The 72089-nt window shown below is 45.0% G+C and overlaps 1 protein-coding gene across 2 annotated transcripts; it reads left to right on the forward strand.

Annotated features, from left to right (window-relative positions):
• Positions 1-13000: 13000 nt before the first annotated feature.
• Positions 13001-57101, forward strand: YIF1B (Yip1 interacting factor homolog B, membrane trafficking protein). 2 transcript variants are annotated; one of them, XM_085625404.1, is made up of 8 exons: positions 13001-13588; positions 38400-38608; positions 40078-40182; positions 41619-41697; positions 48118-48175; positions 51638-51793; positions 52316-52409; positions 56593-57101. In XM_085625404.1, the coding sequence occupies exons 1-8, from the start codon at positions 13549-13551 to the stop codon at positions 56746-56748; spliced, it is 897 nt and encodes a 298-aa protein (XP_085481530.1). In that variant the 5' UTR covers positions 13001-13548; the 3' UTR covers positions 56749-57101. The 2 variants fall into 2 exon arrangements, with proteins under 2 accessions (XP_085481530.1, XP_085481529.1); XM_085625403.1 differs by having other exon boundaries at positions 13449-13603.
• Positions 57102-72089: the final 14988 nt, after the last annotated feature.

The following is a 72089-nucleotide window of genomic DNA, read 5'->3' on the forward strand; positions in this document are numbered from 1 at the left end:
TTGTTGTTTTTGCATTGGTCAATCATTGTGCCAGGAGTCGCTCCTTGATCTGTTGATGTTTTGCGGTTGTAAGGCTCCACTCTTGTGGCGAGGTGCTCCTTCGTGATTAGTGGTTAGGGTGATGCATGTCATGCTGATGTTGTTATTAGTGGACAACCTGTACAACAGGCGACAAGAGCTTGCAAGGGTAGGGTGACTGGAGGAACTTTGCATCCCTGTAGCTCGCTGTGTTGCTATTGCTGGTCTTCTCCTATGGCATGTATGGTTCTTAGCAGGGATGCTATCTTCGTCAAGATGCCAGTGACTGTGGCCAGGCGGTTGCACTGGAAGCTTGGGGGCAGATACGCGGTTCATGCATACATGTTACTTAGTTTCGGTACTCCTGCTTGGCTGTCGTCGGTGATATCGCTCTATATCAGTAGCTTGCTTGTGTCTGTAGGTGCACTCTTGTGCCGTGACACGAGTCCTTGGTCTTGTCACCCTTGATCCTCTTCTTCTGCTAATCGCTTTGGTCACCCTTGATCATCTCCTGCGCATCGATGTTGATCAACTTCTCCTGCGCATCTGCGGTCATCAGGTTCTTCAGTGTGATCGGTCTGGTCACACACCTTTCTCTTTTCTCCTTTTCCAGTTCTCCTTTTCACTGTGGTATCTTGCCACACTCTCTTCTTTAGGTGCTACGTGGCATAAGACTTTTTAGTGTGACAGGTCTGGTCACACACCTTTCTCTGTTCTTCATTTTCAGTTCTCTCATTGCAATGTGGCATCAGGCCATGTGATGCATGTGTTCCTTTCTTCTCCAGGTGCGGTGTGGCACCAGCCACGTGTTGCAGGTTCTCTTCACTTGGACCTCTTGCAGGCCTTGTTCTGTTCATAGAAAGGTGCATCTTCTACCTTAATGTACCTCTTGCAGACCCTGTCCTGTTCGAAGGACCGTCGTCTTCTCCCCTCGTGGACCTCTAGCATGTCCGGTCCTGTCTGTATGACTTGACTCTTCTCTTCAGGTGGGTGTGGCATCCACCCACACTTCGCATTTCCCTTCCTCAGGGTTCTTCTTGGTGCTCCGCTTCCGACTCCTCTTCGTTCAAGGGCACAGTGCTCATGCCTTGTGGCTGCGGTTCTGCTGCACTTGTTCCTGCCTAGGTTTGTGCGTACTTGGCATGGTTGGTCACTCCCTGTGACATCCTCATTGACGGGCCTATGGTGGCCATCTGGTGCTGGGACAGCTGGCTGAAGTGGACTCTTTCGTGCAACATTACCTCTCACTCTCCGAGGGCTCTCTCTCTATAGGGCTCCTTCCGTTGCAATAAGATTTTTAGGTGCGGCTCTCTGTACACTTCATGCAAATCTTCCTTTTGTGTGCTGGAAGGGGGGCACCGGTAGTGACGCTGGGTGCAGGTGTATGGTATTGCTGGGCATACACTACGAGTGTTCCTCTTACACCACTCTGGTGCAGAGTCATACATTGTCTAGGTGCCCCCTGAGTTGGTGCTCTTGGTTTCTTTTCTTTAGCAGGGTGTGCCCTGGTGCCTCTTCAAGCAGTGGTGGTGGCTTGCCACCAAGGGGCACACAATGCTCTCCTCCCCCGTCACAGAGAGAGACAGTTATTTTCTCCTCCCTTGAGGATGCAGCATGCGGTGGCTGCTGATCACCACCAGGGGGTGTGCATTGCTCTCTAGACCAGTCTCAGCTAAGGTCTCCGCTGCAGCATGGTAGACAGGGAGTAGCTCAATTTGTGCGTGAAAATGTGGGTGCAAAACAGGTTTGTGCTTGTGCATTAGCCATTTTTTACAATTTGGGTTCATTTTTCTTGCTTTTAGGTCGAGCCTACGAGGCTTCTTGTGTTTACTCTGTGTGGGTCCGACTCCTCCCACACATTGGATTGGCTTTTGCGTGTGGCTTTCTATAATGAAAGCATGCAAATGGCTAAAGGCGGGTGCATGTCCCACCTCTTTTGTAATGTTCACTCCCACTGCGTTTTGCCTCGGGAGCGAGCAGCGGCATGCAGCGTGGCAGCTCCATTCCTCATGGGTCAGGTTACTATCTACACAAGGCGCCATACTTTCGCCAGTCATAATTTATGCACAAAAAGATCATACAGAGAGGCAACACTTCAAAATGTAAGAATTATATATAACGTTTTGGAGTCCAAGTTTTTTTTACAAATAGAGAGTAGGTTCTTTTATTGTTGCAGGTTGAACAGCAGCGGAAATACAGCCAACGCGTTTCGCCCGACAGCGGGCTTCCTCAGGGCAAAATCGGAAAGTAATCCAATCCGGTACAGAACCTATCGATTGCCACAATCCCAGCTTAAATTGCTTTGCACTTAAGCACCAGTTCTCCTCAAATATCCAGATTTGTAAAAACAAGAGCGAAAGGAATTCTTCGGTTAATCACAAGTTCGAGGAAAATGTTTCACCAAAAAAACTGTGACATATATAAGTCCACAAATCACGATTAGGGATCCAAAGGTAAGATACAGTCATAAAAGTTCACTGCGATTGGTGAAATTTTCTGAACATGAACTATTATTCAGTAAACGGCTCCATGAAACGCCGAGTCCTCGCCCATACCGCCGAGGTTCTCACGCCCCTTTTTTGGTCCTGACGAATGCCAGTTTATAATTAACACATAGGCAGAAACATGTTGACCATATTATAAGGGACCGGCTGAACAATTTATTCAGTTTTTACGTCCCACACTTTGTTTTTAATATATGTCTGTTTGGCTTTTAATAAAGTTTATTTTTTGACACACACCAGACATTTTTAACAATCACTTCCACTACCCACCACACACACAACCAGCTCCGCAGTAATTCTGGCGTCGAAGCACACCGGGGTGGCACTCGGCCTCTCCCGGTGGGCCCAATGATGAAGCATGTCACCAACCAGGATGGTGAGTGAGGGCTTTATTTAGAAACCTAGTTGGTTTCTGCAGTTGTGCTCTACCAATAATTCCTAGGCACACTCTTTCGTTACTCTTCAATAACCCCATCCCTAAGAAAGCGTTTGAATTCATTTGCCTTTAAATCGCTGTCTACGGTCACTGACAACGTTGAGATGGTTTTGCTGATTGTGTTCTAAAAACGGCTTATTTTTTCTGTCGGAGTTTTATATAGCGCAAACTCGACTCGAATGTCTCAAAGCGCTTTACCTGAGCACCACTTGCGTTAAAGACAAATATATTTATTTTGTTAGGTATTGAGCGATTAAGAGATTTGCCCAGAATCACAGGCTGTTGAGCGTCTCTGCCGAGACTCGAACCCGGTTCCCAAGCTTGGAGGTCGATTCCTCTAGCAGTTAGGTCACATCCTCTTTGGCCTTAAATAGACAAAAACTCAAGGCAGCACTGTGGGCCTGGGTGCACACTTTGGAGAGAGTGCGGGCAGACGGCAGCGGTGCGTGCTTACAAAACACAAACCAATCATACTGAGGAAGCAGCCATTTTAGAGCATGGGGGAGAGGTGCACCTACAGCAAGAAAAGGGGCAATGGTTCTGATCGGCCCCTGCACCCCACGGCCCCAGGCGGCCGTTCTGTCTGCCTGGGCAGAGCACAGCACAGGTTGCAGCCCCAGCACTTGACCCTGCCTGTGACCCGGACTGCCCGTCCTTCGCTGCACATGTGGAGGTCCCTTCCTCTAGCAAGGGGACTTTGAGATGATAAGCGGCCGGGCCTGCCCAATACACATCTGGGGAAGGATGAAAGGCCCACGAGGTCTGGCGAGTGCAGGTGTCACCTTCATGGCCCTCCCAGGCCAAGGGGGAGGGGGCACCACTCGAGCTCTCAAAAGGCGCCCTGCTTCAGCACGTGTGAGAATTCTGGGGTAACCTTCACGGCTGTCTCAGGCCCCAGCCAGCCTTGAATGTGGGCAGAGATGTTTTAAGGCATGGAAAAGTTGGGCAATGCCCAGCCCCCCTTGCATGGGGCCCCTGGGAAAGTGAACTTTCTCTCTTTTTAGGTCGAGCCTAGCAGTGCGCATGCTCTGCTCTGCGAGGCTTCTTGTGTCTCCTCGGTGTGGGTCTGACTCCTCCCACACATTGGGTTAGCTTTTGCGTGTGGCTTTCTAGAATGAAAGAACGCAAATGGCTAAAGGCAGGTGCATGTCCCACCTCTTTTGTCTTTTTTCACTCCCACGGCGTTTTGCCTCAGGAGCGAGCAGCGGCGCACAGGGTGGCAGCTGCATTCCTCGTGGGTCAGGTTACTATCTACACAACGCACCTTGCTTTCGCTTTCGTCTGGGGCCTGCCGCTTTTGCATATGTTATTTTTTTTTTTTTTAAGAGTGCTGTGCTTTTCACAAGCGCTACTGCCTACTTGTTCACAGTAGTCAACTTATAAGGTCCCAAAGGCGAGATCTATTGGCTGTGCCAATGCTTGTTTGTTATTTCTTCTCCCTCTTTTCTTTTGATGCTTGCTGCTCAGTCACATGGCAGCCTCTATCATGCCTCATCGGGCCTGTTTCGCCATGACACGCATGTAGTAGCAACAGGCTGTCCGATTTGCCCTAGGGCCCATTTACGAGCCATGCGCTCTCACAGCAATCTGTCAGGCCTCTGTGTGGTGCAGCAGTCTTTTGGCTACGGGACGCAAAAAGGTGTCCTCCTTTTACAGTGGCAATATGCGGCCACCGGGTGTCATACTCTAGGACAGCCTCGGCTTCTCTTGCGCTATAGGACGGTCAATGCTTCATTCCTCCAGTCTCCTAGGCCAGGATGCTGTGCCGAGAGCGACCGCTGTGTGGCAGTGCAGTCACTCTTATCACACTGTGGCAGCTTTCCTCAAACTGGCGGGCAGTGTCGCTCTCCTTTCACCTGCGGACAGGGTGCTGCGTTCATCGGCAGGCGTGCCTTCCGCTGGGCCACTGCACTCTTCTTGTCCGGGTGAAGCTGAGGGCTGCAGGGGCTGTTCTTGTGGGTACTTCTGTTGCTTCACGGAAGGTGCAGTCATCGCCTACGCAGCCGTTGCAGGTGCAGGAGGATTTTACTCAAGTGTCAGTGAGGCACACCTCGAGCGTTGAGGGCACCTTGTGCCTTCTACAGCACTCCACTCCTCACACAAATCTCTCTCCCCAGGGCAGGTCAGTACGGTGGGTGGCTGCAGGTCTATTAGCATGCGGACAGCTGCAGGGCATTAATGGTGGATGCCATCATACTCACTCGCAGGGAGGCCTTTTCCTTGCCCTGTCCAGGCCTGCCCCGTACCTGGCGCCTCAGTTGTTTTCCTGCGTTACAACAAACAAATGATGGACGGAATGCTGACAATGCAGACATTCTCCCCCATTCAAGAGATCTGGGTTAAATCCATCGTTCTTTTGCCCACTACACCACCCCCAATTTAGACATGGCCATATGCAAATCAGTCTTGACCCTGTGCCTCATGGGAACAGTCCAGCCCGAACTGCCAAGCCATGTCTTCCCTGGACCGGAATCAAGCATCCTAGGACCGGTTTCTGGCTATCAGCCGTCATCAGCCAGGATAGCTTGACTCCAGTGGCGTAGTGAGCACGGGTCCCACGTCTGGGAATACCCATCCCACTTAGGGCGAAAAGCGTTACAACAAACAAATGATGGACGGAATGCTGACAATGCAGACATTCTCCCCCAGTCAAGAGATCTGGGTTAAATCCATCGTTCTTTTGCCCACTACACCACCCCAGTTTAGACATGGCCATATGCAAATCAGTCTTGACCCTGTGCCTCATGGGAACAGTCCAGCCCGAACTGCCAAGCCATGTCTTCCCTGTACTGGGGTGAATGTATGACATTGTTCTGCATTCTGTCCATCAATTGTTGTTTTTGCAATTGTCCTGCTAGCAGCAGGTGCTGGCGTCCCACCCTCAGTCTATATTTCCCCCATGCGGAACCTGCCAACGGACATGGGGAGGTCAAACTACCTTATCGCCATTTTGGGGTTCTAGGCCCGCATAGAAAGTAAAGAACGACCCAGACACATGGATATTGTACATGCAACTGGCCACGAGCATATGTGCTTGGTACCTTTTACTGACAGGCACAAGTCACTTGTGATGCTGTGTTGGATGGGTGAGGGCAGGCGTGCAACGCCATAGGGCTAAAAGGGCTTCCGCCCCCCACCCTCGTTGTGTGTCTCAGGCCGGGCTGCTGCAGCTCGGCTGCTGTGGGCTCGGCTGGGAAGTGTATGGAGCCTTATCTCCGGCACGCCCAAGTTTTTCACAGGTCTTTAAAGACCATTTGCATATTTACATACCCTTGTAAACTGGTTACTGAGGCTTAGTTTTATTTCTGGTTCCAGTACCCCCAGTGCCCCCACTCTGCCTATTCCTTACACTTGTATTTAACATTCAAGCTTGAGGTAATGCTTATTTTTTTATCATCAGGGACATCAAAATGATGAGCTGGCAACCCTAATCATAACACTGGAAGTTTGTTGCAGGATCAGCACATTATTATCCACCCTCGATCCCCGATTAATACCATAATAGCAATAGTTTAACTTATATCTGAAACCCTACACTGCCGTCAATAACATGCTGAGTTACTTCAAGTGTCTGGGAATGCACCCTGCATTCAAACTACTCACTCCTCATTCTCGCCCTTCACTTTCACGCTCACACAGCACTCACAGCCATCACAATGTACTCACACTGATCACCATGTACTCACACAACTCACCCTGCACTCACAGTGATCACTCTGCACTCCAAATGCACTTGCACTGTTTACCCTGTACCTCACCCTGCAGTCACATGAGCACACTCCTCACCCTGCCAGCCCTGCACTCATGTGACACTTCACTTATCTGTCCTCCTCAATGCTCATCTGCAATCTCACTCAAACAAGCCCATTGCTAACCAGGCGTCCCACTCTGCACTTACATTTGCACCCAAATTCATATGGTCACTTCACTCACCCTCCAGTCACTCCTCTTACCCTACTCTCACACTGTCATATAGCTCATGGTGCACTCACATGTTCACTCCTGCCAGCTACATAGCGCAGACGGTTAATGTGCCTGCTACAAAGAAAGTGTACCAAACAAATCGCAGATAGAGTGTGAGTAAACTATGAGTAGTGCTATAAAAAATAATGAAATGCTTGTCAGAAAGGTGCTTTGATGTGCATTGTTGGTGAGTGGTAGTGAGGGAATTCATGGAGAAGGAGAAAATGGAGCAGGGGTGCCAAAAAAAGACAGTTGCACTGTCTGCAACCAGTGCTAGGGCCAGCCCTGGCTGGAAATGCTAGCGCCCCCCCCCCCCGAAGTTCAGATCTAGTTGCACCCCTGGGTGTGGGGCAGTGGTGTTCAGGGGCCTCAAGTGATCCCAGGGGGTGCCAGGCTCTAGCAAAAAGGAGCATTATGGCCATAACAGTGCTTTGTTTTAAAGTGAAAAAATGAGCAGCATTAAGCTGCTCTGTAATGGGCCATGACTAACATCTTTTGTCATTTATACCCTGACTGGGAGAAGGTGTCGAAAGGAAAGAACTCCAAATATTCTTCAAAACCCCCATTTCTGATAATCACACTGTGAATACTTTACACGTTAGTAAGGCAAGCCTGACGAGAATAGCATGCTTGGCACTCATACATTTTTTAAACGGTAACAGAACTTACCTGCTGTAATGTTGCCTCTTTACCCCTTGACTGTGCCCCCTTACAGATGACTCAGACACAGTATGGATTTCAAGGGATTTATTCCTTACTAAGATCTCTTCTGCAGGAGCGCCGGCGCGGAGCTCCGTACTCTATTTGAATCGGCGCGCTAGTGCCGATCCTAAGATGGCCGCCGCCGGAAGTCCGGTGACGTCACGCCTAGCGTGCCGTCAACTAGACCGCAACACCACATCTCCTCCCTTTACAACACCAAAGTCACTGTTCCCCTTAACACACAAACAGTCTTACTTGTGGTCTAGGCTGAACTCCTCAAACCTCCTGGGGAGCATTACTCTTCTTCCGCAGCGTGTTCTCCTGCCTCCCGCGCCTGCGGTCGGGGTATCTCCCCCCTTCATCGGCTCAGCTTCCCCGTACACTTCTAGGGGCTCACTCTCACTCAACTCAGTTCCTCGGTCACCCCGTCGCGGAGTCTCGCCTTCTCCTCCTCGTGGACTCCCGGGTCCCCTGGGAGCACTTCCAGCCTCTTTCTCCGGTCTCCCATTATCGCCTGTCCCCGCCGGGGTGGCTCGGGCTCCTACCTCGCAGTCCCGCTCCCCACTCCGCTCAGTCTCGTCGATCCTGGAGCACCTTGCCATCCGATCTTGTGCCCAGATCTTCCCGTCGCTTAGTAATGCTGATGTGGAATAGGGTTCTACGACTTGGAAGGGGGGTGTGAATTTGCTGTCCCCTTTCTTCCCCGGTGAGGGTAGTTTCACCCTCACCCACTCTCCCTTCTCCAAGGCTGTTTCTTTGGTGTTATGCCTTGCGTCGTAGTAGTTCGTGTAAACGGCTTGTGCCCTCTCTAAGTTTCTGCGCACTACTGCCGGTGACCAACGACTCTGCACCGTGAGCTTCTTCCACGCTACATTGTCTCGGGTGAACGGTTCTCTTCCTCTCAGAATGCGGAATGGGCTGTAGCCTGTGGACGAGGGAGTTATCCGGTACGCCCATAGCATGCGCTTGAGTTCCTTCTCCCAGCTTGCTCCCTGACCGATAGCCGCTTGCACTGACCCCATTATCACCCTGTTGAATCTCTCCACAGCTCCGTTTCCCGCCGGGTGGTAGACCGGTGTGTGTCTGGCGGTTATACCGTTCCTGTCCATGAAGGCCTCCCATTTGGCAGACGTGAACTGTGGGCCGTTGTCACTGAGGATCCCCTTGGGGATCCCTTCCCTGATGAAAACTTCCGTGAGGAACCCCAGGATGGTGTCAGTCTCCGCATTGTCATCCACATGGACCTCTGGCCACTTCGAGTACCTGTCCACCACCACGGTTAGGTATTTCTGGTCACCGCCGGCATCTTGTATGGGGCCTAGAACGTCTATGGATATCTCCTCCCACGGGTTTTCCGGGTAGTCAAAGCGCCCCAGTGGTGGGCGCAGCACTTTCTGCGTCTTGTCTGCATTGTTGCACTGCTCGCACGTTCTGACGTGTCTTTCCACCGCGAGATCCAGCCCTGGCCACCAATAGTCTTCCTTCACCCTACTCTTCGTCTTCACGATGCCCAAATGTCCTTCGTGAGCCAAGGTAACCACTCTAGGCCTTAGCGCCTTCGGGGGCACCACTTTGTTGCCTCGGAATAGGAAACACGGGTTGTCCCCTAGCGACAGTTCTTCCCTGACTTCCCAGTATTGTTTCAGTTCTTCTCCGAGTAGCCTCTTCTCCGGCCACCCCTGTGTCACGTACGTTTTGACAGCCGTCACCTTCTCATCCGACCCGTACTCTTCTTCCCACTCCTGCTTGCTGATCGCTCTTTCGTGATCGCTCATGAACGCCACTGCATACTCGGCCCACTTCTCTGTATCTTGCACCTCCGCCGACTCCTTCGCTGCCGCTCTGCTCAGGTAGTCCGCCACGCGGTTCTTAGTGCCTGGGATGTACTCTACGTCGTACACGTAGTCAAGGAGCCGCAGGGTCATCTTCGCTATTCTCGGGGTGGCGTGCTCGTGGCCCGTGGATGTGAGCACTTTGATCAGGGGTTTGTGGTCTGTCCGCAAGAGGAACCGTCCTCCCCACAGGAACTGCCGGAATCTTTCCACTGCCCACACGACTGCCAGCATCTCTTTTTCAATCACGCTGAATCTGCGTTCATTATCGGCCAGTGTGCGGGACGCGAAGCTGATGGTCGCTGTCTCTCCTCGCGCTGACTTTTGAGTGAGCACTGCTCCGAGTCCTCGGTCGCTGGCATCCGTTGTCAGGGTCGTGGGGGCTGTGGGGTCAAACCCTTGGATGGGCACGGCCCCACAAATTTCTCTCTTCACCTCTTCGAATTCTCTCTCCTGTTCCTCCTTCCATGAGAACGCCGTTTTCTCCTTCAGGACCGCCCTCAGGTGGTGTGTCTTTGACGCGAAGTGGGATACGAACTTGCTGTAGAACTCAGCCATCCCTAAGAATGTCCGTACCTCCTCTTTGTTGGCGGGTGTGGGCGCGTCCCTGATGGCGGCTACGTTGGATGCTTTGGGCTTTATGCCTTCCTGACTGATTTCGTGTCCCAGGTACGTGACATTCCCCAGTCCAAACTTGCATTTGTCCCACTGGGCAGTGAGCCCGTTTTGTTCCAGTACCGTCATGACACCAGCGAGCCTCCGGTCGTGTTCTTCCATGGAGGCGCCCATCACCAGGATGTCGTCTTGGAAGAACTGGACCCCTTCCATCTTGTTGAACAGGCGGTACATCAGTTTTTGGAATACCGCCGCTGCCGAGGCGAGCCCGAACGGCATGCGTAGGAATTTGTAGCACCCGAACGGAGTGATGAATGACGTGAGGTGGTTGCACGATTTGTGGAGTGCAATCTGGTGATACGCGGATGTCAAGTCCACAGTGGAGAACCACTTGGCGCCCTTGGTCTTAGCTAACATCTCGTTGATGCGGGGCAGGGGGAACTTGTCCACCACTATGTTCTTGTTTAGTTCCCTGAGGTCCACACATAGCCTCACCTTCCCGTTCGGCTTCTGCGCCACGACTAATGGGGCCAGCCATTCCGCGTTGTCGATGGCTTCGATGATCCCGTTGTCCTCCAGTCTCTGCAGTTCCTCTTGTACTGCCTCCCTGGTGCGGAACGGGATGTTTCGCACTTTGTGTGACACTGGTCGGGCCCCTTCTTTGAGGGTTATCTTGTGGGTGAACTTTGTGAGCTTCCCAATGTCATCTCTGAAGACTTCGGGGAACTCCTCCTTCCACTGCCTTGCTCCCCTCTTGGGGTCGTCCTCCATCATGAGCACTTGTATGCGGCCTCCGGGGTTAAGCTTTATTTTCAATTTCCCTTGATCCTTCCATCCCAACACGGAGGGCCCTTTTTCCGCCACGTACAGTTTCCCTTCACATGTCCTGCCCATGAACTCGAACATGAGGGGGCAGTATCCTACCATGGGTATGGGTTCCCCTGTGAACGTCACTGGGTGAATGTCCGTGGGGCGCAGTCGCTGTGTTACGGCAGGAGCGAAGTCCTCTTCCCATATCTGTCTCTTTATGATCGTGTAGGGGGACCCTGAGTCTGCGACCATGGTGACTTCGACGCCCCCTATAGTCATGGCGCACCTCGGTTTCTTGTCGCCTGCGCTGTCAATCCCTAAGATTTGGTCGTCTACCATCAGGATCTCTTCGTCCTCCTCCTGCCCTTCTTGCTCTTCCTCCTTGGTTACTTCATGCGCCACGTATTTCACCTGCTGCCGCGACATCTTCCTACGGCATACTCTCTCGTAGTGCCCCATCAGCCCGCAGTACGTGCACTTGGCCCGGAACGCGGGGCACCCTTTGTCATTGGCGGCATGCCTTTCACTGCCGCACCTGTAGCACCCATTTGCGCTTCCCTGTCCCTGCGTCAGCTGCTTCGCGCCCCGGGACGCGGGCCTCCTTTGTTGGCGTGTGTCGTGCTGTTCCGCCGTCGTCCGTCTCTCGTGGCCCTTCCGGTCTTCAATCTTGCATACTGCTTGTTCCGGGTATCGGTCCTTCTTTGCCGTTTCCGCACATCTCTTGGACATTTCTGCCTTCTTCACCATGGCTATCAACGTTTTGAGAGGTTCGTCTCCGTGAGCCCACAGCTTGTCCTGGATGGACGCGTTCGCTGCGTGCATTACAATTTGGTCCCTGATTAACTCTTCCTGGAAGGCCCCAAATTTGCACGTTAGGGCCAGCTTTTGTAACGCCGCCACATACTGGTCGATTGACTCCCCCTTCTGTTGCGCTCTGTGGTAGAAGTTGTACCTGTCGACGGCTACACACACAGTTGGGCGGTAATGGGCATCCAAGTCGTCGAGCGCGTGTTGAAACACGTTGTCGTCCGCCGCGGGCCGCGCCACCTTCACCAGATCGTCGTAAACCCTCTGACCTGCTGGGCCCAAATGGTGTAGCAGCATCCTCTTCCTGCGTGAGCTCGAGAACGCAGCACCACTCTCTTCCTCCAGGGCGAACAGGAAATTCAGGAAATACGGTTTCCAATCTTCCCACGGCATGTCCGGAACCCCGGCCTTCGTGAGGAATGGTACCGGGTTCGGCAGGCCCGTCGATGAGGCACTCATCGTTCCCCTTGCCTCCGTCCGCCGCCGTACCGGACTCGAGCCACCCGATCCCTGGGTGCCGTCTGGGCTCCCTGCGTCTGGGTCGTCGCCTTGGTCCGTGGCTCCGCCGCTCGCGCGTCGACCTGTGACCCCCGCCACGATGTGTGTGTCCTCTCCACGTGGGCTCTTCCTGGGGCGGCCTCCCTCTGCGAGACTGCTCGGTGCGGATTCTGGTTCTGGATTGGCTGGTCCGCCGTGTATCGCTCTTCCTCCGCTCTCCGCGACGCTGCCGCGCTCCTGCAGGTCAGGGGTGGTGACTGTGGACGTCGGTGACTCGCCGGCACGAGGCACTCACCCTCCGAGGCAGCGCGGGGCCGTTTCACCTCCTCGTCGCCATTGTAATGTTGCCTCTTTACCCCTTGACTGTGCCCCCTTACAGATGACTCAGACACAGTATGGATTTCAAGGGATTTATTCCTTACTAAGATCTCTTCTGCAGGAGCGCCGGCGCGGAGCTCCGTACTCTATTTGAATCGGCGCGCTAGTGCCGATCCTAAGATGGCCGCCGCCGGAAGTCCGGTGACGTCACGCCTAGCGTGCCGTCAACTAGACCGCAACACCACACCTGCAATTTTTAAATAAGCGTAGACATATGTAACAATGCCAGCTTTAATAGATTATTTGAGAATATTTGGGGGGGGGGGGCTGATGATTTTTGTACTGGGGGGCGGGGGCATGCATGGTATTTAAAAGTTTGATGACCGCTAGTGGTGTGTGTGTAACGGCCAGCCCTCGGGGAGTGGCTGGGAATTATTACGTGTCCGGAAGGACACTACAGAAAGTCATTGAGAAGACAGAACAGCAGCGTGTTTCCCAGAAAACAGCCTTAGTAAGATAACAAAGCTGAAATCTGACTGCAAGTAAACTGACATTTTCCATCCAGCCCTCACCGTTAAACACTACATCTGTCAGAGTCGAGGGGACCTCGCAGCCAATCGTGGATGTAGAGGGAGGAGTCTCTAATGAAGCCGAAAAAACGGGATACACAAATTCCTAACTCAGTAAAAGCCCTCGAACCAACCGATCTGCGTCTCAGCAGCTCGCAGAAACCTTAATATCCCTCTGTCGACCCTCACATTCTACTTCCAGCTCCAAGAAACTCTGGGCCTCCTGTTGGCCATAACCACCCCTGGGGCTTCCTGCCGTTCGGTTCTTTGCTCATACTCCCAAACACCGAGCAACAGTTCAGCCACAATAGCCAACACTTCTTTTCCGGGAACCGGCTTGGGAGTTACGGAGAGAGGACGCGGAGGCCTTAGCCCAGGCGTAATATGACGTGCACGTCACGTGACGGAAGTGCCGTCGCTAAGAGGTCTTTCCTCGACTGGGAGCCAGTCCCTTCCCTTTTCTGACAGCTGGAGCCATGCAGTTCGAAGCCGTCCCTGGTGGCGGAGCCCGGCAGCGTGAGTACCGGCTACGTGAGTGTGGCGGTGCTTGTACCTCCTGCCGTCATTAAAAAGGACGGGAGAGGTTTGCGTTTCAGTGGAGGACTGGAAGGGGTTTGGTGATGTGTACTGTTTATAGCTTTTGTGTAGTCCTGGACACAATGGATGCTGCCACTTTCTCATTGGTCAATAACTATCACGTGTGTTGTCAATTTAGCGTAACTGCACGGCAGTGTGTAATAGCTCGTACAGTGAATTCTTTGTCTTCATGCAATAAATAAAGCTTTAGTGTTGTTTTCACTCCCGAACACCGTGACTTATCTCGTTATACACTGCCCAATAATTGCAATGTAAGGATTATTTGCAGTACTTATTTGGAGCTTTCGTTTCAAGTTCTAGTTAGTATATGATTGGCAGGTCCGCTAGAATTATGTGACAATGGAGCACAATTTTTGAAGGGGGATTGACAAAATTATGCAGTAAGAAAAGGCAATTTATGTGGCATAATCCGTGATCATAGTTTGCCATTTCAACGCCTATGAATAGTGTATAGGTAAAGTTGCACCTCATTACCACAAATTGATTACTAGACTACATCATTCGGGAACTGGAAGGTCATTGGTTTTGCAAAGGGTCTGCCATTGTTCAGGACCACGTTATGGCATTTTTTTAACCAAATTTTGATCCGTTTGAGGTAGAATTTCGTTTTTATGAAATCTGCAAATAATGTAGCAGAAGGTGGATTGTGTCATAAATTGGGCACATCCATAACTATGTAGAACACACAGCAGCCACTGAATTGAATAATTCCAGTGACCCAGGGTAGCCTATTTATATGGCATGTTTTACCCTGTTGAAAGGCGACGAAGCGCTCATCATGGTGGAGTCTGTAGTATGTTGTGCTTGATGTGATCCTATGTTGTTTTGATGCCATCCATGAGTGACAAGAGAGGTGCTCTGCTGAGTGATGGAGAAAGAAGTGTGGTAGGTAGGCACACAAACTATAATTTTAATCACCTGATAGCTGTAATTTACTCTGCATGTTTCGCTTATGCTTTTTAGGGCTCGCCTGAGACAGCGCTTTAGCGCTGCTCTCGCGTGAGCTTTTGTAAATGGGGGATCTGGAAGTGCAAACGAGTGCTTTCAGGCCTCCAAATACAGTGCATGTGCGCCGGGCGCGCGCACCATTTGGAGGCCTGAAAGCACTCGTTTGCTTTCACTTTCGCGGGCCGCACGGCAGTAAAGATCGGCAGTAAAGATTGCAATCTCTTTGTTCCCAGCATCAGTGAGATGCAAATGAACAAACAGCGTGAGGCCAAAGGTCTTATTTTTTTTTTAAAACAGACCAGGTCACTGCTACAGTGAAAGGAACAACAAGCATTTACACAATGCAATATGTCTCGTATTTACGCGAGTTTGAGCTATTCACATTGCAAATAACTATGCCTTTTATTTGTGTTTTCGTTTTTCAAACATAAATAAAAGGCATCGTCATTTACAATGCCAATAGCTTAAACTTGCGTAAATGCGAGACCTATTGCATTGCAAATGCTTGTTTATCTCATGATGACTGTTGGGAAAGGATGTCCCCTGCATGGTACATGGACACGTACCCAAGTCCTGAGTGCATGTTTTATCCTGACTTTTAGTTTTGGAATTGGTGTTATGCTAATCTAGGGTGTGCAGCTGTCTCAGTATGTCCCAGACAATGCGCGGTCCAGATTCTGACCTGTTGCCTGTAAGGACTTGCCCAGAATTTGCTCATAGTGCTGTTTCCCTTGGCTTTGGTTTAGCATATAAGGAGGTGATTGCAGCCCACTAAGTTGTGTGATCTTTGGTAGCTGGCCAACCCTTTTATTCTGTTCTGTTAGATTGTGCCATATTGGTCAGTCTGGTGCAAATACCCACTGATGTGTGAAAACTCAGAACCATGTGCTAAAATACTGTGTGCATATGGTATGTGTAGTAGTTGGACTATGTGTGCCTGAATCTGAGTACTGAAACCAGTGGGATTCATTTTGATTGCCACTGGTTTACCATGGCACAAGAATGAGGGTGAGGACCACTTCCTCAGATTATGGAAGTGTATTACCTGCATTTCTGTGGCTGCATGATGGGTGGTATCCAGGCACTGAAGTGAGGAGCATGCAGCTAAAGCAAGCTTTAGAAATTTCATGAACACTTTGCTAGCAGGAGGCTGCAGATTGTTTCTTTCTGAGCACTGTCATTAGGTAGATGGTAGGGGTGAAGGGTAGGACTATAGTTTTGGTTTTGTAAAGTGAGGATCTTTCAAGGTCGGTTCTACCCTTTTAGGTCGAGCCTGGGCAGTGTATGCGCTGTACTTGAGTGTGTACTTGAAGCCCCGCCCACTCTCCACCCATATTTGCCATTGGCTTGTGTCATTGTCCTCCGTAAATGCTGACTTCTGATTCATTAATAGTCTTGTTAGTCCCTCCTTAATACCGCCTTGTCTTCATTTGTAACCTCCCATTAGGACTGGCCCTTTTTTCTTCTGTTGTTACACAATAGGTCTCATTTAGTCTGTAAGCACTATTTTCTTTACCGAGTTTCTCCTACTGTAGGCATAACATGCTTTCCTGCAACATTCAGCGCGCCATGCGCGCTTTCACTTTCCAAGCAGCCCGGGACAATGACTGTCGCTTCAGGGGTGTGGAATTTAATAAAATGTCTACTTGTCCATGGGGCAGGTTGCTTCATAAATGTACATGTCCTGTAACAAAATTCACTTGTCCCTTTGGAGCCATGTAGTGCGGCGACAACTTATGGCAGCAATCTCATTATATTAGAGCTCTGATATAGCCCCTCTGATTATGCCCGGGATCATACCATAGTATTGTTTGAATACCTGCAATCCCCTTATGTAGCCGCATTTCCTCAGAGCTACATACTGGGGCTGAAGGTACTGGTAAGCAATAATTCCAGTTAGAATGCCCTTTTGAGTCTGTGCAAATCTACTAGCTTGTATGTTTTAAGGGGTTTCAACAACTCTTCTCTAATCTTTTCCCATACTGAGAAATGTTGGAAATGTATGTCTGACCATGGCAAAAGTAACCCTTCTTCCAGAGTTGAGGGAAAAAGTAGTTGGCGGGAAAGAACTTGCAAACACTCAGATTTTCACATGAGCAAACTTACACATGCATATTTGCTTATGCTAAAATGCAGTTCACAAATATTTTCTAGGAGTACTCTTTCTTGTCCCAGTTCTGTAAACTCTTGGGAATTCACAAGAGTTGTATAGCTGCACTTAATGCAAGGACATATACCATGGGTGCACTTTTGAGACTTTCTCAAATGATTGGGCCCCTAATTTGGTCTGGCCTGGACCATGACCTTTTGCATTGATTAAAATTCTGTCTCTTGCTCTCTGTATCTGTGGGCATCACTGTGAGTGACAGCATTCTGCTCTTCCAGAAGTAGCATATCGGCAAACAAAGTAGTTTTTTTCAGGGCCAGTAACTACTGTGGCGTAGTGTGCTTTTTGAGACCAACATTTTTTTTGCTTTTGCCTATGTTTGTTATAATGGTGAGGGCCGCAGCTCCTACACCATTAAGGTTTTACAAAAACCATGCCAAAACTATTGACAAAACTAAAAAGCTGACCACCAATTTCAGGCATACTGGCTTTGCCAATGTTTGTTTATTTTTGTTTAACATACTCTTATTAAAACTGGTTACACTGATTTTCCATTATTAATATTTTGGGTAAATATTAGCATGCATCAACACAAAGGTACCTGACAATTTACAGTAGTTTAGCGAAAGGAATATTTATTTTGAAAGCAAAGAATCATCAATTTTTTGTTTTCAAGATTCTGCAAATATTTGCATAAAATCAGTGAGCTTTCAGGGAGCATTATACATAGCCTCATATTGCTAAACTTTGAAAACGTGTGTATACATTTTTATACTGGAACCAGAGACAGTAGTGCAGTCAGAGCTTACATTTACTTAGAGCGCTCACCCTAATAATAAAGGCTTTCAATTAATGAACCATAAATACAAGTTTGAACAGTATTAAAATATGGACAAAGATATTAGCTTAACTGCAGACAGTGCTCTTCCATGATCCATAATGTGGTACTGCAAACTGGCAGCCAAAGGGTTTGTGCTGCAGGAGGTTGGTCTTACTTGTCCCAAGGACAAAATACACATTAAAACTCGTTGCCCTTGACCCCAAACAATATGTCCTGGGCGTCGGGCTATAGGAATTCCACACCCCTGCGCTTCCTTGAAATTAAGTAGGTCTCGCATTTACGAGAGTTTGAGCTGTTGCCATTGTAAATGACAATGCCTTTTATTTATGTGTTAATTGTCGAAACAGATAAATAAAAAGCATTGTCATTTACAATGCCAATAGCTTAAACTATCGCAAATGTGAGATCTATTGCATTACAAATGCTTGTTTCTATTCCTGATAGTTACTTCATAGAACCTGATGACCGCCAGATGCAGAAACCTCACACTTCATTGTGTCTATGTAGGGGTGCTCTAGTTTGAGGACTGGACCGGTGCTACCTACCATAAGCTGTCTCACTTACACAATGGCTGTGTCTAGAGAGCAGCCTGAGCAGAACGCTTGAAGGAGAACCACCCTAAATAAGTTCTGAAGTTTGAGACCGTGATTCTACATCTCCAGACTAAAATAAAAAATGTATATAAAATTGGGATGCGTACCACCCACTTTATTCTAGTTCCTAGTTCTTCGTGACTAAGAAAGACAGTGCAGAGTAATTGAATGACTGCTATGTGACTAGGGCTGGTGTTTGCTTGATAGCTGTTCTCTGAGAGGTGAGGGGACGTCACCAGAAGTCTGCATTTTCGGTTGGAGATGCAGAGAGTCTTCCTCGAAGTTTAGCTGCTGTGACAGTTTGCCTGGGCCTACAGGTGGAAAGACTGACCTAAAGGAGACGCCCAGCATGTTCCTGGTACGAGAAACACCCAAAGAAACCACACTGCTTGAGAAAACAAAGCCAGGTGCTGAACAGAGTCTCAGTGGTTCCATGCGAGAACCACAGAAGTCTGCTTACAAAAACACATAAGACCGAGGTGGGATGCACCTTGCGGCGTGTATTCACTCAAGTCAGGGCCGCAACTACCTGACTGTGCATATCCTAGCCAAGGGTTCACTGCAACTTTCTTCCCATGCATGTAGGTCCAGGCCGCATATGCTTTAACAAGTATCTGTGTCAGCCCACAAGCATGCTACAACAGTGAGGAGCACTCGCACAGTGGTGACAGGGTCTTCCTAGCGACGTCAGATGATACCGGGTAACCATGCTTTGAGGAGATGCCATCCTTGACTGCTTATGAAGCTTCATATGATCACCACATTCCTCTACCTATGGTGGGAGCCTCTGAGCTTGCACTGAAGGAATCCTGAATGACTAAAGATAGATTTCGTATCCATTGTGACTCCATGGATTAGAACTTGTGTAAACAATGACTGATTGCAAATTTGACTTGCTGGGAAATATAATCTGCTCACCCTAAATAAATACCAGTTTCCATTGGGTAAATATATTTACATATAAAAATGTTCCATGTAAAGTTGTTCGACGATACTGTAATAATAACATTACTAATGTTATTATTTCTATCAATATTGCATGGCTGTATAGCTGTCTTTACTTGGTAGGTCCCTTTCCCCTCTGGCATCCCTGTTGGATGAGAACTGTCCATATGCCCTTTTCTGGTATCCTTGTCATTTACTGACATCTCGAAGGGATGGTTTCCTATGAACTGATCCTTTTAACTCCAGACATTTCTGATCAACGAAAGTCTGCGTGTAGTGCAGACTTTTCCTAGTTATCAATTGAGGAGGAAGCAAGTGCTGGCAAACTTGCCCTGTTCACATTCTACATCTAGCAATACCCTGACTTCCTTCACCACAGCAGAGAAATGAACAAGAGAGAGGTAGGGCGGCTTCTTTCCTGATTCAAAGGCATTAAACCTATTGAGGCAAGTAAAATATAACTTATCTGCTGGTGTAAGTTGCCCACATTTTGTTAGTTGACAAATTAAGCCAAGTAAATGCGGATCGGAGAGTTGGATCAATGATTACATGGCCACCAGGCATATGGCAGAACTCCATATAGGATGGCCATGGGATTTGTTTTTGATGGGGAATGCCCTTTTCTATGAATGATGGGCCAAGCCAATGTAAGAGTTGGGTAGTAACAACTATGCCACTGAAACAGGACTACAATTCCTGCTACATAGACTGCCATTTCAGAGCTCAGATGGACATCATAAATGTTCAAAACTCCTTACACTTGTGCTAAAGTTATGTTATTATCACAATGAAATCTTCATTTCACATTGTATGACTTGTATTTGATCTGTCCGCTTTTGTACTATGCTGTGCTATAAAGAACTCGGCCGCCATGGTCTTGAAGCACTAAATCAAGGACCAAAAAAAAAAAAACACTTTCTAGTCTATGAGCAGAGCACAACTAAGCCAAAGATCTTCATGAGAAATACATTTGAATACTTTCACAGGCCTTCTATGAACTCTTACTATTAGTCCATACCTCTTAACTGCTGCACAGAAATTGAGCCCCCAGCACACTGTCAGACTGATGTACATTTTATATTCCTTTCATCGTGTAGTATATTGTGTTCCCATTCCCGGTACGTGTGAGCTGGTGACTGCAATGCTGATGGTGAATGATGTCATAGAATGTTGCTGTTTATGGTGTGGAATGGAAACTCGGACATATGGAGGATTAGAGGGAGAATGGACCCAATACGACCCCCACCCTATTGTTGCTGTAACCTAAGGGCCTAACATCAAATAAATAACTTCCCACCTGAATGGCTTCAGACTCTTGTGTGAAGACCCCGCCTTTAACAACTACATTTTGGCAACGAGTTATTAAGGACCTGCATGACATGCCCGTACACTCTAGTGGGAGTTGAGACCCATTTCTGAAGAGGAGGCCTGTTGTGAGAAGGAGAACGTCCCTGTGACCATGGAGGAATAGTCTGGGAAAAGAAGAGTAGGGCTAGCTCCATGGGCATAGGAGACAGAAATGAGAATGTGTTGGTCTAGGGTATACTGGGCCTCATGTAGGTAAATAAATTTTACCGGTTCTTAAATACCGAGCCGTACCAAATCGGTAAATTAGAATCGGTAAGTTATATGTAGGTAAAAATTCGGTAACAGTTACCGATTCGGTAACATTCGGTAATCACGAATCGGAATTCACCGAATCGGTAAATACCGAGGTGGTATTTACCGAATCGGAAAATACCGAGGTGGTATTTACCGAATCGGAAAATACCGAGGTGGTATTTACCGAATCGGAAAATACCGAATCGGTATGTACGGATTCGGTAAATAAAATCACATGACTTGACGAAACAGCTAATCCTGTGCAACGACAGCCCACCCAACCAGGAAGTGCCCACCCCCAGGCAGGTGTACATAATTAGCCGAAGTGGCCACACCCAGGCAGGTGTACATAATTAGCCTACCCTGGAGAGGCTTGGAGTGCAGAGGAGAGGCAGGGAGCCGTTGCATGTGCGCGCGGGTAAACGAACAGCATGTCCAGCCAGAGAACACAGAAAGACGGAGGGGAAAGGAGGAGGAAGCTGAAATTTAGCCCCAAGGAACTCCAGGTGCTGGTGGAGGAGGTGGTGAAGCAGCACCAGAAGCTGTTCGGAAGGCAATCCCTGCAAGTGCCTGAGGTGGAAAAGCGCAACATATGGCTGGCCATCCAGGCGCAGGTCAATGCTGTGGGAGTGACCCACAGGGACATTGAGGTCCTCAAAAAGCGCTGGTATGACCTCAGGATTGTAACCAAGAGGAAGATGGGCGACATCCAGAAGGAGGCCAGCCAGACCGGAGGTGGAACCAACAGGGCACCTGCCCTCACCGAACTGGAGGAGCTGGTGGCGGCCACAATCGAGCAAGAGAGCGTCGTGGGTCTTGGGGACGCCAACAGCTCTGCCAGAGCCGCAACACACCAAGGTAAGACGAAAGCACAGCAATGTAGCCCCCCCTACCCCTATCCCACATCCCCCAATTGTGAAACGACAATCACACTGCAGTCCACACGTGTCAGTGCAGACAGGCAATGCATTCCGGGAGATGTAGTCAGGGCAACACTAACCATGACGTAAATGTTACAGGGCAACAAGGCATGTCACGCACTCGAGGCACAAGGAGACAGGGGACATATTGGAATGTGAAATGATTTATTGTGACGCTTGCAATGCAGCCCTTCGGGGACACTGAGCCAATGTTGTATTTCTGTCCACAGATGTGACATCATGCAGGACAGGGCATGCTGCAGGAGAGACGGCACACCGGCCACATAAATCACCTCTAGCCAGCACAAGTTCAGACCAGGGAGCAGGCCCACTGGCAGCCGCACCACCAACACAGCCAGCCTCGCCGCACACAGAGCCAGCATCACCTCACCGAGAGCCAGCATCACCACCACCAGAGCCAGCATCGCCACTCATGTTCGATTCACCGGCCACATCTCCGCTTGCAGGCGTGAGAATGAGGAGGCGTCCAGCAGCCAGGCTACGAGCCTTAGACACCTCGTCAGACGACAGCATGGGCCCAGAAGACCGCACCGGGCCCCAGGAAGGGAGCCATGCCACTGTGCCCCACACCTCACAGGCAGCACAGACGGAAGCAAGAGGGCGCCGCAGGTCGCGTGTCCAGAGTCCACCAGCACCCACTGACGGCCATGGTGTCTTCTTGGGGCTCGAGGGCCAAATGTTGAAGCAACAGCGCCTGCAATCAAAGGCAGTCATGTCAGTCCAGAGGCACATGCGGGTGATGAAGACAACATTGGTCAACATGGACACTAACATTAGCGGCATGGCTGCGGGCATTCGGGACATGTCCCAGTCTATCCAGCAGTTGTGCAGCAAATTAGATGCTGACATCGAAGCACGGCGCCGGGAACGCCAGAGAAGGGACACTACCAGCAGGGCACTCAACCGTCTGGCAACTGCCACTTCTCTACTGTGCCGGCGCTCTGTGACGATGCAGGAGGGCCTAACACAGTGCTGCAGCGACCTGTCTCGGGGGATGGTGCAGGTGACAAGTGCACTAGGGGTGCTATTGACTAGTCAGGCGTCGACAACTGCTGCAGGGGATGCTGCGGAGAGCATCGACACCAGCAGCAGCATCACACCCCCCGTCCCAGAAGCACGCAGGAGCAGCTTGGGGTTGGCTCTAGTGAGGATGCACAGGCCGTGCAATCCACCACTGCAGCGCGTATGCGCAAACATTGATGTAGCCCTGCTTAGCCCCTTCCCATTGGGTGACGTAACCCTGGACATACTCCTTGTATAGATGGTATATTGCCAGATTGGCCTGTTCATGTGTTCATGGCGTGGTGCCACATTAAAACTACGTCAGGACTTCTCACAACTCGCTGTGTCCCCTTACTTACTCAGAAATAGTTGGATGTGATCTCTGCCCGTCTCTCTCTCCCATCGATTGCAGTTGGCACTCTAGCTGCGTTGCCCTCTGGCTGGCCTGACTCATCCTCGTTGTCCTCAAAATATGTTAGTTCCACATCTGTACCTTTTTTCGTGGCAAGGTTGTGCAGCATTGCACAAGTGGCAATAATCTTGCAGCAGGTGATGGGTTTGTACTGGCGTGCGCCTCCGCTCTTGTGCAGGCAGCGGAACCTGCTCTTCAGTAGTCCAAACGTGCGCTCCACCACATTGCGTGTTGATTTGTGTGCCACGTTGTATCGTCTCTCACTCTGGGTTGCTGGGTGTAGGTAGGGAGTGAGGATGAATGACCGGCATGCATATGCACTGTCGCCTGGATGAGTAAAAGGGAACCATCAGTAACATGCCTCATGACACTATGATTTGCAGGTTTCAAGGGGCGTCACTGTTACTTACCTAGCAGGTATCCCTCTCCGAATTCTCCGGCACTCAGTCGTGTGTATATCCCACTGTTCTGGAAGATGTAAGAGTCGTGGGTGCTCCCAGGAAACTTTGCAACAATATCTGTGATGATGTTCCCTGCATCACAGATCACCTGCACATTGATGGAGTGGGTGGACTTCCTGTTCCTGTAGATGTGCTCTGTATCAGCTGGTGGACAGATTGGGATGTGTGTACCATCAATACAGCCGATGACATGGGGGAACTGTGCCATGTGATAAAAGTCAGTTTTTGTTTTCTGCAGTGCAGCCTGTGTGTTCGGGAAGCTGATGTAGTGGTGCATTCTCTGCATCATGGCATCCAGGAACTTCCTGAAGAAACGTGACAGGCAACTCTGGGATACCCCACCCACCGCAGCTATCACCACCTGATAACTGCCGGATGCCAACAGATGTAGGCTGCAGAGCACCTGCACATGTGGGGGTATGGCGTGCGCCCTTCTTATTGGATGGTCCAGGAGTGGGTGTAGGTCCCTGATTAAGTCCATGATGGTTTCGGGGTCTAGCCTGTACCTCTCATGTATCTCTGCATCAGTCAGCTGGAATAGTGTGATGCGCTGTCTGTAGATTTGTTCCTCCCGTCGCCACACCCTCAGTCCTGCTGCCTGTAGACGTAGGCGCCTTGCAATGACGTACATAGCGGCCATGTTGTCCACGCTGTTGCATTTTGGGTTTGCTTTTATCCATTGTTGATGGTTACCACCTGCTTTTAATCCGTGTTAATTACCGACTCTTATTTACCGATTTTACTGGATTTCTTAATTACCGAGTGCTCCTACATGTCATTTTAAATTTTACCACTTCTTATTTACCACTTCATGTTTACCGATTCGTTAATTATGTCTTCGGTAAATATGAATCGGTATTTTAGAATTCGGTAAATATGATTCGGTATTTACCGCCTCATATTTACCGAAAAGTGGTTTTTGGACTCCTACATCTCACTTGTCTGGATACCGGTCGGTAACGGCATATTTACCGAAAATCGGCCGTTACCGACCGGTATTTGGCTACCTACATGAGGCCCACTGTGTCCTGTAGTCCTGGGAAGTTAAAACATCGCCTGCCACGCATTTGTCCAGTTTCATTCACTCGGTTGATCAACAGGGTTATCTGGCATTCATGGAGTTTGTGTTTATTATGTGTCTTCTGTTAAGAAATATGGGTTGTTTCCCACTAACTGTGTGATTTATGAGTTTGGAAAACAGTTTGGTTGGTGATTCTTGCGTATTGATATGCACCATATACACTTCATAGGTAATGCATTTGGGTTTGTAATTCTCTGGGTAAATTGACTTCTGTTGTTTCTTAATAGCAGATTGTGTTCTGGTTGTAGTGTGTTTAAAGCTTCAAGACAAGTTGGGAAGTTTAAATTAACCATCAGTAGGTTGCTTTGTGTGTACTGTGTAAGCCTTTACTTTCCATTCCATCTGAAGTCTGGTTAGCAGTGAGGGCTAAAGAACTTAATATCCATGTGCATTCGTTTTGTTGTGTAGATACTGCTGTTGTACATGTTTAAATGTCGGGGATGTGGGTAAGAGTAGTACCCCATTGTGAGAGAAGCAAGTAGAGTACTCGTCTGTTGGTGCGAACTGGGGAAAGAGCAGTATCCTGTCACTAGAGGTTGCATGGGGAGTACCCCATGGCATGCAAAGTTGGGGAAGTATAGAACCCTTTTCATGAGAAAATGCATGGGAGAGTATCCTATGATGTTCTAAGTTGGGGAAGAGTTGTACCCTGTCCTGAAGTTGCATGTGGCAGTACCCCATGGGTGCAAGAGGGAGAAGTGAAGTTCGAGATCTCAGGAGGTTACAACAAGAAGCACCCAGTGGAGTGGGAATGTAGGGAATTGTAGTACCTGTGATGTTATGGCTAATGGCCAAAAGTTTGCCCTTCATAATGTTGTACGAATTGAATATTTGACAGGTGTTTTATACAGGAGATGGTGTATGTTCATGATTGCTCTGTTGTTCATTTTATTCAAGTTGCATATACGGCTTGAGTTGATCAGTGTTGTGTTTGAATGGTAGTGTTTAATGTCTCTGTGGTGTGTTGTTCGTGAGTACTTCTTTACCTGCTGACATGGTCGGGTGCTAATGGTGTTATTGCTTGGTTACTCTAGTGTTTGCTTGTTGTACTGTGCCAAAAACGTTTCCACATGTGTGTACTTGAGGCTGTCATCATTGTGTTTGGGAGACATCCCGAATTCTTCAGTGCAGTTTCCAGAGGGTGTGGTACTGGGTGCAGATTAAGTGTTTTCTTCGACTTGGCAATTGTTCATGTTGGTTAGCTAGTGTGACTGGGCGTGGGGCTGTCCTTTTGTTTGCTTTCTCCTTTTGGGGTTGTGTGTGTTGCTTGTGGAAGATGGAAGAAGCATGAGAGTTTTTGGATTTACTCTTGTAGTTTAGTACTGTCGGGTGACCTGTATGAGAGTAGTTCTGATGACAGGTTTTGAGTTGAAGTCTGCTCAAGGGAGTCTTGAGTTAAGATGGTGCATTGTTAATCTTGCAGTCTTTTACTTTTGTTTTAGCCTTGAATGGCTAGACTTGGGGGTGACTGAGAAACACTTTTTCGCAGGGTTCTGTCCCCTGGCTGTCATAACTACATATCCTGCGTGCATAAATACTACATAGTGTCATTGTGTCTATGCAGGCATGTTGTGGTAAGGCTTCATGTCCAAAGAGGTCATAAGATTTGCATGTTTTTGATCGTTGTGCACAAGTTGTCACAACCTAGTTGTCTTGTTTCTTTGTTTGACATGAGATCTGGTGAGCATCATGTCTTGAACTATCGCAGAATTTCTGTAGCTGCTAACTGTTGTCTTTGTGTGTCTGCGTGTGTATTGGATAGCTTAACAGGTTTTTGTTTGTTGAATGTGTTAACCAGATAGCTTGGAGATTGAGTGATTGCGAATGATTGCCAATGCATTATGTGTGCAAGAGAATGGCTGTTCTTTTTATGTTTTTAAGAAAGGGGATTGTGAAGTCCAGTCATGTGTAGTAGCCTGTGCATCCCCATTTCCCTTTACGAATTATATCTTTTATTGTTGTCGATCAGAAGTGTGTGTAAAGAATTGTATACATTTTTCAAAAAACACTTACAAAAAGCAAGACTTTGCATTTCCGATCAGCACAAAAATAATAATGTTACTTAGAACCCAGATGTTTAAAAGTCCCCATTATTCACATTTTACTGAACTATATTTTTTGGTAGTGTACATACCCCTGCCCCCCAAAATAATCTACCCCAGCCTTTCCAAATACAAAAATACCTGACCTCGTGCTACCCATTTTCACCACCCTCTGAACTGAAAATTAACTACCTGGCCTCCTGCCATCCACCTTCATACACTCTGCACCATTCCACCCCTTCGAGTCCAAAGCAGTGTTCCCTGTTTAGGTCTTGCCTGAGCCAGCGCGCATGCGTTGCTCTGCGAGACATTTAGTAAGGGTTTTAAACGTTGGAACACACGCTCGTGCGTGTGCTTTGGTTTTCTTCACCCGCTATTGGCCTTTGCATGCGTCTTTCTAAGAGAAGACAGCATGCAATTGGACAAAGGCGGGTGCATGTCCCGCATTCTCTTTGCACTGGCCTAGGGTCCGCGGGAGCGAGCACGGCTTTCCTCCCTCATCATGGCGCATTAAGCACAGCGTGCACTTTCAGCTCCAAACGCGGTCGCTTTCACTTTCGCGTACCGCGCTTGTTTTATTTATTTATTATTTTCTTTGTGAGCCATTCTCACTGCAGGCACAACATTTATTTTTTATTATTAACAGAGCATTGCGCTTTGATGCGCTTTAAAAAATATTTTATTAACGGAGCATTGTGCTTTGAATTTTAAATGCAGTACTGGGCTGTGCGTGAGCTACATGAACGGATATAATAGTCTCTTGCTCTACAACGTCTGCTGGCTGTTTGTTTAGCAAATTCATACAGCGCAAACTGAACTCTAGTAGTAGAGACCTTTACAAGACACCCACTTACATTACATGAGCCACTCTCACTGCAGGCACAGCTTGTTTTTTTTTTATTAACAGAGCATTGTGCTTTAATGCACTATAAATGTTAAATGCAGTACTGGGCTGTACAGAGCGATCATCATGCATGATTAATCAATTAATCTCCCCATGGTCCCCCTGTTTACTAAAAATGGGGTACTAAGGAACATTCACATGCTCTATAGGAAGGGACCACCCCGTTAAATCTACTCGCCGATTTTTGTTTCTAAGGTTCGGCCTCTTTCTGCTCTCCCATGTGCCCCCTTCGAGATCCTCCTCTCCTTCAACATTCTGCCAGCAGCCTCCTACCCAATAGTCCACCACTTCCACCGCCAACACGTCCACCACCACATCCTCCACCACCACCACCACGTCCCCGACCACCATGTCGTACACCACCACTTCATCCACCACCACCACGTCCACCACCACCCGTTACAGTTAAAGTGTCACTGGAGGGCAGGGGTAATAGGAGTGTCAACCCTGGCTGTACATAGGACATTTAAGGATGCATTGGGTGCGACAAGATGGGAATAGGGGCTAGAAGTAGTACACCAGACCCAAGATACATTTTGAAGAGGAGCAATGTCACAGGGGCTTCTGTAAAAGCACTCACAGCATGTCTACCTCACAGTGGCATACCTGCAGAAGCCACTCACTCAAAACTAGCATTGGCATAGCCAATAGGTCTCGCCTTTGGGACCTTTATAAGTGTTTAGCCATGCAACAGTTGATGTTGTTGCACCAAGGATTTTGTGCTGGATATCTAAACACTTCTAAGGTCCCAAAGGCGAGACCTATTGGCTATGCCAATGCTTGTTTTACATTAAGAGTGGTGAGCCAGCACCACATTAATAGTGGCTCTGTGAGCGCTTCTTGTCAGCGTGGCTTCATTTCTCCTATCAGTGCAGGTCTGAAGAAAGCTGCAGTGACAGGAGAAAATGTAGTTGGTGCAGCCACAGTGCCACTTGGTTGCTCCTGTCTCCCTTGGGTCTGTGGAGATCTGGGAGAAGGCAGGTGAGACCGCCAAACACCATTCCACTGCTGCGCTCTGGTCTCCAGAGTCCTGGCAAAGTAGCAGAACAAAAGGGAAGCAAGTGCTTCTGCTGGGTGACATCACAACCATGGTAAACCACTGATGTGATGTCACTGCAGTCAGTAGCCAGAACCATCCAGTCCATAAATATCTCCTTCACTGAACATTCCTCCTCTCTTAATTGCTGCTCCTGGAGGGATAAGTACCTTTTCATATTTTTAAGCAGCATGTGTTTGGTAGTACTTTTTTCATATTTGATAATTACAGTAGAGATGTAAGGAGGGTATGATGTTGGCTTAAGATTATGGTAGGGAGCTAAGCTTCTAATTTATGGAAGCAAGGGGTTGTTGCTTAGATTAGAGTAACACCTAGTATGAAGAAAGTAGCTGGTTCAGTTTATTTTTAATGTTGAGTGGCTGGTAATGAGTGGGAAATGCAAGCACAACGGTTAAGATTGTGAGGCAGGAGGAGTTGTGTGGGTAAAACACTGGTTTGCTTTTGTATACCTTTGAATGTTAGAGCCGCTCAAAGTCTCGGCTCGTATCAGGTGGCTTTCACAGGCCATTGTGCTCTGGAGCACGACTTAGCGCTCACCAGGCTGGAGCACGCAGCCTTACCTGAGGCAGATGGCGCACTGGTCTGCACAAGAAGGAGGAAGACAGCTGTACGTGCATGGGCAGAGCGAGTATGATGCTCCTGGGCATCGTGAGCTGTATTAGATAGCGCAGATCGTCTCGCAAGAGGAGGGCGGCCATATTAAGTTGGGCAGTGGTAGGTAGGGTAAAAGGAGCAACATGCTAGTGTGTAGACGTTTGAATGGATGATTCTGTAAATGATCGTTGACAGGATTGTTTATTCTTTGAGATTTACAGGATCACTATTGTTTTTTTGGGAGAGGTTAGTAGTTGAGGAATATTTAAGGTGCCTGTTGGCTTGGAAGTGAATAGGTTGTGCAGTTTTTAAGGGAGTATGAAAGCTAAGCAAGGCAGTGGTTTTGCGGTTACTGGTGCAATGGTGAATGAAGAAGTAGTGAAGAGGCTTGTACAGCATGAGATGAGGAAACGGGTAGAGGAACCAGTGGAAAGCTTTCTGAAGAGTAGGCAAAAAAAGGATTTGGAGTCTGGGGAAGAATTCTATTCTTTTTCTGAGGGAGATGTGGAGATGTAGGAAGAAGGTGCAAAAAAGACAAGCCACATAGAAGTAATTGTGGTGTCAAAAGGTAAAGATAGCTTGAATGCAATTACAAAGAAGGGTGTCTGTGGCAGCACACAAAGATCAGGTGTACTTGACGGCACGCAGGGAAAGGGTGCCCTTGGTGGCACACTGTGGAAAGAAGACTTTGAGGGCGAGATGAACATGTCTGGCATGGATAATGAGAAGGAGATGGATACGCATGTATTGGCTTTGCATCAGGATGATGAGTTCATTGAGTATTTGAGGCTCTTAAGGTGACATACTCATCAGAGAGACATGTTCACTCTCTTGAATATAAAGCATCCACAAAGTTGTGATTAGTGGCCTATTGATCATGTAGGGAAATTTATAAATGAATGGAATAGAAAACCTTTGGATAAGGAAGTGCGGAGAGTGATGAAGGAAGAGTGCTCCAGATCAGTCATTAATAAGGTGTGCAAAACACCAACTTTGAATCCGCAGCTTATTCGTTTATTGCTCCACCGAGAAAAGGACTGGAACGTTCCTTGAAATTTTGCCAAGACAAGGTTTTGGACGTTTTGGGTTCCTTGGCCAGTATATTAGATCTGGCTGACTAGGCATATGTAATTGAGGAGTGGGTTGATTAGGAATTGCTTAAGAGGTTGGACCCAGAGAACTGTGGTCATGTTAGGTAATGCTAATGCCAGATTGTTGGCAGAGAGAAGAAGTGCAATTCTGATGAAAATAAGTCCCAAACTGGGGGGCATGGCACAGAAGGATGTTGGCGAGGATGCTAAAGGGTTGCTTTTTTCGGAGAAGGACTAGTAAAAAAGTATTGGGATGTATTTGAGCATTTCATCGCCTTGGATAAGGTGGAAGGGAGCATGAGAAAGGTGTTTGGAAGTGGTGTTTTTGGCAGGGCCAATAGGGTGGGACCCGCTACTGGCCAAGGAATACAAAGGTCCCAGTACAATTCCCAGTATTGCAACCAATTTAGAGGCAGATGTTCCCAAACATCCTCCGATTTTTACCCTAGCAAAGGAAGAATGGGTAGACAAGGGTGAGGAAGGTTCACGAGGGGACGAGGCCAGCTGCAAGGTGAAGGACCAGTTGAGTACGGATACTATAATTTGTTGAATAAGAACAAAAGTAGGAGGACGTTTGATTCTTTTCACAGGAGAATGGAAAAAGTTACAGCAGGATCCTGCGGTGTTAAAAGCAATACATAGGTATGCAATAGGTTTTGTGAGTTGCCCACAACCAGAAGCAAGTGAAGGGAAATAAGAATGTCAGACAAACAGGAGTTTATTGTAGATCCAGAGATAGTTGCTCATTCAGAAAGGTGCGATAAAGTGCATAGAAGAGATAGCAAAGTGCTTTATGAGCAATATATTTCTAGTCAACAAGGAGGAGAAAGGATGACGGCTGGTCATAAACCTCAGAGCTGAACAAGTATTTAGTATACAGACATGTTAAGATGGATTGAATCCATTATCTGAGGGATCTGTTGATGGAGAAGGATTGGCTAGTGAAATTGGATCTAAAAGATGCGTATTTCACTGTACCAATGGAGGAGAGTCGAAAATATTTGTAGTTCCTTTGGAAAAAGAATCTTTATCAGTTTCAGTGTCTTTCATTTGGCTTATCTTCAGCACCTTGGTGTTTCACGAAGGTGATGAGGGGGTGGTTGTGTCATATTTCCATCAGAGGAAGAACTGAGGAAGGAGTTGATGTAGGTGTTGAGAAAGTTGAAGTACTTAGGTTTTTTAGTGAACAAGGAGAAATCCTTACTAGTACCATCTCAGAGAATGGAATGTTGGGGTTTCCAGGTAGGTAAGATAGAGAGTATGTTGCTGCTACCAGAGAAGAAAGTGAAGATGACAAAGAATGAGCACCATCAGATTCTGAAAATGGTTTTTAACACTAAGGGAATTGGCAAGGATAGTAGGTTTGCTGTCTTCTTCAATACAGGCCATATTTCCAGGACCCCTTCATTATCGAGCTTTGCTGAGGCTGACGGGAGGAGGCGTGGAGGAAAGGATTATGGTATCGAGACAGAATTTCTTTGAGTGCGGAGGTGAAGGAGGAGTTACTATGGTGGATGAACAATATGGAGGTCCAGGATGGGCGCACAATTTTTGGCAGTGCTCCAAATTTTGTCCTACAGACAGATGCAAGTTTAAGTGGATGGGAAGCACATTTAGGGCAACAACAGACAGATGGAGTTTGGTCAATGGAAGTGAAGTCAAGACCTATAAATTGCTTGGATTTGACAGCCGGGTTCTTGCATCAAAAGGTATCAGGAGAAGTCTAGAAGGACAATCTGTGTTGATGAAGATGGACAATGTGTCAGCAGTGGCATATATCAACAGATGTGAGGGGGGGGGGGACATGGTCCAGAGATTTGAAGAATTTGGCAAAGGAATTTTGAGATTTATGCTTGGTGCACAGGATAGCAGTGAAAGCAGAGTACCTACCAGTGGTTTTAAATTTAACCACATATTGGAATTCGAGGCATTTGAGAGATTATAGTGGTTTGAATGTTGGAACGGAGTTGTTTGTGCAGGATAGACAAGTTATGGGGTCCACTAGAGGGGGACCTATTTGCGAGTTGACTGACTTAGCAGATGGATAACTATTTCATTTGTATGCTGGATCCTATGGCATCAGCGATAGATGCATTTGAGCAGGTATGGAGGAGAAGTGCCTATGCTTTTCCGATCTTCGCGATGATACAGAGAGTGCTCTTGAAGTTGAGGCAGGAGAGGTGTCCGTGTTGGTGACACCATTTTGGGTGTCGTAGGTTTCGTTCCCAACAGTGATGGCATAGCATGTGCAGAACCTTTTTTGATTCCAGCAAGGGAAGGACTTCTAAAGACAGCAGAAAGATAGGATCATCCTTTGGTACAGAGCAAGGTGCTGAACCTTCTTGTTTGGAGGGTATCAGAAGATCAAGCTGTCTCAAGGGACTTTCGAATAGGGCTGCAGAGTTGCTTGAGCAGTCCTGGGCACCAGGAACTAGGAGTAGTTATAGAGGAATTTGGAGAATATGGACTAGTTTGTGCATGGAGAGAGTTTGAATCAAGTGGAGGCTCCTATAGTGGAGGTAATGCATCTTTTGGTAGAGAAGTTTTAAGAAGGATTGGGATATTGGACAATTTATTGTTACAGGTCTGCGATTTCTCTAGGTCATTCACATGTAGATGATGGGTCGGTGGGCAGAAATGTTATGGTGTTTAGAATTCTAAAGAGTATGAGTTTAAAAAGTCCTCCTAAGGCACACTACAGTGTTGTTGTGGGATGTCAATGCGGTGTAGTCACTGTTTTTGACTTGGCCTGTGAATGGATATTGGATTTGAAGACCCTTTCCAAAGAATTGACAACTTTACTGTGTTTATCATGCAGGAGAGTTTCAGATATGAAAGCGTTAGAGGTAAGTAACCAGGTAATCGACCAGGACTGGGTGTATTTTGAGATCTGGATGAGAACAAAGACAATGTCTGAGTCCATTTATTATCCGAGAATTCCAAGAAAAGAAGTTGTGTGTCATGAATTGCATGAGTGAATATGAGTGCAGAGTATTGGAATTTAGAAAACATAGGGAAAGTCAGTTATTGATATCTTGCGTAAAACCTTATGTTGTGGTAAGCAAAGCAACGATTGCAAGATGGGTGAAAGATGTCATGAAAGAAAGTGGTATTGTTCAAATCACACTCTTTGCGAGGAGCTATGGTGAGCAAGTTGTATTTGTCTGGTGGGCGGTTGGAGGAAATTTTAAAGGCAGTTAACTGGACAAATGTAATTATTTTTGCAAAGCATTATTTCAGAACAACACGTTTCAAATGTCGTTTTGAAGGGCTTCCAACATGTGTGCCTCCGGTCTTGAAATTAAATGGCGATTCTCCAAGCAGAGTGAAATGAGAATCAAGATTTCGTGTGGAGAGTTGCCATTCTTTACCTGCTGCTGTAATATACTGCCCGCTGTCATTACCTTCTTTAGACAGTTCCTGCGCCGCCAATAAGATCGTTTATTTATGTTTGTTAGAGTTTTTGCACCGGATGAAGAGTACCCTTTACACAGTGGTGGGTTTCCATCATTTTCTTGGTTCTAGCAGAAGGCAGGCTCAAAGATGTCTGCTGAACCTCATTATGCACCATTTTGTTTAATTTATATGGGCCCCTGTATAATTCTGACTTGGAGGCATCACCTTGCACTTAACCACATTAATCATCTTCTGCCAAAGACCTGCTCGTGTTTCAAGGGAGTCAATGTCCCTTTAAATAATGATTGTATCTCAATGAGGTTAAGGAAAAAAATCACGTGGACATAGTGTAATTAACTTCTGAATTGTGATACTAAATTATTTTTTTAATATGTATGTAACATTATTTTTAATGTTTGCACAACGTTTGTATTGTTTTATGTTCATTGTACTTTTATGGTTTTTGCTATGAACCGAATAAGGTAATTTTGACTGACTGACTGACTGTATCTTGCAGTGCCTTCCCTTGACAATGATCCAAAGTGGATTAGAGTAACCCTTCATGTTTAACTATGAATGTTACAGCTCGACCCAACATGGAAAGTTCTGGGCGCCCACTTCATGCCACCCACCACTAAGAAGCTGCAGCATTATTCACAATCCTCCCTGAGCTTTTGCAACACATTGGGAGCTCATTTGCATAGTCTCTGTGATTAAATGTATTAAATAACTAGTTATCTTTTTTATGTGTCAATTTAGAGTAGGCGTTTCTTATTGATCGGTTGTAGTTTGGGAGTGATTTCCCAAGTGGTAGGCCAGGCTGATGGCATCCACCTGGAAGGCTTTAATAAGTGGCAGAGACTGCCCTAATTGCTGCTTGCACGGTCGCCTTCTTCTTGTGTTTCCATTGCAATGCTTTGGACTGCCTGTGGCTTAGGATACCCTATCCCAAACTGATGCTTCATGCATGTACTTCTATTGTTTGTTCTTTGTGAGCTGGATAAAAGAATAGTGAGGGGGTAGTAAGTGCGACTTGATTCCTCGGAGGTTAAGGCATCCCTATTTCCATTACCGAATACCCTTCCTAGACACCCCCTTTCACCTCTTCTTCCTATAAAACCCAGTTCGGTCTGCATGCATGGGCTATGGTCTAACAGGATGTGGCAGTCTATTCAACAGATTAATCCAAGCTACAGGACACCCGCTAGCCAAAGTGCCTTTGTAATCTTAGGCCTGTCCTTTTCTAAGTTCACTTCTTCAGCTGCTTGTGAGAGCGGATGCTCACTTTTTTTGTTTGTTTTGAAGGCTTACAGGCTCACAGATGCCAACAGAGCTTTGACATAGAGACCCCTATAGTACTGATTGCATCTTTAACTAGATCAACCTTCTTGCAACAAAGCGGGTCCAATGCAATAGTGTTGCACCAAAATGACCAGCCAAGCCCTGAATTGCATAGCTACATTTTGCGATCAATTGCAAGATTAAGGTGCAGTACTGGTGACTTACCCAGAATCTCCTGCCCATGCTTGGTGTTGCCTCTTGAGTCTCCTCCGAGTGACACAGCCCTTTTAAAGGCTGCCCATCTGTCTTGTATCATATAGTTAGAAGAGCAAGCCAGAAGCAATCATGGACATGAGAAGAATGTGGTCATTTTGTATCTACCTCTGCACCTTCTGGTACCAATAGGGATGCTGTGTTTTCGTTGCCATCCTGTTTTCTAAGCAACCTGTATAAATGGATGACTGTGGATGGTATATACTGCAAGCACAACAAAGCCAAGGGTGGATAAATAAGTCTGGTGCTGCTGAGAACGTAATAATAATAGTGCACCACCGTCAAGGTTTCATTTCTAAAACCTAGTCTTAGATGAACTTTAACAGTTTCTTCTGTGATAATAGAATCTGTAATCCTTTCCAGAGCATTTTCAACTCACAGATCTAAAGTTGTTAGCTTCAGACTTTGCACCTTTCAGATACATTGGACTTAACATCACTTTAATCTCTTAAAGTGAGACTGTTTCAAATGAAATGTAGGCCCACGCATTAGGTCAAAGCCTAACAGCACAATTTTCTGGTAGCACAGACCTATTGGGGAGATGCTGAAAACTTACCTAGGAATACATTTTGCCGACTGCTTCCCATTTATTTTGTGTTTTGTCACTCGCATTTGCCCTTCCATGGAGCATAGCCTTTTTACCATCTCTCTGATTGGCTATTTTTATGCTTCCACCAGTGTCTGCTTTTCAGGAACTATTTATTTTTATATTTTCACGAAACACTTCATGAGAGTGCATGTTTTTTTTTTTCCCAGTTGTCTCCTTTGTGTAATTCTCTTCCAACCTCCAGTGCTCCCAAGTTGCTTCCTCTCTTGGCATGCTGTCCACATTGTTGTCTCACTTCCCTCCTTGCTGGTTCATCCTCTGCACTCTCCCCACCCTTATATTTCTATCCCAAGCTCCACTTTCATCCCTCTCACCGGTGTGCTGTACCTCAACACCCTGATACTAGAACCTGTTCAGTCACCATATCTCCTTTGATGCTATTGCTTTTTCCCTGTAAATGCTTTTTCCCTGCCCACCCTCCCTCCGCTGATGCTTTTTCCCTGCACCCCCCTCCCTCCCCTGATGCTCTTCCACTGACACCCTCCCTCCCCTGATGCTTTGTCGCTGCCACCCTCTCTCCTCTGATGCTTTTTCCCTGCACCCCCTCCCTCCCCTGATGCTTTTTCCCTGCCCACCCTCCCTCCGCTGATGCTTTTTCCCTGCCCACCCTCCCTCTGCTGATGCTTTTTCCCTGCCCACCCTCCCTCTGCTGATGCTTTTTCCCTGCCCACCCTCCCTCTGCTGATGCTTTTTCCCTGCCCACCCTCCCTCCGCTGATGCTTTTTCCCTGCCCACCCTCCTCCTCCATAGCTCCTTTTTCCTTGCCCACCGTTGAAGTTGCCGCTGTTTCCCTGCCCACCATCTCTCTGTTGCTGCTGTTGCTTTTTCCCTTCCCGCCATCTCTCAGTTGCCACTGTTGCTTTTTCCCGGCCCAACCTGCATCTGCTGACACATTTGCTTTCAGATCCTCCCGCCCTCCCTCCATTGGCATTGTTGCTTTTCCCTGACTACTCTTCCTACATTGCTGCTGTTGTTTAGTGTCTGACCACCCTCTCCTCCTTCCATTGCTGTTGTTGCCTAATGCCTGTCCACACTGCTTCCTTTGGCACTTAGTAATCTGTTGGCACCCCTCCCTCTCTATGTTGCTGCTTAGTGAACTGTTGCCTAGCCGTGCCACTGTTTTTTTTGTTGATTTTTTAAAATTTGTTATACCCATCCTCTGTTCGTTGCCATTGTTACTTAGTTCCCACCCACGCTTCGTTCCCCTTATTGTTTACCCCACCCACCCTCTATTGCTTCTTCTCCCTCTGCCAACCGTCAGCTTTGTTGCTCTTTCCCCAACCACCCACCCACCCACCCACCCTCCCTCCATTGCTGCTTTCTGTGCGGCTCACCCAATCTCCTTTGCCGTTTATTGCTTTTTCCATGCTGCCATTTTTTTGGGCGGGGGCCGAAATTGTTTTTTCAAATGGGTATTTGTCAGTGCTAGCTGTATTACATGTTTTTGCATTCACCTGGTATTTACCGTTCTATGTTGTTATAATTAGTCAATCTTTCTGTTTTTGTCAACATTTGTCCCTTGCAGGCACGATCTGTACTCTGTTTCTTTCCCTCCCGCACTCCTCCATCTACTCCCTATTCTTTCAATAACAGAGGCGGGGGGGGGGGGTCGTCATCGTGTAGGGTTAGTTACTACCCTCCTGCCCCTCGTCTCACCTATAGCCCCTTAACAACATCCTTGTACCTGCTTCGAAAGGCATTGAGGTGGAGCAAGCTTTGAGACATAGTGAAAGTAGAAGTAATTGAGAGCTATAATTACTTTTGGTTCCTGGCGGGCATTTGCAGCCTCTGAGCCAGCTGCTGCAAGAACCAAGTTGGAGGTAGCAAAGGGCTAGCTGGGGTAGCGGATGGTACTTATGGTTTACCCATAATTCATGTCCATATTTCCGCTTCCGCTCCTGCCCTCACCTCCACACCCACAGTTTCTCGACTGTATCATGGCATTCTACATTTTGAATTTTCCTCCGTTTTCTGCTGCTAAGTTACAAGTAGTCGAAAACGGAGTACAATGTATGGATTGTCAAAGAAGTGCGACCCTATTTCCAAACAGAGGAGTGTGGGATGGTTTGTTTACACAGATCAGTATGAGAGTTCCACATTATTTTGAAAGGCTTACACAGCTATACTTTGAAATCAACATCCGGTTTTGGTGAAGAATAAGCGGGATTTGCAATAATATATTTTTGGTTTTGATTTTCTTATCATTTGTATTGATATGCGTGAATTTGTATGTTATGTTTATTGTTTTTTTATTTTCGAGAGGCACTTTGAAGCTAGGTTATTTCCTGACGAGTCTGCAAAAACATTAAAATAATTGACTAAAAAAGTAAAATGCCTTGCGATAGAATTACGTGAGATTGGATGCTTCATAATCTTTAATTGTATGATTCTACTTGACTAAGGGACTTTTGTGCTCTCTCCGAGAAGCTTCTGGACTCCAAGTTGACAAGTCAAATTTTCTAAACTGTGCTTTTCTCATTTTTCTCTAAAGCTGTCGAATTCTCGAAGCCCACTTTTTCTTTAATGTTTTTTTTTCTTCATTTCCTTTACAGCTGCAAAACGCAGAGCCCGGAGCATGGCGCCACCCACAGCGGATCCACATCAGCTGTTTGATGACACAAGTTCCGGTTTTGTAAGTCAGGGTGGCACAACTGGGCCCATCCATCCTGGACAGACCTTCTTCTCAGATCCCATGTCTAATCTTGCCTTGGCATATGGCAGCAGCCTTGCCGTCCAGGGCAAAGAAATGATGGACCAAAACGTAAGTTAAACTTTATTGTCCTTAAATGCATTTTTTAATTTACTATTTTTGTTTGGCCTTTTGAATTAAAGGCCCTTTCTTCGAAAGGACCTTCTTGTGGGTGCCGGTCAGCAATGAAAAGTTAGAAGAGCTGTGAGCTTCTATCTCTTTCGGTAAAATTCAACTCTAAATTGCAGTGCATGCCTTCTGCATAGATGTTTGAGTTTTGCTGTTTTGGAAAGTGGATTCTGCCTCTTGGTTTAACCTCCCACCCAAGGAAATGCTACATTGGTAGCATCCGATCAAACCCTGCGTCTCAAAAGATGTGATGACTATGCCAAAACCAAAATGGGAATTAACTAACCCCATATTCATGCTAATGGTGTTTTGAATATCAATCGGTGTGTTATCGATTTTTATTCAAAATGAGTGATGAAGTCCTCATACTAGTGTTATAGAGTACTGCTCGTTGTGTCTTCAGCAATGATGATTTGAGACGTGCTAAAGTACACCCATGTCCCCATGCCCAGTTTTCTCCACCGCCAAGATTGGTATATGTTTGCGGTGAAATTGCTCTCAGTGCAACCCCAGAGTGTAAGCAGCTTTTTGAGATGACTACTTCCCTGCTTTGTGCAAAGTGGTTTCTTTATAGTTTATTCAAAAACGTTGGGCAGATGTTTGGGCATCTCCACTCATTATGCAGTATATCGCAGATCAAAAACCGTGTGCTCAAAAGTTGGCCTTCCTTTATGCTTTTAATTCTTTTTTTTCTTTTTTTAAATATTTTTTCTCATTTCAACCAATTTTGTTGAAATTTTAAGCATAATAAACACACGGTTCGTCCTTTGCAGTGTTAAAGTTAATGGGGGGAAAAAAACCTCAGACAGAAAAGAGCAAATACAAATCGGCGTTATAGAGACTCCATACTGAGCTACATCAATACTAGCATTTTAAGATGCAAGATGTGAGCACCGCTGAGAACAATGAATATAACGTCCCCAGCAGAATGCACCATGTCAAAATATGAAAGCAAAAGGAAAGGCCGCAGCGAGCGGAAACAATGGATAGAGAAAAAATAACTGTAACCGGGCAAGGAGTATCTGCGGATGACTGCAAGCCAGGCGGGCCTGATAGGAGCAGATCTGAGATGTACATGATCTTAGTGAGGGTGCTCTTGTCAACTCAAAGCACTATGTCAATGTGTACTAATCATGATGGTTTGGCTTACGTAGATACTTGCCAAAGGAAGTCCAGAGGCGTCTCCCGCCGGTTGTGTTATGTTATGCTTTCAATTCTAGGTGGAATATTGCCTTTCCCTTTTTACGAGTCCTCATCTCCTCCACAAACTGGATGTCCACATTGTAGATATGTTTACCAAAAGAATGCTGGGTGGCGGCCTGTAGCCATATCTGTAGATCTGAAAATGTTCCCTTATGTCTCTGCTTGGCTTCTCACTTACTCACTCTTTCACTCTCTCTTTCGTGCTCCAGATCGATCGGTTTATCCCAGTGAGCAAGCTGAAGTACTACTTTGCTGTGGATACGGTCTACGTGGGGAAGAAGCTGGGACTTCTTGTGTTTCCCTACATGCATCAGGTAAAGTTCTACTATGTCGTTGTCTTACAAATCCACTTGGCATTTACCTGCACGGAACTGGGGATAAGACTCCTGAAACCTATTGGACTTACTGTTCCGTAATGATCTTCCCCAGCCTATTACAGTGTGCCTGAGGAATGGTGTGGGAATGTACAAAGTGATCGACCTGCAGGTGTTGTCTCCAATGTCTGGAACTCTGACTAATTACCATTTGGTCTGAGTGCATGAACCATAGGAGCTACACTCTACCACATGCATGAAATCCGAAGGCCACAATGACTTGTTAGGTGACCTATCTGTGATCGGTGCTTTACCATTCTTGGTTGATGTAACAAATCTTTCCTCCTGAGCTTCAACTTTTCTGCCTAGGTATTATCATAAAGTAAACTGCATTCCTTCCTGTCTCTTTCCATAGTAAGGCTTTGCCCTCTAGCCAGGGTCACTGGAATTACTCGGTGTGCCAGACCAAATTTCATCATAGGGTTGACGTGAGTTATGTGGCAACTGGAAATCAAATAATGTGGCATAAAGTAGTCCATTCTTTGGCAGTATTGCTTCTTTAGTTTGTCATTTTAACCCATTAATACTGTGTGGGCAAAGGCTTCAACTTAGTAGTATCAGTTTAACACCTGAGCACATGAATCGGCAACTGTAATATCATCAGTTAACCTTCGTAAGGGGTCTGCCCCTGCATAGCACTCCGTGTCGCACTTTTGTTCAGTAATGTTTTAAAAAAAATGTTTTTTCTATCTGCATATTCTGCTGCAGAGGGTGGATTATGTGGTAAATCTATAACTATGCAGAAACCTCTGCAGCTGCAAAACTGCCTGCTTGTAGTGGCCCTAACTAAAGCCAGATGCCTTTCTACCACAAATCAACAGGGCACTGTTTGGCTGTTTTGCAAGGCATTACTTGCCAAGGTCACAGTGTACATTCCTACTATTTAAGAGTGGCCTTCAGCTGAGACCCACATTTGTAATGTTTAAAGCACACTAAATTATTGGAAACCTAATAAAACCTCAGCGCTCAATCTCCAAGACTGATCCATCCTTCCCACGGTGAGGGCATGTACGTTGGGAATCATCAGGTGTGCAGTCCCCTTCATCTTGGCAGGTTTTGACAGTACAAAATAAAATTCATACTTCTCGATCACATGCCAAGAGAAACTTGGTCCAGTGATTTCTTGTGACGAAAGTGCTCTGTGCGTTTGACTAGCTGCATATGTGTCTGCATGGGCCACAATCTCTGCATGTCAATGAGGGGAAAGGTAGTCTCCGAATCAGGATGGTCTCCGATATGGCTTCTTCCTGTTTTCATGTGATATAAGTTGTGGTTAGTCTTCACTTCTGCTGAAAAGCAGTGTCTCTGGTTGTTATTGGCTCTCATGTATGTGCTACAGGGTCTGTTGTTGAAATACCTTTATCTTATTTTGACAGGACTGGGAAGTGCAATACCAACAGGACACGCCAGTAGCCCCTCGGTTTGATATAAACGCCCCCGACCTCTATATTCCAGGTACTTTTCCCTCTGACATGCAACTATTCTGCTCACATGAACATACTCTGAAGTGTTCTTTGTTTTATTATTAATGATTTTTGTTATTGAACAACATATAAAGAATACATCACAGTCAGATTCAAATGAGCATTTTCAAGTGTGAGGGGGGGATAGCTGAGCCACACGCTGGACAGAGCCATGCAGCAAACTTTACATGTGTTTTTTTTTTTTAAGCCACAAAGCGAGATTTTGTTCTTTACAAATAAAGCATCTATATAATTGGCCCATCTTGTTCAGATTTTTTTTTATGTTCTGACTACAGCCGCTGAATAGATAGCAAATATTTTGGTTGCTTTAGACATTTGCATGGATAGTTATTTATAAAACTCCATGGGTTCAACGCCGTCCACCACACAAAGGCATTGATGTTAAGGCCACAATTTTAAAGTAGGGACAACTCGGCCTTCCATTCTTCTAAGGTAAGTATATTAAATACCTTAATCTGGGTAATAGTAATATCCTATTTACTGTTTTAAAAAATGACTGCGATATCTAGAACCATGTAGAAAACACAATATTATTATTATTAAGGCTCCCAGATTTCCGTTTGTTTTTTTACAGATATAAACAGACAGAAAAAAATGTGCGTATTTCTTTTTCAAAGTGGAAAAACCACAGAGCAGATAGATAGAATGGAGAGTTGAAAAACATGATGTGATTTAATTGAAAATGGGAATTTTTCAGTATATATATGTATAACATGCTAATATCTGTGGTTGTGGTGTATTGTTATATTTGCTTTCTTAATGTGCTAAAATGCGACCGGCATCATAATTTGAATGCATGTTTATCAGTTGAATATTTCGGTCCAAAAATCTTTATTTCGACCATGCAGGCAATGCACATAAAATAACACTATACATTTTAGCAAAATACAACACGTCATCTTAAAAAATATATACTTTGTTTCTCTTTTTTGTTGTTGTTAAGAACACTATAAATGTGCAAATTTTGACTGCATTCTTGAGTTATCTCCTCCAGGCCTGCTCAGTATTTTGTAGCAGGAAATTGTGCAATGTGCGAAGAATACATGATTTATACACTAGGTGCAAAGTGGGGGGGCAGTAACACTTGCTGTAGCAAAAGACTATTTGGTACTAAAACTTTGTTCTTATCTAATAATTACTAGAAAGAGAATAATAGGGATGCCAAATTAAAACAACTAAAATTATGAAAATTGTAAAACACCTTGGCAATAAGTAGGGATAAACCTGTAATACAATGTATAAATGCCACATTGTTTTAAGAGATACATAACATAGCGTGACTAATAACTGCTGTAAATCTGAGAATTTCCTGTAGGGTCTTTCTTTAGAATAGCTCTACGAATGCACCACATGGTGTATAAGAACCGTGAGATGGAGAACACAATAGGTATATCGATATCCTACTTAAAAAGCCCAAACACCTCCAGTACAATGTCTAGACCCCATATTCCTACACAATTGTAGCAGCCAGTGGGACCTTGACTTTCCATAGGCGGGGCAGAAGAAGAGTACGTGCATTTCAGTTTCCTCAGCTTGGTCACACCCTGGGCAATCTTGAATATGGGCGCCCTGCCACTTATTAGTAAATGTTCGAAGCGGGAGCACCCCATGTCTAAATTGGAGAAAAAGCTTCTTTGCTAGAAGTGGTTAAATATAATCTAGCGCCGGTTCTAGCCTATATTGCTGTTTTACTTCCAAGAACCTAGAAGTTAGGCATCCAAGCTTGGTCCCCCGCCATAGTTGGGCCAGTTTGAATTCTCTATGGGTCTTGGAGTGCCTTTCTGGGGATCATAGGACACATTTCTCCAGCAAACGTCCACATGTTTACCCTCCCCAGAGCCTGGCAAGTGTTCCTAATATGGGCTAACCAAGGGAGTTTCCCCACACCTTGTAGTCTCATAACATCCTTCAACTCCTCTTTATATTCGGCTAGTTCGGGAGTACTCCAGAGGCGTCGCCAATATAGGAGAGGTCTAGAAGAGGCTACATCTGCTATAGGGCTAATCCCTAGATCCATCCTGAAGAGTGTTAATGGAGAGCTGGTGGGAACACCCAGCAATTCCTGAGAAATTAATTTTCTGTCCATGATAAAGAGGTGAGTGGACAGTGGCCCCATAATAAAGTTGAATATGGAAATATACCATTTTAACACTCCATTAATTCTCAAAACACTGAATAAATATCAAGAAATGCCAATAAGATAAATCAGGATACATTCAAATGGAAATGTAAAACAAAAACATAAATCCGTAAACCCTAATTATTTTAATGTGAAAATGTTAGTGCCCTTGGTATACCTTTTGGCGCCACTATCAGAAGCATTCCTCCCTTTAGGCAGAACGTTTAAGAAACCAGTTTATTTTTTGTAATTTATTTATGCGCATCGGCCATCTGAGATGGTGGAGGCACACTCTGCCACTGTTAGATTGCTCAGAACGGGGCTCTGCAACCTCTACTGTTGAAAGAGCTAATTATGTTCAGTGAAAATCACCCAACTTACTTTGATAAAAGCTGTTATAGTGACAAAATCGGACATGATGACATTAGATGCCACCCAGTGCAAGATTATCTGCCATGACCACCTCGATGCACCAGGCTCCGTTGCCACTAGTAATGCAAAAAATGGTTTGCCAATGTTGAATGCCTCTGCATGGGGTAATGCATAACCGCCATTGCTGCAGTGCCCCTGGCACCATAATATTACCTCCTCACAAAGCGGCTTGATTAATCATTCAAATATCAGCTTTAAATATGTTTTGAGAAAGGCAACTTTTTTTCTCAAAACATCCGCTTATGAGTTTTGAAAATATGCAGATGTTCCTTGCAAATACACACTTTTCTATTTTTGAATACATATATACATTTAACCCAGAGGTCTTCAAACTTTTGGATGCCGAGACCCCCCTGTCAACATTTTCAGGTGTGAGGACCCCCTCCTGACAAAAATGTCTAAACCTGTAGGCAGGGCTACTGGAATTATGAGGCAGATGAGGACCAAATTACGCGACAGGTTTGACTAAATTGTGTGGGAAGAAAATGTAAATAATATGTTACTCCGCGTATTTTGGGATAGCATTGCTTCATTATTTTGAATTTTTTTACACACAGTAACACTGAGAAAAGATTTCACCACATCAGTACCAGTTTATAACCAAAACACAGCAATTAACATCAGAAAGATGTCTAGTCAACATTTGTGAAGGGCCTTCCACTCCGCAGGAGTACGTGCTGCCACATTAGAAGCTCACCTGGCCCTGGCCATGAGCAGCAGGGGTCCCTTAAAATCCTGGCGGTCTTGTGCAGAGTTAAGCAGTTTACCCATGCTGGTTTCCTCTCACCCCCTCCCTTCCATCCCTCTCTTCTCTCGTCTCCCAACCCTGGATCCCTCTCTCACTTTGCAGGCCATTTTCTTTCACCCCTTTTTACAACTTATGAACTCTCCCCATGCAACCTCTCACTTTACCTTTAATCACCCCTTGCCATTCTGTATTTTCACTGTCCTCATCTCTAACAGACTCCCGCATTTTTCTCAGCGCCTCTCTGGCCCCATCACCTCTCGTGCCCGTCAGCACTTCTCATTCACCTCAAGTCTCTCCATTCAAATTTGTGTCTATTTGTATCTTACAACTCTCCAGTCCCCCATTCATCTTTCACATCTCCCCTTTGTTCTTCCACACCTTTTTGAACCAACGTCCCTCTCCCCTGTTACCTCCGCACCAGTGCCTAATTTGAGCAGGTGGTTTCCGGTGCTCCGCACTGGCACCTAACTGTGCGCACTGGCACTATGACAGACTTCCACATGGTGGCTCTGTCTGTGTAATTTAGAGATGAGCAGAACAGCTGTTTATTAATTCAATACACATTAAAAACGATAAACTCCTGACACCCATGCCATTCTTATAGCTTTGGGGGCTTGAAATTGTCTGAATAGTCACACTTGTACAAGTTGCATAGGTATTGTCATTGGCCGCGCAGGCCAGGCAATGGGTGGGTGGTTAAGGTTACAGTGACCTACTGGTGAGGGCCCTGGCACATGTTTTATTACAAATTAATCACTGCTCAGCACCCACCCCAGTACTCCCTCTCTTCCCCGATCACTGCTGTCCCTCATCCATGTCGCATCAAATTATCTTTTTAGGTCACAGATCATCTCTCAGCTATCTTCTCTCACGGTTTAACAGTAGCCCTCATCTTTTGCTCACACTCACTTCTAGCGTGTCCGCACTTCCCTTCGGCACTTCACATTTTTCCTCATACCTGACCTCTTCAATCGAATTCTCTCACTCCTTTGGCGTCCTCTCTCATCCTCTCATCTCTCCTCACGGAGCATACGGGTCGGACCGGTATGCTCCGCTCGGCCTGTGCCACTCTGCTTATTGTTCCCTAATTCAGGAAGGCATGAATTGTCTGTCTCACTGTTTTGGTGCAGGCCGCGTAGTTACGGAACTTGCATCCTCCTTTACTTCGCTCCACCAAGAATCTACATCTAAATCTGCATATTCATCAAACTCCAGCTCTGGTCCAGGCAGCACAACAAGTTTTGGTCCCAGAGCAGGAGTGGGCAAAAAGCCTGGATTCTTGGCTCTGCCTATGCCGCAGGTTAACAAACGGTTCCCTAAGCCTACATACTCAGTGCTTTAAAATTTGTACAACTTCAGCACATCCACAGGACCAAATTCTCACGAGTTGAGTGCCGAGATGCAATGGGACTTGTATATAATGTTTTTATAAGATACATTATTCTTATAATAGAAATTGGCCAAAGTGGAAAACACTTTGTGTACAGAAAAAAACCTTTATATGAAGCCCTGAGAATTAGATGAAAGGTGGGCTATTGGTGCTTTACAAATACACAGATAAATTGTTTCATTAAGGGACAACTTGCTTATGTGCTGTTTTCAGACAAGCATTATCAATAAACACCATGTAAAATAAGTGTTACTGCACACGATCCCTGCTAAAATGGCCCTCTCTTTAATGACCTCAGATAAAGGAAAGTTTGTGCAATCCCTCCGTGATTTGCTCATGAAACTTGAAGTCTGTATGAACATTTATTCACTTATTTGTACAGCACTATTCCACCCTTCTGTCACTTCTGAGCGCTAGGGCGTTAAATGATTTTTTGTTCTTGGCTAATTTCATTTGTTGTTGAACTGGAGTATTATTCACAGCTGAGTTTCCTAGAACTGTTTAAATGTAAGGAATAGGCAGAGTGGGGGTCCAGGGGGTACTGGAACCAGAAAAAAAACTAAGCCTTGGTAAGCAGTTTACAAAGGCATGAAAATATGCAAATGGTCTTTAACGACCTGTCAAAAACTCGGGTTTGTCAGAGATAAGACTCCAGACACTGCCCAGCCGAACCCACAGCTGCAGCAGCCCGGGCTGAGACACACGACGGGAGGAGGGGTGCTGAAGCCCTTGTAGTTCCATGGGCCTGGGCAGAAGTGTGACTGGGAATGCGCGACCCCCTTTGTATCACTCCACGCCCCCCCAGGGGGTCGCGCCCCACAGTTAGAAGACCCCTGATTTAACCTATCCAATGCTTCTAATTTATAAGGCTGGGATACTACAGGTAGCAGGAGAGCTACCAGTAGTAGCTCACGAGCCACTCCAAGAAGTCTGGCTTAGATACAGTTTATTACCCACACAGCAAAAAAGCTGCGACATATTGTTAAATTCTAGTTTGAAAATATTTTAGTTTGACTACCTTTTAGAAATGAGGCTGCTAGTTTGTAGAAAACCACTCCTTTCTGAACACACTTACGCATTTCTGACTGCCTTGCTGAGCTAATCATATCAAAAGTATCACATGTCTCTGAGCTGAGTTCATGTTTTGACCATTTAAATAACATAACCTGTGTATTCGTAAAGCACACGTTTACCCCCAAAGGGGTAATTTGGCACTGAATAACAGATGTTTATTGTTACCGAACTCAATGGTACACACTTTATAGACCTCAGAAAAAATTAAAGGCTGAGTGGACTCGCCGGGAATTGAACCTGTGACCATGAGGTCAAACATAGCCCCGTGTAGTGGATGCATTAGTCCACTAGGCCACCAGACATGGCTTAGTCCACTGAGTCACCGGACCTGGCTGTAATAACTGTATATTATCACAAGTATTTGATTGTATTCCACTGTATTACCCACTTGTGTACCTTGCATCATACAATTAAACTTTGAGATACTGCACTCGCCTGTAAAAAAAAAAAAAATATGTATATACTGACTGGCTGAAGGGTTCATTTGCAACATGTAAATAATTTTAAATGCTTTGCAATAATAAAGAATGAGCAAGTTGATTCTCCACCACTTGTTACCCATTTTGATTCAGGTCTTGTGGTTTTTGACGTAGATCTTTGTGTTTTTTTGTTTTTGGTTTCCTTTCAGCTATGGCTTTTATTACATATATTCTCGTGGCTGGTCTTGCACTTGGGACACAGAACAGGTGAGATTCATGGGGTCTCCAAAGTGTGCCCACATCATTGTCTCACGAAGAAGGAAAGTCAATTTATTTTTGTATACAGTGTATATACTGAAATTGTTTATGGCACAAATGTGATGCTTTATTAGAGTGGATGCAGTAATATTCTGGATGAATACAGCCAGGACATGATGCATTTCTGTTCCTAATTATCACTGATTGAATAAATGTTTTATGGAAGAAGTTGGACGGAATACACCATGGTCCTTACTAGTTTCTGGCATGTAAATAAGTGAACTGGAGTGTTCAAGGTCTGGATGCCTTCAGCACCAAACAAAAGGACCATCCCAAGTCTGAAACATAAAAAGTTAGGCTATGTAACACTTCTCTCTTCATTCCTTACCATAAAAATAATAATGCTATGTATCTTTTGAAAGGTAACATTTACTTTTGAGATCCTACTGTTTAGTTTGCCTGGCTTATCCCCTCAAGAGGTCTCAGTGGCTGCCGATCAACTGGTATTTTTCTACTCCATTTATTCTGATCTCTAACTCACTGCAGGTGAAAATGGAACAGAACCTGTGAAATCTGGTTACTGTGCCATACAGGGTCTGGTAAGGCCTTTTCAGATCAATCTGTTTATGAAATAGCTGAGAGGGCTATTTGGTCATCTGGGCATCTCTCTGTAAGTGCTTGTTGGTGACACTTAATGATACACAAAGGTCATCACTGTTGAGCATATTTAAATTTTATAGCAGTCTTCAGTGCATTGGCAGAGCTGTTTGAGCATTTTTAATCAAATATAGTCTGAGGTATTCTTGATATCTCTTGGAGACAAAAGTTAACTGAACAGGCAGAATGAAAATTATTTGCAGCTAACTCTGGTTGGGGGTTCCATTACTCTGCTTTCCTCAGCACATTCACTTGCGCACAATCTGTACTCAGTCTACCAAATGTATCCCCTAGGTTGCCATTGATGTCCAGGGAGGATTAAATAAGAGGTAGATAAGTTAGGCTGGTGAAAGGTGCGCTTCAGAAACACCTGAGTGGCTTGATTTCCTAAGCATATCCTTACACTCCTAAAAACCATTATCCGATCTGCAGGCAGACTAAAATGTAGGGCTAGCGGATCTGATCATACACCCTCAGTTTGAGAGCACTTTTTTGCCAACCGAAAAGACGAATTATTTTAAAACTACCTCTTAGCTGTGTCTCCTACCAATTCTCTGTAGCTTTTGAAACATTATCTAACTATTTGATAATTGATTGTTGAACTGAAAATGTGTTGAGGTAGTATACATTATGTGTATTTTAGTGTGAACATTATTTACAAAGTATTTTAATGCACATGTGACTTTTAGAGGCTCTGAGACCTTCAGGTTAAGTTTGCACCAGTTTTGTGATTTGCTGGGATTACAATTGCATAATTCACTGTACATAACTGTATCAGTATGTTGCAGGCCATAAATCTTGTGACTCACAAGCATAGGGGGTCCACCTTATACAAAACAAGGCTTCAATTGTGTTTTTCATGGATCACGTTCAAGAAACATCCACACGTTCCATTCTACACATTAGAAATTTCTTCAAGGCACGTAGATCCTATTTCCCTGAAAGAGGTTACTTGAAGCGCTTTGAATAAAGCTCTCCGAATGCCATTAATTACTCAACATGTGACACCTTGTTTGGGGAAAACCCAACCATGTTATGGAAGGAATGTTTGACGTAATCTCAGCCACTCAGATCATTCTGGCTGCATTCCAGGTCATTGTTTTTCATCCATTATACCACACTAGACCGAGATTATCAAAATTGGCCTTGGTCCTATTCCAATAGTATATTTTAGGATGCAATTTCTAGAGTTAGTGATTGTACTATATTCATGTTGCTCTCACTGTGTGTGAGAGAGTTGGGCTTGGAAATTATTTGAAATGCAAGCCACTGCCTCTACATGAAATGAGTCTCCGTATTGTTAAGGTGATAGGGGGATTGGCATGGAGTTTGTATTTGGTCCATAGTCCTAGAATATATTGAAGCCATGTGCTGTGGATCAGGCCATGCCTTACTGCAGCATGTAAATGGGCAGTTCAGTGGCTCGTCGTTAATGGTTAAGGAAAGGACACATTGTATTTTTTAAACCAATTTTATTGAAGTTTACAATTCTAGTCAAACACAGCATGTAAACTTCCATAGTAAGGTGCACATAATCAGAGAGAGTAATGGAACCAATGTGTAAGATGCAACTATTTAAAGCACTCTATGCTTGGTAACGTCTCTTCTTCTTACTCTCCAGTTCAAGCATAAACTAAGGCCATGGAAATTAATCCCCTGTGGTATATCATGTTCTCGACATTCGCTCCTGACATTGTCAACATTTAACTCTAATCTAACTTCCCAGAACTACCCCCCCCCAGGCATGCCACTGCCAATTATCTGTACATGTTGCAGTGTGTGTATGTTAGGTGTGTCTTCTCAATATACCAGCTTTATCAAAGCAGACGGTTATGGGCAGCAGTTGGTGAGTTATGTTGCATCAGTGTATTAGAATTCTCGTAGTCGGTCCGACTAATGTTAAATCTATCTAGTCTCCTACTACAGGGGCAGGTGTCCCAGGTTATTCATCTCTATCGCTGTCAGGGAGTTTGAGGAGCAGTACCAAGGTTCCCATGACTTTGCCACATCTAGTGCCGTCTCGCTCCCTGCCCTCTTTGCCATCTGCATCCGAGTTATGTTCTCACAGTCTGCTCATTTAATAAACTCTTTCTTCCAGCGACCTATATTGGGGCCCCTCTGCGCTTTCCAATGCATATAGATCTCCCGTTTAGCTAGCAGGAGACCCATGTCTATGAACTTGCTAGTGATTTTATTTTTGGCCGTGTGAGGAAACCAGTGTAAATTACAAGTCCCGATCAGTGATTGCGTTAAGGAATGCCACCACTTCAGGCCAATAAGCGTCCAAGTGTGGGCACCCCCAGAACATGTGGCAAAAATCGGCTCCCCCCCCCCCCCCCCCTGCGGCAGCGCGTGCAAGTATCTGAGCCTATGTCAAATTATTTGTTAAGTTTCACTGGAGTAAGGTAGACCCTATGCAAAATGTAAAAGTGCACCAACTGGAAGCGAGCGTTCCTGGTGCTTTTCCATGCCCTTTCCACAATATCGGCCCAGGCTTTGTCCGGGATCTCTATTCCCACGTCCTCCTCCTCCCATCTATGTCGCAATATAGTCCGCGCCAACAGCATCTCTTGCGTTAACCGTCTATGTAGGCAAGTAACCGCTTTAAAGGTTCCTGCTGCTGTTACCAAATGTTACGGAAAGCACCCATGCTGTGGATTAACTTGGGTATATAGGTGCTTTTTGAGATCTTGGGCAAGGTGCATTAGCTCTGCTTTCATCTTGTTTACCTTGTGTTAACTACACAAGGACTAACCTTGTCACTTCCCGGTGTCATCTTGTAATTTCAATGTTCTGTTTCTCCTGAATGTTTAGGTTTTCGCCTGAGATTCTCGGTGTGCAAGCCAGTTCAGCGTTTGCCTGGCTCATCATGGAGGTGTTGGCTATTTTACTTGCACTGTATTTGGTGACTGTGAACACAGACCTGACCGTGGTGGACCTTTTTGCTTTCTCTGGGTACAAGTATGTTGGGTAAGTGTAAGTTCTTTCACAAGATTATTAATAAGCATGTGCCCTTGTAGAAGCCAATCCACATTTGAGGGTTTCTATGGTCCACAAGTCCTTTTATTCAGAGTCGTTTTCCCATGTGGTGTAGTTGACAATCGATGGTTGCACACTGTTGGGATTTAGAAGTTCACATCATGCCCCGGGATTACCACTTTGCTGCATGGTGGAGTTTGGATTGTAGAGTGATCGCAGTTGGTATACTAGAAACTGAGATGATTTAGATTAAAAGGGCTGCCCACCAACATTCGTAGAGAATGAAATTGGCAAGCAATAGTGAGCCCACAAATAGGCAGTGGTATTCTGTGGTCATGGGACACCACTCCTCCCCTTACAATAGCGGCTCCAAGTGAGTGCTACAGCCACAAAAATAAAGGAAAAGAAAGTTGTAGACCAATCTAATACTAAAATATATTGCATTGACTGACTGGCTTTTCAGTGCATCTTGTATTTAACCATCATGTGCAAAAAAAACCTCTTTCTTGGCAGGATGATTGTGGGGGTTTTATCGGGGTTGCTGTTTGGACGGACTGGATACTACCTCATGCTGAGTTGGTGCTGCATCGCCAATGTTGTTTTTATGGTAAGATTGAGTATCTGAGCTCTTAAGTGCATATTCCTATACGCTGACGTGATTTATTAACCGTTTTTAAGTGTTGTTTTGGGCAGGGGGTTGAAGTCTCCACTTGATGGGTATTTTTTTTATGTTACCACAATTTTTAATCTACTGCTTTACAGGTGCAATACTCCCTATGATTTTATAAAATATGTTTGCACACAAAGAAAATACCATTACCTTTGACCTTATGATTGGCAGAATTGTAAATGAAATTGATGAGCTAATCTGTGATGGTGTTTGACATTAGTCTGTAACTAATAAAAAATACTAAAACCACAATGGGGAGAACAAGGGGCCTACGGTCGTTATCAGCTGTGGTGTTAATTGGGTAGGAATAGTGTAGGACATGGCGTACGACCAGCCCCTGTGGCCAGTCCCTGCTGCGCACGGCCAGGCCTTGTGCCCAGCCTGCCGTAAGCAGCCAGCCCGCAGGTTAGGATGCAGCTGGTTATCGATGCAGGGCCTATCAGTCTGCGCCACATTTGCTGCTGTAGTCGCAGGTGGCAAATCACCTCTGCACATGGCCTTTGCCCGTGCTCAATGGGGGTTGGCCGCCGGAACTGTACCCAACTCACTTTCACATCCTAACCCACTGCAAGCACCCGTCCCCCACTGCTCAGAGCCAGTGCAACACACACAAGATGGTGGACGGAATGTTGCACATTGGTAAAACATTCACCCCCAGTCACAGATCTGGGTTTAATCCATCGTTATTTTGCTCACCACGCCACCCCAGTTCAGACAAGGCCATATGCAAATCAGTCTTGACCCTGTGCCTCATGGGAATAGTCCAGCCCGAACTGCCAAGCCGTGTCTTCCCTAGACCGGAATCAAGCATCCTAGGACCCGTTTCGGGGTTTCACCCCTCTTCAGCCAGGATAGCTTGACTCCAGTGGCGTAGTGAGCACGGGACCCACGTCTGGGCATACCCTTCCCACATAGGGCAAACAGCCAAATACACAAGATGATGGACGGAATGTTGCACATTGGCAAAACATTCACCCCCCAGTCACAGATCTGGGTTTAATCCATTGTTATTTTGCTAAGCGTAGCAGTGGTTCTCCAACTGCAGCTGTAGTACACCAAACAACTTGAAGGAAAAATAAAAATCAAGATTCACAAATTCAGCATGGATTATTAAAAAAAATAAAAACAAATAAGAAAGTAATAATTTTTACTGCTTGGGAGATCCGTTAAGAGCCCTCCCTCATGGGCCGCTGGGTCAGGGTAGGCTTAACCTGTGCTCTTAGCACTATTTCGGGAAAAATGAATAAAAAAAGAACAGAAGTGCAAAGTGTTGCGTCATGGCAACCTAAAAGCCAGCAGATGTGTGAATCTGTGAACCCTAAATCAGCAGTTGAATTTGCACTGGATGACCGCAGAAAAAAACCAATGCTAATTCCTCTATGAATTAGTGGTTAAGACATGTCTAAAATGTAATCTCTTCATGCCGAGACCAAGTAAACTTTTTAAACGCAAATTTCAGAACGGATTTACACTACACTACACTAAGCTAAGCACTTTGTTGACCTGAGTTCTACTTGAACACCCAAGTTTGCGTAATTCTGTTCAGTTGTTGTTTCTGTAAGGAGGAGCAATTCCTATGGGAATTAAAGTAGGAAATGCCACTTTTGAGACCGTACATTTTTGGCCGTAACTTGACAGAGCCTCATGAATTTTGCCATAATGAGCCGAAAGCAAATATACTTATTTCTAATTGAAAAAAACATTTTGAGATGGGGGGGGGGGGGGGGGGTAAAAATCCTAGAAGAATGTGCCCCAGACCTACTTCCAGCTCTGGTTAGGCAGCGAGTTAAATGGGCCCAAACAATTGCTACTAAATTAATGGGTTCTTAACCTTGTTTTCTAGCCAAGATGATGCACTGTCCAAGGATCCATGCTTTTACATAGATTATATACCAACCGAGACAAAGAAGGTATGCAAACGACTCTCTGGACAGAGGGTTCTACTAAATCTCCTGCCTAAACTGGGCTTCTGCTCTGTTTCTTTAGTCCAGAACCTACTGATCTCAGAAAGTGTGGCGTAATGCTCACAATTCTGCCTGCCTTCTAAGAACCAAATGTATCACTTGTGCAACTGTGTTGGGCATGTGCCCAAATCTGAATGAATTAGCTTATAGCACAGATCATAAAATTCAGAGCTGTATTCAACTACTTTGTGACGTTTAGTAATAGAGGCGGCACAGTCTGTTTCTTGACCACTATAATTTGTACAATTGCTGAGTATGTCAGGAAGTCCCACTTAAAAAACAATATTTCAAAACCCTCCTGACATTAAGCATATGCCTTAGTATTGGTATAGTTATGAAAATAAATTGGTATACAAATCTCCCAGTACAAGTTGGAAATCAAAGACTTGCATGGGGAAATAATGTTATAATCAAAACAGGCTTAAACATCCTTCACAAAAAGACCGTTCAGCTCTCCTGTGCCCCTTGCTAAAGTAATTTCTTAAAGACAAGTGGTTTCAACATAACACAGTTCATGTTCATTCAGTCATGCATTTATAGAAGGTAGAGTCAGGCTGAGAGCTTGTTCATTTACATCTGGACTTAATACTAGATTTATAAATGCTAGATTCATGACGTCAACAGTTGAATCATCTTTAATTTCTTTAAGGCAACTAGGAAGTTGCTCTGGTCATCCATCTAAGAAAGATTAAGTATCTCAAGTAAAGTAATACCTTCTAAATGAAGAGTAACCTAAACAAGTATTCTATGACCAAGCAGATAATACATCTTCAGGAGTGTCTTATGTAGAAGTGTCTGCCTGCTTTGCTTCTTGTGTGCCTTGTCAACAGGAAGGTTTAGATAGAGATAATACAACGCTATCAAATGGTGCAGTGGTGGTCCTAAATGAGCACTATATTCTTAACTTGAGTGAGGATGTTTCTTGTCTGAGAGTGAATGAAATTATACCTCCAATTTGGCTGTAGTAGCTCTAAGATCCAGGTTTGGCACAGTGCAAGTCAGAAAGACTCCATCTATTCTCAAGAATAGAGAAAATTGAGTTGAGCAACACTTTGCTTTTTAATTGAAGTCATATTAGTCATCTGATTATTTGCAATGATGAATTATCTACAAATGAAGTCATGCTAATGGAACTGTAAAGGGGGGAGGGAGAGAGAGAGAGAGAGAGACACACACACACACAGACAGACAGACATACACACATCATGGTGAAGAAGTTTCAATGGATCCGAGCATTTAATGTCTGATCACGTTATCAATTTCAGATGCGCTAAACCTTTCCATCTATTCATAATAGCATATCCTTGAGATAATATAACTAGGCTTTTTGACAATTTTTCCAACTAATTAATTTGCTTTTCTACTGTTTCGTAATATATTCTTATAAATGCTTGTCTGGTTTTTTGCTCTTTTGAGTGCGCTTGTTGGGTGGTCATTTGGATCACATAGTTTTTTGTGTTATATTAGAAAAAGTAACCAATTTAACACTATGCCATTTCCATATGTTTCATTGCTTGACCCAGAGATTTTCTCCTAGGTTCTCTTCCTCAATAGAAATGTTGTTGTCTTTGATGGAATACTTGTGTTTCAGTTTCAACTCTTGTGCTTTTATATGTTGTGTGTCAGTTTTTTCCACAAAGATTTACATTGGAACAGGAATATTGTGTTGCAAATTTCTGGTTTCCATACCATATCCACTGTGAATGTGCTCAACAGATCTGCATTATTTCATCTTTAGGTTCATATGTTGGCTAGTATGAACTAACAATGTGTGGTTCCTCTCCAGTATAGGCATAGCTTCATTTTCTTTTGCCTGTTGTGATATAGTCACATTTTAGTTGCATGATTTTGTAGGATTTTCAAAGCAGTTTGATTGGTAGCCTAGATCTCAAACAGTGGTGTAATGTAAACTGCTTATTGTATGAATGTGGCCAAATGTAAGACCACAGTCTAGTCGGATATAGACGTCAACTGAGCACAAAAGTTGTGCTATGGTTTAGAATGTGCTTTTCTAGTTATTGCCTTCACATTGTAAAATGTGGAACTTTGATATGATTTATAATTTATTGCAATTCACTGTTAAATATAGAGGAAGGTTTATCTCAAGAAATGTGTCCTGTTGTATTTAATTTTGCTTTCTTGCTGTCCTTTTACAGATTAGGACCTTACGTCTGAAAATACTGTCAGAAGGTGCAGCAGAAGGCGTGGTAGTGCGTGGTACCAGGAACCAACTCCGGATGTATCTCACAATGGCCATTGCTGCTGCACAACCCATATTCATGTTTTGGCTAACATTTCACTTGGTGAGGTGATGGTGACCCTTGCGTAGGTCACACATGCTTTTTAAGCCAGGAACTTGGAATAACCAGAAAGAAACAGCAGTTTGATTGCACTGCGGCCACAGAGCTGGGAGGCTGTAGTTTGCTTTTATTGTTTTTGTTTTCGCAAATATCGATATTTCGTCAGACTTGAAAAAATTCCCATTTAGCTAATTTGGGAATCCCACTTTTCCAGATTATGAACATCAGAATGAACTTCATCTTTTTGGGAAAGGAATGTACCTCAACTGCTTTCAGATTATTGTTGTTTCCGTTTTGTTCTGGCAGCAGACACGCTGTGAAACGTTTTTTATAAAACAAAGAAATAAAATTAATTTTTGAATAAATACCTACTGACAGTATTACTTTTGTTTTTAAAAACCTGTGCCCAATTATGGCCCTATGCAGTTCTCTTGCTTTGGGCAATTCAACATTTTACAGACTTGTGTTATGTAGCGATTTACACATGTGCATTCGAGCCATTTGACACCGGTATTACCAGAGTCTTGATTTTCTCTTATCAGAGATGCAGAACAAGATTACATATATATGTTTGTTTGTTTATTGATTTAAACTCTTTTTAGTGGCCATCGTTCAGTCAAACTAGCCATAAAACAAAATACTTAAAACCTAGCATGCCCATAATAGTTATATATTGGTAAAAGCAGATTTGTGCATACAGCCTTCCTTTTTCCCTCCAATTTGCTGTATTCAGTTTTTTCAAACAAAGATATATTATCCTTTTTGTTATAAAACCTACTCAAAGTGCCATACTACATTTTGGTTTTTCATCCCAAGGTTTGTATTAGTGGAGTGTCATCTTGGGTTAGAGGAGCTACTCTTCTTCATCTTGCTTATATAGTCCTCGCCCCTTGATATACTTCCATTAAAAAAAAAAAAAAAAACCTGTTAAGAGATTTTTATTTTTGATTTGTGTTTTGGTATCACTAGAGGAGTAATTTAGCTTGGGCAGACATTGCTAAATCGTGCCAAAGTTTTCTGGATGACATTTTTAAAAATCCCAAGACACAAATCAGTAATGAAAATCTCTGGACAACACATTTTTTACAAAGTTACATCGGGGGGCTGTGAGTAATAGATTTTCAATTTTTTTGTTTTTCTTTTTTAATTATTATATTATATAATTTTTTTCCTTCTTCCTTCCCCATCTTCATGGACCATTCCCTTGCTCTACGTGTGAACATTTGCACATATATCTCTTTGTGCCATAACTCTCATGAAATAAAAACATCCTTTTGTATTTTGGGAGGTCAAGCTTTCTATTAATGCATAATAAGACTATGTGAGTCAGAGCTATCTGGGTGCGTAGAGTGGTAGACATTTCCACATGTATTGTCATCCAGAATGTGTGGGTATGTTTAGTTTTCTAGATAGTGTATATACATTTACCTGTAAAAAGTGATTTATTATTTGGAGTGGATGGTAGTCCACCACAATTAATAAAATCACTTGCCTGTTTGGTGCAGCCAGAAGGTTTCAATAATATAAACCGGAGTACAGTCTCTGGGAGCTCTGGCACAAAGCAAACCGGCTTAACTTTGAGAAAAAGTGTAACCCATTTATGGTTTAAATATTTGTATTTATTATTATAAACTTGCAGTACCCACATCATCGCCTACAACTCGCACAGACCACCCTCGAGTCCCTAAGGATTTGTACTTCAAAGACCTTGTCGACCTTAGCTGAAGTTTTCTCCCAATATCTATGTAGCTTGGGACATAACCATATGAGGTACAGCATGGTGCCTGTTGCTCCTCACTCCCTCCAGCATAGTTCGGATTGTGCATTTAACTATATATTTTTTTTTATTTGGTCTCCTGGTTGATACATTATGGCAAACTAGGAGGGGCCCCCGGGAGTTAGGACCTCCCCCCCCCCCCCCTTCCGCACTGCAGGGGCGTTTGTTACGCCACTGCGATATAGGCTAAGTCACAAGCTCTGTTATAAAGGTGTTCCCTTTTACTAAATGATGTGGTCACCCCAGGTCCTTTTCCCATCGTCTCTTGATCGGGGTATTAAGGGTCCGAATAGGTCCCAGATAGTGTTTGTAGGTATTCAGTAATTTTCATGGGAACCATCTTTGAACTATTTGTGGAACAGCCTAAGCAGCCATTTTGCTTCTTGATTAATATGAAAACCTGCATGTATGCAACTCTGTCCAATTCATATAGGGTGTGCTGGCTTTTAATATGTTCAAGCATCTCATCTGGCCATTGTAAAATAGAGTGCCTATCATGACACACCTATTTGACCTCCGGTTTTGGAAAGAATGTCCTTGGCTGCTGTAAAATCCAAATTGAAGCAAATAGGCTTGTAGGGTGAGAGTCCAGAAGATAATCCCAGGGTTCTACCCACTTGTCCCATATATTTAGGGTGATCAGTGCTGACAAGCCTCAGTTCTGCTATGTTCGGTGCAGCCAAGGAACCTGCTAAAGTGGACTTGCAGTGATTAAGTAACCATATGGAACTTTAGTTTAACAGTTTACCAATGCACTAGGTATCGTAGATGAGTAGCTTGATAATAAAACAGGATTTGTAGGATTGCCAAGTCTTCCTCACCCAAATAAATTGATTGATTGCTTGTTGTATCTCCTTTTAATATTGTGCCTGGCACAGCCAGAGGAATGGTCTAAAATGGGTATAAGATTCTAGGGAGAGTGTTCATCTTTATTGATGTAACCCTGCCCAGCCAGGAGAAATATTTCCTATGCGAAGACTGTAGGTCTTGTTTTGCCTGTCAGTAAGCGCCCATAGTTCATTTTCGCAATAGGAGGGGTGGTATGGCTCAGGTGGATACCCATATATATCACAGCCCTGTCATCCCAGTCATGGGGGGATTAATTTAATTCAAGGATTCTGATTTCTGCTCTAGTTGGTGTAGAAGCACGCTTCCTAATAAACATTTCTAAATCAGAAGCCCTAACACCTTTCTTTAGTTATCCAGTTCCTCCAGCAGGGGTAGCAAGAATGCAACTGTGTCTTTGGGGGATACCATGATCTCATTAGCAAACATTGTAAGTTTGTATGTTCTTGCACCCCATCCCACTTTGTCCTACCTTCATCGGCTTGCGTTGGCCAGAGGCTCCAAAGTTGGATTAAAGCATTGTCAGCAGGGACACCCCTGTCGAGTACTGCCACCGGTCATTAGGGCTGCAGATTGAACCTCTTATCTTCTGAAAAATGCTAGTGGGGGGTGGCTGCTTGCTAAGGCCCAGGAGCAGTATGTCTGTCAGAAACTTAGCGTCATTAGTACGTATGCTATAAACACCCAATCTACTCTGTTAAACGCTTTCCCAGCATCAAGTGAGAGTAGAAGGGTTTTATTACATTTTCTTCGGTTAGGTTCAGTTATACTGATAATGTTGGGGGGGTTATCTCCCCCCCCCCCCCCCCCCCACCCCTATCATGGGCAGCTTGGGATGACTCACAACTGATCCGGATCTATACTGTCAAGCAGGAGCAGGTTGAGACAATATGTTTGTATGCTCATACAGATCTTAAAATCCAACTTCAAGCGTGATATAGGCCTGCATGATGAGCAACATGTGGAGTCCTTGTCCTGTTTAGACAAAACTACAATTTGTGCTTCCCTGATTCAGGGTGTTTTGCCAGTGTCCCCAAAGCTATTAAAAAGTCTGGTCAAAATAAAAAAGGAGCCAGTTTGACACAGAATTCTGTAAAATACAGCTGGATACCCATCCGGTCCCGATGCCATACCTAACTTAAGTTTAGGAACAGCTAATATAACATTCTCAGTTGAAATGGTATATCTAACGTGTTCAGCTTGGCTCTTAATGCTGTCGGCTTAAGGAAGGTTGGAGTCCACATAGGCCTTTATCTGTGGGACCTACACCTCCTTTCTGGTGTATAGGGTTTGATAGAATATATATTATATATTATATATATATATATATATCTCGAAAAGCAAAAAAAGGAAGCCGCACTCTTCCTAGATATGATCGTGATAGTTTTAATGACCTCCTCTCCACCAACGCGTCTCGAACTACAACCGTTCCTGATCACGGTATTCACACAAGTCCATCATTTGTTTCACACATTTATACCAACTATTCCGGCCTGCCACTAATGAGGCATTATGGGAGTGGTAGTTTTACATTTCAAAATTTGAAAACATGGTTGTCAAATCACGCTATGACTGCCCAATAAACATTTACGTCTGTTATGTGCATATCGTGTTCACTAAACAATGTATCACCTTATTAATTCGTGATTTTTTAATACATCGTTCATTTGATTAGTTCAAGTGAAATGGTTATGCATATTATTCACAACAATGCTAGCTACGTCCATGCGTATGTGTTTCCTCGAAGTGGAATCAAAAAGTATCAACGAGGATAACTTTAGGCTGAGTGCCCGATTTTGATAAAGTTTTCTTATAGCTTTGTCCAACAGATTTTTCATGCTTGGCTTTTCTGTGCGCATGCGTGACCTCGAGTGAATGCAAGGGCCGCATTGTTAGCGAATGTGGGCTGAGTGCCCCAATTAATACAAAAAGACATTATCGAGAGCAGTATAAGCAATGAATAAAAAGCGATGTGAATCACATCTACAGGCAGCTCAACCAACACCAATGAGTTTGCTAATGAGGGGGTTTACCTGGAGAGAAAAAGGGGGAAAGATTATGTTATTTGTTTAGAAAATGCGCATCACAATTTTCATAGATGTACATAAAGTTCCTCATCTCCATTCAGCCCGTGAGGAATTCGGGTCTTGAAGCGGATTATTAGTTTGGATTCCAAACGTCTTAGTCTTTCTATTCTGTTGCCTCCTCTTTCATGTTCAGCAATGGACGCTATACCTGAGTAGCTGATGTCTTTCCAGGTTTGTCCAGTATGGTTCTGCAGATGTTTAGTTAGAGCATAGGACATATCCTTGTTCTGAATTGCGCGTATATGCTCCAATATGCGCTTCTTGACGGGACAGATCGTTGAACCAATGTAGCGTTTTCCGCAGGAGCATTCAATAAGATATACCACAAATTGTGATTCGCAGGTGATTGAATTTTGAATTTTGAAGGTTCGATCTTTGGGATCCTTGATTGTTTTCAAGTTTTTACCTATTTTGCACGCTTTACAGGATGTGCACTTTGTGAACCCCTGTTGTCTTTTTTCCAGCCATGATTGCTGTTTAGCATTTTGGAAGTGGCTGTTGACCAATGTGTCGCATAGTGATGGTGCTTTCCTATAGGTAATCAATGGATAGTTACCCATTGTTGGGCCGATGTCAGGGTCTTTTTTTATCACATTCCAAAATTTCATTCTGATTTTTCGAATTTGGAAGCTTTCTTTTGAATACGTTAAAATCAAACGCGGTGCATCATCTTTTTTCGATTCCTCCGTGCTCTTTTGTTCTTTCCTTTTGTTTTTGGCCGTCAGTGTTTGGGCTCTTGTTTTTAATCTTGCTTTTGTTTCTCCCCGCAAGATATCGCCATATTTATAGCCACGTGCTATAAAGCGTTCTTTGGTGTCCTAGAATTTTCTTTCCATTTCCTCAGATTCAGATTCATGCGTAAAAATTCTCCATACGGGATGCTTTGTTTTAACGAGCGTGGATGAAAGCTTGATCCGTGCAGAATACTGTTGGTTGCTGTTTTCTTGCGAAAGACTGTTGTGTGTATTTTATTAAATTTTATATACACTTTTGTGTCCAGAAATTCAATTTCTTTTGATTGTAAGTTGTAGCTAAATTTTAAACCTATGTCATTTGAATTGAGGACCTCCATGTAATCCACTAGTTTCTCTTTTGGCCCCTTCCACAGAAGGAAGAGGTCGTCAATGAACCAGAGCCATAATACAACATCAGTGGTGTATGGATCATTTTCCTCTCTCCAGGCTATTTGTCTCTCCCCCCACCCCATGGTGAGATTGGCATAGCCTGGAGAGAAAGAAACTCCCATAGCTGTACCACTATTTTGAGAGTACAGTTGTTTATTGAATAAGAACACGTTGTTAGTTAGGCATATTTCAATCATTTCCATGAGCATGTTGGTATGTTTCAGTTCTCCGATCGGTCTCTGTTTGAGGAAATATTCAATGGCTCTCAGTCCAATATCGTGGTCTATTGATGTATACAATGAGACGACATCGATTGTTGCTAAAAGATAGTCTTGTTGCCATTGGGTTTCCATCAAAATTCTCAAAAAATCGCCTGTATCTTTGATGAACGAACACGTTGGTGGAGAGGAGGTCATTAAAACTATCACGATCATATCCAGGAAGAGTGCGGCTTCGTTTTTTTGCTTTTCGAAATACTTGTGGGGTTGTCCCTACCTCACGGCCGGCACCAGCTTTTGAGTGCTCACCCCGCAAGGGCACTTTGTATATCTCATTTTGAAACTCGGGGGAGAGTCCAGCGCTAGAGGTTTGTCACGACAAACGAAGAGTTCAGCTAAAGACTCTGCTTCGAAAGGACTGCCGAGTTGTCAAATTGAACTATTTCCTTGGAGTCAATGGTTGCCAGTCTACTCTTAGTAATGATAAGCTGAAACGGAAACTCGTGAACGACCTGGTTACATCTGAAGACATAACGGAGATAATTATCAGCAAGCAACTGGTTGAGCGCCGACGAGAGGCATCGGAGGACATCACTACGTCCGGGAGTCTCCCAGGTAAGCGAACTTCTGCACTGCTTAAAATCACCGTTGTGTAAGCGCTGAGCGAGTGTATTCAGCTACGTAGGAGTACTGCCACCCTCGCAGCTAAAAAGACATTGTGGTAATAATACACTTTCCTGGATTAAATTTATGACCGACTGGAGTGTCTAAACGACTCCTTTTCAAGATATGATTCGATATCTTGTAACTCTCCCTAAACAAGGAAACCAATATTAACTAATTACTACCTACTGAATATTGAAAATATTCATCTACGGACTGCTCCCAGCACTATTATTGAACGAACGAAATAATCATGGATCAAAGAGCAGCTAAAAGACTGGAAAAAGCAGAAAGCATGTTTGTCAAGTCATCTCCCATCACTTCTACATCTGCAGGCAATACGACTTCACAGAAAACAGTGACCACACTAAAACAACTATTCAATCAACTTGAAAAATTGCTTCGGAAAGAAATATCACGAAGCTGGGAAATAATAACCATGGGAAAATATGTCGAATTAGGCCTGGTACCTCGAGGATTACGAATCTTTACCCTACCCAACCACCCCGATACCAGCCCGGAAATGTTGGACGAATGGGGCAAAAACAATATGGATTGCTCGCGTACAACGATGATGCTAATAATAATCAAGTATGCCAAGAAAAATGTTGAACTACACAGCAAAATAGGTGAGGTAGAGAATCAAATAAAATCCTCTGGTCAGCAGGAAGAAGAAAACATAAACAAATTACGATCAATTATGGAGAAAAACCTAGACAAACATGAGAGCGAAGTTCGAGAGAGAAAGCAACGAAAATTCAGAAGGGATGAGTCTGACTATGCAAATGGGACAATATTTACCTTCGCAAAGAGATTTGACATCCTCAAACAACAATGGGATAAAAATCAGCCAATTACACAGTAATCCCCATACACAACGCCAAGTGGATCGGAGGCAGAACTAAATGAAGGAGAGGACTCATCTTCTGTAACAACTACCAAGAAACTTTCTTCTTTAGAAGAAATGAGGATGCTCTACCAGGACCAACAAAATCCGAAAATAAGAGGAAGAGGACAAGGCAGTGGACGAACAAGGGCCCGTGGAAGGGGATACTTGGGAAACCAAGGCCGCGGAGAAAAACAAGAAGAAGCAGAAAAACAAAAATACTATCTACGCAATCGAACAGTGACAAGGAAATAAATTGTGCAATGAACATACAAGCAGAACCGAACCTGATAATCAATCTGTCTCATTATAACTTGTCTCAATCCGAACGTACTCTATTGAACAAAGGACTAACCTTCTGTCCCGAGAAACATTCAGATGCAGTTGAAACTTGCGATACTCCCTGGAACACGTACCCTTGTTAAAATCCCAACATGCCCCTTGCACATTTCCTGTGCCCTTTGCTGCGTATCCAAGGGGTTTAGTGTGCGCACTACTGTGGGTTGAACCAAATTGTGTAGTTGTGCCGTGCACCCGGATACCACGCACTGAACTGGAGTGTGATTAGTATAAAACTGGGCGCATCCCCATGCAAGTCCCCGGGTACTGGTTGTGCAGTCCTTCCTGTAAAGGTTTCTCTGATCAATCAAAATCGTTGTTGAGAACCAACTCTTTGTCCATAAAGATTGTGTCTTTATTGGAATTGTTGCATCACAATTCTATGGTTATCGTTTCAAACTTCATCCACTTTAACTCCCAGAATACATTATGATTGATTAATGGCTCTTAGTAATCCCAATGCATTTCGGCATGGCTGCCTTCGTCTGGGGATGTTCTGCAATGATAACAAACGATTCTTGTATGAGTATTAGGCTTAAATACATGGAGGAAGTCATGGAGAAGGGAACTGAATTGAATTGAATTGAAAGGGCATTTATAAAGCGCATGGCTACCCTAGAGCATCCCAGCGCTATGGCAACCCTTTGAGCAAGTAAAAGACTTAAGGGAACAGAAAAGTCTTTAGAAGCTTACGAAACGGGAGATAATTTGATTCAGACCAGATCAACAGTGGCAGGCTATTCCAGAGTTTTGCAGCATTGTACCCAAAACAGCGTCCCCTGCTGCGCATCCTTTTTACAGTCGGGACCAGAACAAGATACTTTTTTTCCGATCTCAACGATCTGGACGGGCAGTAGGGCTGGATAAGAGATCTAATAACAGCACCCAGATAAAGGACATTTGCATAATCCAGGCACGAAAGAATAAGTGCCTGGACCACTATTCTTCTAACAGTGAGTGGAAGCAAATAAAGAATCTTCCTAAGCATTCTGAGCATTCCATAGCAGCCAGCGGCCACTTTACTCACCTGCTTCTTAAAATTCAGATTATGGTCTACCCACACTCCCAAACTCTTAATTTCTGCTTTTGGAGTCGGTGGGAGACCAAGACAATTAGGCCAAGAAGGGGCTATTGTACACGGGGGACGATTTCCCAGAAACAGAAGTTCCATCTTGTTCCCCATTGAGCTTTAAGTAAGAGTCATCCATCCACCTAGACACTTCTTGCAGACACAGCGCTAGATTGGGGAAGGACTTATCCTCTTGACTAAATTAGACTACTAACTGGGTATCGTCTGCATACGTGACAATCTGGATGCCATGAGGGAATACGAGTTCTGCCAGGGGACTCATGTACACATTAAAAAGGGTGGGGCTCAGGGACGAACCCTGAGGAACCCCACAACCAAGGGGCATTGGCTCTGAAGCAAAGTTTTCGTCAAAGACCACAAATGAGCGGTCCTCAAGAAAGGACTGCAGCCATTTTAATGCCAAGCCAGTAATTCCGACATCCTTAAGCCTTTGAATCAGAAGCTGGTGGTTCGCTGTATCAAAGGCTGCGCTGAGGTCGAGCAGAATCAGTGCAGCGCAGCACCCATTATCCGTGATTTTTCTTAGACTTTCCACCACAACTAACAGAGCGGTCTCCGTGCTCTGTTGGGCTCTAAATCTGGTCTGAGTGGGGTGGAGGCAGTTGTTATTTTCCAAAAACGTTGAGATCGTGGTGTTAACATGTTTCTCTACCAATTTCCCAATGCCCGGAAGCAGCGAGATAGGGCGATAGTTGGATAGTGTCTCAGGGTCTAGGTGAGGTTTCTTTAACAAGGCTCTGACCATGGGTTGTTTCCATAGGGAAGGCCCTAACCCTGATTCTAAAGAGGCATTAATTGCTTTGAGAATTATCGGCTTAGGATAGTAGGAGGGGCGGCATCCGAGGGGGCTCCAGATTTCACTTGATTAAGAATCTTCTGGAGGATGGCCAAATTTATAGGGGGAAAAGATTCTAGCTGATTAATAGCAGGACGTATAAGGGGCCTTATTTGCGGTTCCGGGACCACAGGGAACGATTGATAGATAGCTTGAATTTTATCGTTGAAAAATTTGGCAATTAAATTACAACTTCGAGGGGTGTCTTTATCAATACTGGGGGGGGGAATAAAAAGAGATTTAGCAATGTAAAAAATTTCACGGGGAGGTTTTCTGCTAAAATAATTTCCTTTTCAAAAAATGCGGATTTAGCTAATTTTATTTCATGCTTATAAATTCTGATTGCGGTTCTATAATCCGCTTTCCTGTTGGCTGTCGGATCTTACCTCCAGGTACGTTCTAGCTGCTTGGAGGTTTGTCTAAGGACACGCAAATTGGGTGTATACCATGAATTATGGTGACCTCCTTTTTTTGTGCAGAAGTTTCTTTGGTAGAGCCATATCCAGCGACGATTCTAACCATTTATTAAGCTGATCGTTACCGATTACTGGATTAGGATCTACTATAGGGACTGACTCTTTTAGATGCCTTGTCCAGGAGTCGTATGACAATTTTGCTCAGGGTCGTACACACCTGATGCTTTTCTCCACCCATTGAGAGGTCTCTTGAACAATCCATGAGAAGGGGATCAAAAAATGGTCCGACCAAGGAAGAGGAATGGGGTCGGCCGCCATAAGTCTGGAAGCATTAGAAAATATGGGGTCAAGAGTGTGTCCCTTATTGTGTGTAGGTTTGTTACTCAATTGTTTTAGATCAAGTATTTCAAGACCTTCAGTAATCTCTACTACTGAAGGGAGAAGAGCCTCGTCGAAGTGAAGATTAAAATCTCCAAGAAGCGTAAAATTAGGGAGTGGACTGGCCATACTGGCAACATTGTCCAAAAGAAGTTTACCGCCTTCCTGGCCCGGCAGGTGATTTCTGTAAACTAAAATGCCTGAAAACGTGTTGATCTGTGATATACGCTAATCGTGAAGAAAAGGCTTTGACAGTTAAGCAATGGGTTAGGTGTAGTGCGACACTTAAAACTGTCTTTATAGATAATGGCTAAGCCCCCACCTCTCCCTGTTTTCCTATCGAGCCTAGATATAGTATATCCCGGAGGCAAGGCTTGAATAATCACCGGGCCCCCCTCATCGTTCAACCAAGTTTCTGTCAGAAAGAGCAAGTCAGGCCTTTCTTCATCCAACAACAAACAGATTTCCTCTGCGTGTTTAGCCAAAAAGCGACAATTCAGAAGTAGCATTCTAACACTATTGGCACTAGTGTGTGCCTCGAAGGCTTTAAGAGTCAGGCATAGTTTAAATTGACACCAGGAACACTCTTTAGTGAGCCCGTCAGGTTCCATCGTGTGAGCACACTTACTAGGCAGTCTCGGTCTATAGGTCTTAAGCTCCTTGTTAGTATAATTAAGAGGGTTTCTGGCTGGACCACCAGGGGTCGTGGCCCCTGGGCCCGGCCAGGCACGGACGGGCGCAGACAGGCTTGCCTTAGGCGCGCGTCCACTGCGCGGTCACGTCATCGGCATTAATATAGCCGAGAGAGACGTGACCTGCACGGTAGAGGTGGCAAGAACTAGAACGCTGACCCTAGTACAATTAATGGCCACGAGAAACAAAGTGCTGAGTGCAAAGTAGGCAGACCAATTTAAAATTATTAAAAAAACCCAAGGAGCATTGACCACAGCTCCAACAGCCCCGAAATCAGTGCAATACAATGGTTTGTTTTAAAATAATAATACCGGCTCAGAGAGGTGCCGCTGCGCGGTCGCGTCGTCTGCGTTAATATAGCCGAGAGAGACGTGACCTGCGTGGTAGAGGCGGCAAGAACTAGAACGCTGACCCTAGTACAATTAAAATGGCCCCGAGAAACAAAGTGCTGAGTGCAAAGTAGGCAGACCAATTTAAAATTATTTAAAAAAAAACAAGGATCATTGAACACCGCTCCAACAGCCCCGAAATCTGTGCAATACAATGGTTTGTTTTAAAATAATAATACCGGCTCAGAGAGGTGCCGCTGCGCGGTCGCGTCGTCGGTGTTAATATACCCGAGAGAGATGTGACCTGCGCAGTAGAGGCGGCAAGAACTAGAATGCTGACCCTAGTACAATTAAAATGGCCCCGAGAAACAAAGTGCTGAGTGAAAAGTAGGCAGACCAATTTAAAATTATTTAAAAAAAACCAGGAGCATTGAACACAGCTCCAACAGCCCCGAAATCAGTGCAATACAATGGTTTGTTTTAAAATAATAATACTGGCTCAGAGAGGTGCCGCCTCTGGACTGGAGGTCTTTATATTGATTGTGAGATGTGTTTGATTGACGTGAAAAGGTGTTCTAAAGAAAGTTTTTCGGTGTTTCCCTCGCGTCGGGTGCCAAACTTGTAAATGAGGTGTTCTAGCGTTGGATACAATAGCACTGTTAGCTTTTACACAGTGATTTTGCTCATGCGGTGGTGTCGGGAAGATATATGCAACGTGCTGTATCTAGTAGTGCCAAAAGTTTAAACGCGAAATTGTTGGTTGGCGGGTCAATGGAATGCGAACGTTCCGTGGTGTTGACGCGACTAGCGTGCCCGTAATCATAACATGCCGATTAAACAAGGTACAAAAAGAGATATCGTGCATTTGAAAGACTAACGCTGTTGGTTTTAACTTCAGTGCCATGCCAATATGGTGTCTGTTCACTAGGGGTATAAAAGAGAGAAAAAGAGAGAAAGAAAGTGCTTCGCTGCTGCTTTCTGCTTACCGAGTGTGAACGACGAAAAGACGCGAGCGTCTCCCGGTGTGTTTCGATCTCGCGGTGCATCCGAGTGCAGTGATGACCAGTTTCCAAAAAGGGGGCGATTCTTTTGACGTGTGATAGTGAACTAGTGCCCATAGAAAGAGGCTAACGGTCGGCGTGCGCAGAGATCTAGAGTGCAGTCAATAAAGTAGTGAATGGAAAAAATAATGCATCTAATGTCCCAAAGGACACAGTTGTTCCACAAAAAATAATAATAGTCGATAACGAACCCCAGTGGGATAAATGATGAAGACTGGAAATTATGGCGGAGTGTCATTAACAGGACTGAATAAAGACTAAAATAAAAATTACAGTCTGAGTAAATAATCAACAAGGAAGAAATAAATCAAAGTACAAACTGGAATTGTTCCTTAAAGGTAACATGAAAACTCCATACGGTCATTCATGCCATGAGGTTTCATGGTACACAAAAGGTTGATCCAATAGTTTACACGTTGTAAGAAAAACTTATTATTGTCTCTTCCTTTTTGTTTGTCGATTATTTTTTTTTTTTTTTGTCCTCCAAAATACAGAATTTTAATTGACTGATGTTATGTCCAGCTTCTAAAAAGTGTTGAGCTACTGTTGATTTGATTTGTTTAGTTCTGCTGTTAGATTTGTGCTCATTCAACCGTGCTTTATTTTTCTTTCAGTTTGGCGATGTAAATTTTCCCGCAAGGGCACTTTAGCATATAGATGACATTGGAAGTGTCACATGTGGCTGTTGCCTTCACTTTGATTTTGCGTCCTTTCATAGGATGGATGATGTATGATCCTTTGATAATGCTATTGCAATTATTGCAGTTCCAGCATGGGATTGTGCCTTTGTATGTAACTTCCGATGATGATTGGCCAGGATTTTTCAATCTTTCACCGATGTTTTTACCTCTGGTGTATGCAAAGATGGGTTCTTGTTCGAAGATGTGTGTCAAGAATTCCTGTCATGCGAGGGGAAGAAAACGGTAACCAGCGAAAACGGACTACATCTCCCAGGATGCTTAGCGGTTGAGAGGTTATGTAAACAGGAGAGCTGTTACATAACTCAAGGAAAACACGCCCTTATGTAAACAGGAGAGCTGTTACATAACTCAAGGAAAACACGCCCTTATGTAAACAGGAGAGCTGTTACATAACTCAAGGAAAACACGCCCTATAAAGGGAGGAACCGGGAGGTACAACGCTGTCGGATATTGTGTTTACACCGACGTACCTGCTTCGTGAAGAGCAGTGTTCCGGAGTGGTGCTCCAGTAAGGCAAGAACGGAGGTAGGTCGAGTCGTTACTCCCTGGGCCGTGTCTTGCCCCATCATCACCTGTGAAGGACCCGGAAGCTCTACCGGTCAACCATTGAGCTTCGCTTTTTGACTCGGCTGAGTCAAAGCGCAGTGGCGCTTTTTGCTGGTTGGAGTCGTAGCTCCCAGCCAGACCAGAGATACAGGGACTGCCAGCTGTAACGCACACCAGGAGGTGTTTGCCGCGTTACAGACTCGGAAGTCCACAGGATCGATTGAGCGGCTGCTCTCGGTTCAGTCTTCTTGCTATTTGATTGGGGTATCGATGACGCATCACCAGGAGGTGACTCCGCGTCCCGGTGCAGTCTGAGGAAGAGGTTGAGCGGCTGCTCCCTTCAGGTAGAGACCCCGGCTGGGTGTTTCCCTGACTCCTCGATTCTCCCCAACACTCTTCGTGCCCCTCACAGCCTACCGATTGGCATTGTCGGCCATTTCATTTCTGCCCTCTGTTGGCATACGCCGGGATCGGCGTATATGCAGAGGACGGTTAGGACCATCCGTGCGGTGGGCTGGTAACGTACTTAGCCTGGAGGATTCCAGTGACTATAACTTTTGTTTATTCTTTGTATTATTTTTGCCTTCATTAAAATAACTAACCCTTCACAAGTGGTTGCGTCCTCATTATCGTGTCTGTTAGACGATCCTGAGACGTTCAGGGCGTTACAAAATATCCGACCTTAATACACTAACTGTCTCCCGGTCGATAACAGACATGGCAACACTTGATGATGTGCTGGCTGCTTTAGCGACCGTGCAAGTTGAATTGGCTGCCTCTAGGCAAGAAACAGCCGATGTAAAAGCCAGACTGGATGCTATCCACTTGGAGCCGCTCACGCCCAGCACCTCCCTCACGGACCAGACCCCTGCTGTAGTAGTGGAAATGCCGGTAGCCATCCCCTTGGCAACACCAGAGAGGTACAGTGGGGATCCTAACACAGTGCAGGTATTCCTCACACAAGTGGCGCTACATTTATCGTGCAAACCAAAGGCGTTCCCCACGAGTCAGGCTTGTGTGGCTTTCCTTATTTCCTATTTGGCTGGAAACGCGGCACAATGGGCCGTACCTCTGGTGAGCAGGGACGACCCCCTCTTATGTGATTGGGGTGCTTTTCGCGAGGAATTCCTGAAGGTATTCGACAGAAGGGCTGACTCGTACACGGCGGACCGTGAAATGCTTGAGTTGAGACAGGGATCCAACGACCTGGTGCAGTATCTCAACGCGTTCCGACGGCTGGTTGCGGAAACCAAGTGGCCTGTTGCTAAACAGACGGCGCTCTTCCATCACGGGCTGTGCGATGAGCTCAAAGACGCCGTGGCTCATATTGACCCTCAACCCAAGACATGTGAGGGCCTTATCAA

The sequence above is a fragment of the Triturus cristatus genome, chromosome 9, assembly GCF_964204655.1.
Source record: "Triturus cristatus chromosome 9, aTriCri1.1, whole genome shotgun sequence".
NCBI classification, from domain to species: Eukaryota; Metazoa; Chordata; class Amphibia; order Caudata; family Salamandridae; genus Triturus; species Triturus cristatus.

Excerpts from the sequence above, each read along its gene's own strand:
- YIF1B (XM_085625403.1), top strand. The coding sequence starts at position 13,549 with ATGCAGTTCGAAGCCGTCCCTGGTGGCGGAGCCCGGCAGCGTGAGTAC. Across the intron at positions 13,604-38,399 it reads GCAGCGTGAGTACCGGCTAC|CTGCAAAACGCAGAGCCCGG; the intron begins GTGAGTGTGGCG and ends TTTCCTTTACAG. Across the intron at positions 41,698-48,117 it reads CCCCGACCTCTATATTCCAG|CTATGGCTTTTATTACATAT; the intron begins GTACTTTTCCCT and ends GTTTCCTTTCAG.